The sequence below is a fragment of the Dermochelys coriacea genome, chromosome 6 (assembly GCF_009764565.3).
Source record: "Dermochelys coriacea isolate rDerCor1 chromosome 6, rDerCor1.pri.v4, whole genome shotgun sequence".
Classification (NCBI taxonomy): Eukaryota; Metazoa; Chordata; order Testudines; family Dermochelyidae; genus Dermochelys; species Dermochelys coriacea.
The window spans coordinates 41983684-42045926 of record NC_050073.1 but is presented as its reverse complement, the minus strand read 5'-3'; the positions used below and the strand labels follow the sequence as shown (position 1 = coordinate 42045926).

Here is a 62243-nt window from a genome sequence, read left to right as displayed (position 1 = left end):
GTGCTTGATGAGAGAGGCCAGTATGTGGGAAAGAAGGAATCAAGCTAGAGTATTGCAGTTTCTTTTTTACGCTCACACACTGAACATGGTGTCTGAAGTGACTCAGCTTCTGCACGTGACATCAGATACAAAGAATATTATGCACACACACACACACGAGAGAGAAAACAATCATAGCAGCATACCAGATTCCTGTCCCTGAGCAAATGGACATGAAAGGGATGTGGTTAGCAACTGGTCATTCTTTCAATTGCAATGGGTAAACTATGAAATTTTAATGGTGCTGGATAATAAGCAGGGTTTTTTTGCCGCCCCCAAGCAAAAACACAATTTGCTCCGAGAGCACAACTGCCCAAGCAAACACAACAGGTGGCTGGAATGCCACCACTGGAATTGTGCCACCCCAAGCAAGCACATGCTTGCTTTGCTGGTGCCTAGAGCCAGTCCCAATAAAAAGGAAATCAAAATAAGAGCAGACACCATTGGCTGTCACGGGCAAAGGCTGCCACATGTTCCAACTGCATCTGGATATGCAGAAGATCAGTGTAAAATCTCTCTCTCTCTCTCTCTCAGGAAAGAGCCACACACAAAAGGTATGTTTTCAAAAATGCAATCAAAACTCTAGAGAAACAATAAATCAATATTTTGCCAAAGTGTGAAAATGGCTGCTTCATGTGATTAGTTTTTTTTTGTTTTTGTTTTGTTTTTTTTTAAAAAGATTTGGTCATTTGTGATAGATTAGTAATGTGGTTGAAAAGTATCGGAGTTTGAGTGAGAATGCTTAGAGAACCCACACTAATGCTACCAACCAAGTTATAAAATATGCAATGCTAGTGAACAAGCTCACATCCAAATGCAGAGCATAAGTGGAGCAGACAGATAATTCACCAAGTCAAATAGCATATGGAAAGCACAAATATTTGTGCAAAAGCAAACGCACAAATACAAAACAGGAGACAAAATGCAAGAAGAAGAACTGTGGGTACTGGGGACAGAAACCAGAATAATAGATAATGCCGTGCACAGGGGTCATAGGCAATAATTTTAGCAAGAGAAATAATGTCAAGGTTTTAGAAAAGAAAAAGAAAAAAGGATCATAGCAAGGAAGCAATCAGTGACTCAGAGGATGAGAATTTGCACGTGTATGACATCAGTGCATTACCAAGCGGGAAAAATAAATGATTTTGTAAAACTCATTTTGTACCAGGTGCAAAGACAAGGCAGCAGCATACAAACAAGCAGGAAATCAAATGCTAACTATACGGTGTGGGATGAGTAAATGGGTTCGGCTACATAAGAATTCCTCAGCATTATACAAGAGAATAAAGTGAAATTAGAACCATGCAAAGCAAATTAAAATTTTACAATCAAAATAGGACAATGTAAATTAAAGAGCACCATAATGGAAAGCATACAGGTTGAAATTTCAGATAGTACAAACAACACAGAAGCTACTGCTTTCAGCTAACACAAATGAATTCACAAACCTAGTGACAATAAACCTAGGACAAACGATTCATGCAATAGACACAAGCAAAACTAAAATATATGTATATCCAGAGCAGGCCATGCTCTGTGGTATCTGTGCAACAAAGGGCAAGTCTATAAGTCAATTTAACTTATGTCGACACACAACTACTGCAGTAATAAAAATTGATTTTTCATGGCCACATTATGCTCCTTCTGTTGGCGGTGTGCATCCTCACGAGGAGCACTTCCACCAATTTAATGGACAGCGTAGGGCAATGGGGAGCACTGACAGCCCGGAGCTCTGGACTACAGCCACCAGGGGTAGCCGGAAGAGTCAATGCAGTGTCTACACTAGCACTACATCGATTCTATCACTACGCCTCTCACAGATGTGGAGTTATTAGTTTGGTGTAGTGGGCAACTTAAAATCGGCAAGAGCAACGTTTTAGTGTAAACGCTTACAGAGTAAGATTGACGTAAGGTTTCTTACTTTGACCTAACTCTGTAGTAGTGTAGAGCAGGCCAAAGCTGCCTAAAGATTACCAAGATGTCCTTGAAGGCCTGAGGTGGTTTGAGACCTGGTGCACCTGGAAATAGGTAAAATAATTCAGTTGTTACAGCACCTGGTTCATAGATTAGCCATTGTATTAAGAGAAAAAAACGGGAGCAACACCACAAACATTAAAAGAGCGCATCATTGCTAAGTTACAAGAGGGATAAGCAGCATGGTAGCCATCAAAAAGCCAGGCAAGTTGTGCATTTGCACAGACCCAAGCAATTTAAACAAAGCACTAACAGAGCTCTACAGATGCCTACATTTGAAGAAGCAAATGCAAAAATATTCTCAGTACTTATTGCCAAAGACTGATATTGGCAAGTGCTACTGGATAAGGAAAGCAGGTACCTCACCACATGTTATACACTAGCAGAGAAACACAGATGGTTACCGATGCCATTTTGGCTCAGTCCTGCAGCAGAATACCAACGCCACTGCCAAGATGTACTAACACAACTTGTAGGGATCAGCATCATAGCTGATGACATTCTGACATGGACACAGAGACAGCATGGCAGGAGCTGTGGCAAATCACCACCACAACCTCACGTGTGTGCTAGAAGGAGCCAGGGAAGTAAGTCACAAATTAAACAAGATGGGATTGTGATTGTCTGCACACACAGGACATTTGCTGACCTCCCACGGGTTATGATCTGACGCTGAAAAAATAAAATAATACAGCACATATCCATACCTAAAGATATTAGATAAGTTCAGGGACTATTAGGATTCATGAACTGACAACATTTCTTCCAAGCCTATCTGATGTATTTGAATTTCTGAGCTGACTACTGGACAAAGATACAATATGGACATGATTGTGTGAACATGATGCAGCCATCTCCTGTGTTAAGGATCTGGTGATCAGCTATCCCATTCTGAAATACTACAATGTGAGGCAACCATTCAATACCATGCCACTGAGACAGAGCTTCGGGCATCACTTCCACAAAAAGGGGCAGTTGGTAGCTTATGTATCAAGGTCACCATCACCAATGAAGCCAATCAGCCTTTTCAGAATGTCTTGCAATAGAGTTTGCATGTAAAAAGTTTGACTAGTGTGTTCAAAACAGCAATTGTGTAGAAAGTGATCATAAACCACTAGAGAACATTTTTAAAGAGCCACTGCTAGCAGGCCCCAAAACATCTTCAGTACATGCTAATGAAACTGCAACATTACAACTTGTATACACCACAAGAAAGGAACTGAGATGTACATAGCTGACTTCTTACCCAGGGCAACCTTGCAACAGTTGAACAAGAATGAGATCCTCAGCTAGATAAAAAGCATCAGTCAAGCCAGTTAAGTACTAGTTGCAAGGCAAAGTCTGAAAAGAAACTAGTCAAACTATATAACAAATATTTACAAGTGGAGTTCAGCCATATCACACAATCACCCTATCAGAGGCAGTCAAATAGGAAAGCCAATCTCCAAACTAAAGAAAGCATATTGCAAGCCACTGCTGGAGAACCACTCGACAGGAGTCACTAGTAGTAGCTCCGTTCAATGCTTGATGTCAAGGTGCATGTGAATCTTGATGCCTATGGCTCCAGTTTTACTACAACCAGCCGAGGTGGAAGGAGTAACAGACAAAAGGAAAAGAGAAACACAAAGGCCAAAGCCCACAAGCTAAAGACCTTCCAAACTACAAACGGGAGACATTGTCTGAATCAAATTATTTCCTCAGGACAAATCATGCACTTGAAAGTAAGCTACATATACGGAACAGATAAAACCTTGTTCATAGAATGTAGAAATGGATGGGCATATATTTCACCAAAACTACAAATGAATTCACCAGCTATGGACAGAAGACAAATATAGAGATGGAAGATGGGGAAATGCACTGTCCACTGAGATTTAATCAGCAGGACGTGGAAGAAATAAAGGCTGGCAAATGACCAGCTGATAGCAGAACAGACTCTCAAAACACCACCAGAAGAACCCAGGGCAAGGGAGTCTCCTGTTATCACAAGAAAGACTTCCATATGATCTATCATCATATTACATGCAAGGTATACACAAGAGTTTATATAATAGTAAGGTATGGACGAACAACCCTCCCAAAACCAGAGATGCCAAGCAAATTAAGTTAGACACAATAAAACAAAGAACTGGTGTTAAATTACATATGTTATAGATTTTAAGGGAATACAACAAAATGTTAAGAATGTAAAAAGATTATGGTATTCATTTTTAATTTTGCTATCTCAAACAATTGTGACAAATGGACTTTATGATAGCTTCCCAGTATTATGGGGCACCCTATTAGGATTATGAATAGGATAATGTCTAGCAACTTGAATGACTCTACTTTCAGGAAGTGCTTGATGAGAGAGGAGAGTAAATGTAGAATTAGGAATAAAGCCTAAATATTGCACTATCTCATTAGGCATGCACGCTGAGCAGCTACCACTCTTATGGAGTCTGGAGGCATGGCATAATGGTGGGGTTGGAGCCCCATGTCATGCTGTGCCTTAGCCATAGATTTCCCATCCATCTGGATTAAGGCAAATACAATTTGCAGAAGATGAGGCAGACAACACTGGGAGAGAGAGATTCCTGACTGCTAATCCATACACAAATAGATGGACTCACATCTGGTTGCTCAGGATGAGGTTAGGACACACACAGAGAATCAGAGTGGCCAGTGCTAGGTCAGGGTGATAGAAAAGCAAGACAAAAGACATGGCTGTTAAGTAAAAGTTTGCAGCTGGAGTGCTGAACATGGGAGTCATTTTTCCAGGAAAACAGGACTCATATCAATAAGAGAAAGAGTAGGAACCCTCTGCCTCACTCTTTTCACTCCTGATGAGAGATCAACTCACTGAAGAAGCCATAATCTCTTGGGAATTTAAACAAACACATTACTGTTATTACTGAAGACTTTAAACCTTTGTAAACCTGAAGATTCACTGGTAGGTGCAATTCCTTTTTCGCCCTCCTCTAGTCCTTCCATAAACTGTAGGGTGTTTGTGGTTAGGAGTCCACATGTATTCTAATGGTTGAGTAACAGTACTGCAGTAAGATACAGTGATGAGGAATTTGGAAAGGAAGGCGGGTCTGAGGGCAAGTAAGGCACACGAGGATGACTCGACATTTGGATTCAGTTCCTTACTCTTCCATAAACTCCCTGTGTGACCTTGGCAAATCTATTTAAGTTCTCTGTGTCACAGAGGCCCATCTGTAAACTCAAGACAATACCTCCTTTTCCCTGGTCTGTCTTGTGTATCTAGATGGTAAACTGTTTGGAGGAAGGACAGTCTCTTACTATGTGTTTGAACAGCACATAGCCCACTGGGGCACTGATCTCAGTTAGGACCCACTGGCTTTCTTGTAATACAAAATAATAAAAAGCGTAATAGTAAAATTGCTACTGTCAGATGGCGTTTAAATAGGGCAGGATGGGGTGAGGGAATTGTAACCAAGCAAGAATGACATCAGATGAATTCTGTATTCTAGCTTTGATTTTAAAAGCTAAATAAAAAGATTTTCAAATGGTGATGGACTTTTACATGTAATTGCAATTTCTCTCTTTATGCAGAAATTCTTCATTGCTTAATCATTTCTTAATTTAAAAAGGCAATTAAAAATTCTTTTTATCCACTATTGTCTTAGGCTTTATAAGAGAAATCAGTTGATAGTGTGGCAGTAAAAGATTTATTGAAACAGAGCATGCTTTACAATGGTAGAAGCAGATGGTTTACAAAGTTACTGAATGAGAACTGATTATTGATTTGCTATCCTCCTAGCAACATCAGTGTCGAGTTATAATGTACTATATGACTTGTTACCAAGTAAATAGCCATTTTTATATTACTTTCTTTCTTGTAAATTGGCTACTAGTAGGGAAAGTAAAATATATGGCTGTCTAATATCTTGAAGCAGAATACAAATTGCACTGGGGAAACACTAGTGAAGCACCACAGAATATTTGCTGATGTTTATAATTTTGGCTCTGTCAAAAAACTCCAGATCAATAACTTCACAATTCTCCGAATACCTGGCAGAGTCAGTACCCTGTTGTTTCCTCAGGTACTTTCAACACATTTAATATTCTGCTAAAATAACTGTATATGTTCTGTTCCAAACAAAGCTCAGAAGAGATATTTTGTTTCAAGCAAAAGTGGAACGTAGAGATGTTTAAGATTTAGAATGTTTATTGGCCAATTTATTCTTTTAAGGTTAAAAAAAAAAGGAAAAAAGGTTGATCTCCTAGAAATTTAAGAAGCTTAACTACAGAGGAAGGGTAGAGAGGACATGGTATTCTAATACAAAGGGCTAGAGGTGCCTAACTGCCACTTTAGGCAACTAAATTTCAGAATCAGGCACCACTGTTACTCATATACCTCAGCTCAGCTGTTGTTGAATTCTATAGACCAGTGGTTCTCAACCTATTTACCACTGTGGGCTGCATATGCAGCTCTCTCTGTGTTATGTGGGCCACATCCACACAATATATATACTACCTGTATGACCCTGAGGATGTCACATGGGCCATAGTAGTGTGGTGATTTGGCTACAAGTGGCCCATGGGCCACAGCTCGAGACCCACCTCTGTAGACTCACACATGGTAGGTCTACACTGCAGTTAGACAAGCCATGGCTGGCCCATGCCAACTGACTCAGGATCACGGGGATCAAGCTAAGGAGCTTTTTAAGATGTTCAGGCTCAGGCTACAGCCCAAGCTCTGGGACTCTCCCACCTTGCAAGATTCTAGAGCCTAGGCTGCAGCCCAAGCCTGAATGTCTACACCACAGTTGAATAGCCCCTTAGCCCGACCCAGCTACAGATTTTTAATCGAAGTGTAGACAGAAGTGCCTGAGTGTTTACACTCCAGGCACCGGTGTTTCAGCCTCTGAGCATGTGCACTACTGCTTTCCTCTAGACATCTAAGTCCTAGTGCAATTCAGAAGCCGGGGAAGTCAGGTGTTCCTCTGCCCAATTTGCTGCAGGGCCCAATCCAGCAGGCAGGCTCTGAGCATACCTAATGCCACACAACATCCGGGAGGCAGAGGGAAGATAAACTCCCTTATAACTTTTAGCCCAGTGTTTAGTGTACTCTCACCTGGGATGAGGTGACCCCCCATTTCAAGTCACCCCTTGTCCTGAGGGGGAAAGAGAGATTTGAGCAGGAATCTGTCGCCTCTTAGATGATTGCCCTAAATCACTGGGCTATGAGGTATTTTGATGTGGGGCTCCTTCAGACTCTCCTGTTGAAGCTACTGTACTGTGAATAAGCAATTAGAGAGCCATATTAAAAGACACATTGTTCACTTGCGTCCAGTCTATCAAGAGATCCAGATTGCTCTGAATCAGCAACCTATTCTCGTCATTATTTATCACTCCCCTAATTTGTGTGTCATCTGCAAATTTTATCAGTGTTGATTTTGTGTTTTAGCCCATGGAACATTTTTTGCTAAAATATAGGGCCAGATCATCAGCTAGTATACAATGACATGGCTACATGGACATCAGTGGAACTATATAATCAATTTCTAAACATAATAGATAATTTCCTACCTCAAAAATTTTTTGCAGACAACATGGGGGTATTCTATCTTAAGTCTTGTCCTAACAGATAAAGAGGAGCTAATCACAGAAAAAAAATAGGGATAAGTGATCATGACGTGATCATATTTACAATATTCAAGCAGAACAAAATCCAGATCAGTAATTATATATATATATATATATATATATATATATATATATACACATACATACACATACACACACACAGGTTCTTTAATAGTACCCATTTCACAAAGTTGAAAACAATTATGAGTCCAATCAGCTGGGGAAAAAAATTAGGCATAAAAATGTGAATGATCATTAAAGTCAAAAAGGCTCTCTTTAAAAATTGGAAGTTAAATCCTAGTGAGGAAAATAGAAAGTAGCACAAACTCCAGCAAATGAAGTGCCAAAGTGTAAGAAGGCAAGCCAAGAATATTTGAAGACACAAATACTAGCAGCAAAAATTTTAAGTGTATGGGAAGCAGAAAGCCTGCCAAACAGTCAGTAGGATTATTCAGATGCTAAAGGAGAATTCAAGACAGTCAGGGCCATTATTGAGAAGCTAACTGAATTATTTGCATTGGTCTTTAGTGGAAAGGATGTGGAAGAGATCCCCACAACTGAGCCATTCTTTTTAGATGACAAATCTGAAGAACTGTCCCAGATTGAGGTGTCAATGGAGGAGGTTTTGGAACAAATTGATGAATTAAACATTAATGAATTACCAGGATGGTATTCATCCCAGAATTCCGAAGGAACTCAGATATGAAATTGTAACCTGTTGCTGAAATCAGCCTCTATACTAGATGACTAGAGGGTAGCTAATGTAACATGGATTTAAAAAAAAAAAGATTCCAGAGGGGACCCTGGCAAGTATAGGCCGGTAAGCCGAACTTCTGAGCTATAGTAAAGAACAGAATTGTCAGACACATATACTTGATTTGTTGGGGAAGAGTCAACATGGCTTTTGTAATGGGACATCATACCTCACCAATCTATTAGAATTCTTTGAGAGTATCAACAAGCATGTAAACAAGTTTGATTCAGTGGATATATAGTGTACTTACACTTTCAGAAAGCCTATGAAAAAGTCACTCAAAGACTCTAAAAAGGAAGCAGCCTTGGCATCAAAAGAAGATCCTCTCATGGATCAGAAACTGGTTAAGAGATAGGAAATAAAGGGCAGAAAAATCTATGATCAGTTTTCACAGTGGAGAGAGGAAAGTAGCAGGGTTCCCCAAGGATCTATACTGGGACCAGTACTGTTCAACATATTAATAAATGATCTGGAAAAGGGGGTAAACAGTAAATTGGCAAAATTTGTAGGCAATATAAATTTACTCAAGATAGTTAAGTCCAAAGCTGAGTGTGAAGAGTTACGAAGGTATCTCACAAAACTGGCTGACTGGGCAAGAAAATGGCAGCTGAAATTCAATGTTAATAAGTGCAAGCAATGCACATTGGAAAACATAATCCCAGGTAAACATAGAAAATGATGGGATCTAAACTTGCTGTTACCACTCAAGACAGATCTTGGAATCATCATGGATAGCTCTCTGAAAACATCTGCTCAGTGTGCAGTGGTGGTCGAAAAAAGCTAATAGAACATTACCTATCCCTTTCCTAATATTACGCACTAAATAAATCCATAGTACACCTTGATCACATCATGCAGTTCTGGCTTCCGCTTCCCAAAAGGCATATTAGAATTGCGAAAGGTACAGAGAAGGGCAACAGAAATGATTAGGAATATTGAACAGCTTCTATATGAGGAGATATTAAAGAGACTGACTGCTCATCTTAGAAAAGAGAGTGAAAGGGGATACTATAGAGGTCTCTGAAGTCATCAATGCTATGGAGAAAGTGAATAAGGGAGTGTTTTTTACTTCTTCATGTAACACAAGAACTAGGGAGTCACCCAATGAAATTAATAGGCAGCAGGTTTAAAACAAACATAAGGAAGTACTTCACCCAATGCACAATTATTGCCAGGTGCTGTTGTGAAGACTAAAAGTATATGTGAGTTTAAAAAGGAATTGGATCTATCCTCCAGGAATTTACCTATCAATGGCTATTAGCCAAGATGGTCAAGGATACAACCCATCCTTTGGGTGTTCCCAAACCTCTGTCAGAAGTTGGGGCTGGATGACAGGGGATGGATCATTTGAAATTGCCATGTTCTGTTCACTCCCTCTGAAGCATCTGGCACTGGCCACTATCAGAAGACAGGAAACTGAACTAGATGGACCATTGGTCTGACCGAGTATGGCTGTTCTTATGTATTATACAAGAGGCCATCATAATTGTCCCATCTGGCCTTGGACTATATGAAACATCAGCAGGCCCATGTCACTCTAGTACCACTGTAACTAGAATTTATATTAACCATATTCACCGTGCTTTTTGCTGCTTTAGTTTCCCCAGGAGGGTATTCATGGAGTGCATGACAAAAGCATAGCTGGCTACTCATCTTATCCAGACTCTACACTGCTGACCCCAAACCACTGAATGGCTAAAATATGAGATGCCTAAGCCCCTCTTCCATTTTCCACGCTTTGATTTATACAGCTCTGCTTTGTCTCATGACTTTATATGTTGAACTTTTCCCACCCCGACCCTATCTTTTTTGTATCACTTGTGCATTCACTAATAATAGCTGACCCATAATGTGGGAGGAAGAGATGATGGTCCTCTGTTTGAGGCTATGGATTGGGATGCAAGAGAACTGAATTCAACTCCCATCTCTGCTGCAACCTTCCTTCATCCCCAGAGACAGTCTCCAAATCCTGGCTAGATATTTCACACTGATCTCCGAACTGCTTTTGTCTATTGAGACTCCTTTGAATGGCACAATCTAAGCAATGAGTAGCCACCCCTGAGTGAAAGGAACTGCTCTTCAGGATCTGGGGTGTTGCCATTCTGTGCTCTGAGTAGTCACTTCTATTTCCCCATGCCCACCTTTACCAGGCAGAAGCATAGCTAAATCCTCGGAAACTACACAAAGAAGATAAGCCTCAAGCAAATCTTGTTTAATTAAACCATTGACATTCTGTGGTAGGAATTCATCGATCACTGTTGATTGCCATCCGGGCTGTGACCTACAGTGTCAAGAGGTTAATGGTTTGTTCTTTTTAATATAGGCAATTCAAAGTATTAGCATGTCACTGAATGGTCTCTGGGGAGATAAGAAAAAAAACGTATTTGCAAAAGAGAAAAGGTTCTGCCTTCTCATGATGCTAATTTAGGATGAGGGCCCAATGTCTTTTGATCTTGTCGAGTAAAGGTATTGCATAATTTCTTCTCTAATTAAAAAAGTGGTGTGTTTTTAATTACTGTTGGCTCATAAAGGCCTGCTGACCTATACCTTACTCATATTAGTCTGAGTGCATACAAGATATTAGGGAATAATATACTTACTGATTAGGTAATAACAGAGCAGGGCAAATAAAAGATTTTATGGGGAATTTAAATAGCAGTGGATTAAAGTTCAGGAGGTTTGAGGATTTAAGAAAAAGATTTCATCTGGTCATAGAAGATAGTGGCCATTCAACTCTCCTGTGTGAGATATGCTGAGCCTTGACTAATACAAGCACGTTTTTGGTATATGAACTTTAACACTCTAATCTTTCTTTTAATCAAACACCGTCACAAACCCATTCTAAATTGCATCTATCCCTCTCCAAACTTGTTTTCCTTTCTCTGCTGATGGGCATCCTGGGGTGCTCCACTCACCGCTGGGCTGGTGGTTACTCCTGGTCTGACCCAGTATGGCTGTTCTTATGCGTTATACAGGAGGCCATCATAATTGTCCCATCTGGCCTTGGACTATATGAAACATCAATGAGCCCATGTCACTCCAGTACCACTGTTCCCCTTCCAACCCCTGAGGGAGTGGTAGCATGGGGCAGTGAGAGAGAAGACTGAGGGAAATTAGGGACAGTGGGCTTGGATACATTCAGCCTGCTGTCAAAGCTTCATAGTTGAACTGCCAGCTGTATAGATAGTCTCAGGCCATGCAGCTACCCTAAGCGTCTTCTCAGTTAGCCATGGAGGAACCCATGATCCCACAGGGACATCACGGATAAACTGCACAGCACTTCTCCTGATGTTACCTCCAAAAACACAATTGTATGTGAAAAGAGAGGACAAAAGTCAGACTATGACTCCAGAAAGGTCGGCAGCCACATAATTTGACCAAATCGGGGGAACTTCATCTGCAGCTAGAAAAACTGGTTGGACCATGAAACTACTCTGGGCTCCACAACAAACATGAAAGCTACTGGCCCAGGATTGGGTTGAATAGTATCTGACAATGTATTAATATCTGTATCTCACCTATTAGGTGGCTGTCCCCACCTGAGACGTGCAACTATTCTAATACAAAGCGTTTTTTGCTAAGGATTTTTAAAAAGCTATTCCATTATCTGGAATGTAGTTATAAAATTGTTTTAGGATGTAGAATAATATAACATGATATGGTTGTGATTATTGTAATTTAGGTTCTCTTAAACATACAGTTTAGATCTGGACACAACTGAGATACCAATAGCCCAGAGGTGCTCCTAAATATCTGTGAATTACCAAATCTGCTTGATAGATGATGAAGTCAGAGGTAGGTATTGGGTACCTGAACTAATTACTTCAGAAGGGCTGCCTGAGGCTGGATCAAGCCTGATCTGATTAGCATTCAAGGCCAGTGCTAGGAAATGATGAACTGAAACAAACAAGAGCAGCAGAGATGAAAGGAAAGCAGCCAGAGAGAAAGTACTTTCTCTCTCTCTCTCTCATGAATCCCCTTTCCGAACCACTTTATTTAAGGCAAAGGAGTTTAAAGCAAAGTGAGCTCACGAAAGCTTATGCTCGAATACATTTGTTAGTCTCTAAGGTGCCACAAGTACTCCTTTTCTTTTTACGGATACAGACTAACACGGCTGCTACTCTGAAACCTTTATTTAAAGTAACCGGCTTGCAGCATGTTCAGGAGATGGGTCTATAGTGACATTTATAGCTGTGCATATCAGACAAATAGGCTTGTGTTTTTATGTTAGCTAGGTAACCACGAAGCTGCCAGTCATGCCATGGACAAATCCTCATCTCCTTCCAGATCCTGACCCATCCTCTTGGGAATGAATGGAGGAGTTTGTAGTAGTTTTGACAAACTAAGGACTAAGAGCATAACCTGTTTGTGCTGTAGTTGTAGAAAGTTTAACGAAGAAGATTCAGAATGCCAATTCCTTGGCTGGTATCTATTAATATAATTCTGTTGAAGTCAATGGAGCTTCATATATGTATATGACTGACTATGTGGCACTAGACTTTGCTTGATGTTGCTATATATCAGAACTTTGTTGATAGAAACTTGGTGCTTTGTTGTTTCCTAAATATGGATGTGTAAAGCGTAGGGTCATTTGGTGAATCAGAATGTCGCTTTTTACATGACTAGCTATGATACTTTATGTAGCTCATGAAAAAAAATCCTGATTTCCTATGGGCAACAGGAGACCTATACTGCATACAAACTGAATATTATTAATTTATATTTTAAAAATAAAATAAAGATTTTCTGTGATTTGGGTCTAATTTAACATTTCTTTTTCTTAGTTTATTTGCTTAGTAGCTTTGCAAGAAGTCAGTGATTGAATTTATGTATATCTGATTTAACCAGAGTTATTCTTCATTTTGGATGTTCAGAATTAATTGGATTTAAAAATCAGATGTAAAAAGTGACTTCTGAGGGAAAAAATACCCCCAAGCATGAAGAGATTGCTAAATGTATTTTTTTTTTAAATTTCACCCCACTCCCCCCTAACTTTTCACTAAAATGGCAATGCTGATTTCGCACTATGATGTGAAAAAGGTACAATCTAAAAGGTTTGCTAGAATATATACATAGATGTGAAATCCACACAACAGCTATATTAAAAAAATAGAAAGGGACACATTTCCCCCTCACCACCCCCGAATCAGATCTGTGTCTTAACACCTACTCATAAAGGCCTGTCAATTGATCTGTGTAGGAGGGAAATCTGGGGCTCCATATGGATGCAAAGACTGGCTGGAGTGGATCCAGTCACAGGATCAGGGCCAATATTTGCAAATGTGAAATTTGGATAAGGATCTAGAATTGGATTCATATTTCTTCAAAGGTCAGGCAAAGTTAGAGTTGGTTCCAAATTTGGGCCTGTCTCTGCCTACAAACAGCATAAATGATGTTAATACACTGCTGGTGATTTCTGACCCATAATAAAATTGTAAAAAGTCCTGATTAGACTCCAGAGTAGCCATATTAAAAAACACCATACGTCAAAAGTCTACATTATATATTTACTGCTTTTCAAATTTGGTTTTAAAAGGGTTGGATATACAAGCCCAGAACTCTCTTCATGGCAAATAGTCCTCACAAGCACCAATACGGTAGGAAGCAAGGACCACACCCTGTCTCCAACAGACCTTTTGTTGAGAAACTTCATAAACAGCTTAAGCAGACCAAATGCAGGAAAGTCCCCCTTCATCAAGCAGCAAAACCACAGGCAAACTTTCAGGGTAGAAACAAACATTCTTCCTTCCCAGCTACAGGATGGAGGAGAGGAGAGAGAGCATTAGATCTAGGGCCAGGCATTGCTCTCCTCACCTCAACAACTATGTCAGAGCTTCCTGGATAGGGGTATTTTTGCCCTTCCAAATCACACCCTTGGACAAACAGGCCTGTCAAAGAGTCAGTTATCTATGGCTTTACTGGGCTTACATGGCCTGGAAGGCTGTGGATATTATATGCAAGATCAGGTCTTCCTTTTTGTATACAAGGTAGGATGAATTTACAGCTGATGGAGAATGAAGTAGAGATTAATAGCTAGATCAGCCAAGAAGTACAATGATAGAAGGTGGGGGAATTAAACACATTTCCCAACAAAATGCATGGGCTTGAGGGGCTTTGGCAAGGAGTACAACTACAAAGATAAGAGGAGACCGGAGGAATAACAGCTACTGACTCTGAATGTGTATGATCATCTTTTCCATCAATTATTCAGATAAGAATGATCTACATTAAAATTAATCATTAAATTCTGAATTGCCTCTTTACATCAATAATGAAACAGCTGCACCAAATACAAACAGACAAAGAGACTAGAGTAAGAAATCATTCCTTAACACACAAAGAAAGAAGTAATATTTTAATGAAACACTATGAGGCTAATTACTACTTTACAATGGTGGGTTCTTGTCAGTGACCTAGAATAGGGAGCTTTATATGCTGAACATGAAACTTCCTGTTTAATCTGTGGCATTTGAAGTTGGAGCATTAAAAAAGTTGTGAAGTGGATTCACTTAATGTTCCATCTAGCAAAATATTTTGGAGTAGCTTAAGCAGTAAGGTGGAACTTGCATCATTTTCTTATTCATGTTATGGAAAGTAAGCAATGCTCTCTATCCACGTGTCTCCAGAAATGTGACAAATGGGATACAGAAACATGGGCAGTTTTGCCTAAAAAGGATCTGAAAAAACACAGAAAAGGAGGATGGATTTATTGAAAATGAACAAGTTACATTTACACTTTCTACAAGGTCCATGTAACTGTGGAACAATAGGACATGGAATATTGTGAAATTTTCCCATTTTTTGGTTGAAATTCAACATTGTAAGGAAAAATTTCCAACTTTAAAATGTTTTTGACCGGCTCTGTTGATATTTCAAGTTGACATTGTCCCTTTAAAATGTCTTTTCTTTTGCAAGTGTGACACTTCTGAGAATTACAAATCATTGTTGCCAGATCTCTTAATTTTATTGCAAGTCTCACAATGTTTAATGAGTTCCTTAAAGCCCCAGCTGCTGTAATCATGATAGTTCATGATAATTGAAGATTTCATTATTAGGGAAAAGTTTCTACCCCTCATGGTGCAGAGAAAAAACTTAAACATGAAACAAGTGCACCCTAAACACTCCAACACCAGTCAGGAAATAAGAACCATCCAACATTTTTTTTAAAAAATCTTGTGATTTTCAGAGAGTTAATAAGATGATTCTTTAAAATTTGGGGTTGGCAATACTGAAAACTGAATCAGATACACCACTGGCCAAAAGAAAAAACAAACAAAACAAACAAACATCTCATGCATAGTAGTGAACACTAATAACAAGGCTGACCCTATTCTATTCTTCTTCTTTAAAAAAAAAAAAAAATACATCCCAGTGCATCTTTTTCTTCCAGAAATCTTGCATATAACTTCATGGGTCTTGCATATAACTTCATCATCCTACATTTGAAAATGGAAGACACTAAATAAATGCCAAGTATTATTATTAATTATTATTATTATGACAAAATAACCCACAGAATGTGCACAATACTTCTAATCAACAGTGATACTCAAAGTTAAGGCAAGCATTAGGCAGGGACACTGAACAAAAAGCACATTGATACATTGTGCTAAATTCTATTTTAAACTTGGAAGTAAACATACTATGGAATATTGTGCCAGATCTCCAGGGGCAATGTATGGTGCATTGCTGCCACAAAACCTGTCTTAATGGCCCAGCGTAGACCACCCCAAGTACAAGGGTGATCCTGAAGGGGTTTAAAAGAAATGTAGTAGCTAGTATGCCACATATCTTCCTTGCTGCCAGCTTAGCAGGGAAAGTGAGGCCTGGTTAGCGAGAAGGAGCACAGATCCCTTTCCTGTAGTACAGGGGCTTTGAAAAATCTTTTCCTCCCCCATGCCATTGCAGGCTATTCTGGTGGTTGACAGCTCAATGTAAGCTGTCAAGCTGCTCTAACACACACAACGTAAGACAGGATCAGTAATCAGAGCAGCACCAACATCAGGGCAGTCCCTGGGAGATCTTTACTCTCTAACCACTTCCTGAGTTGTACCAAAGGATCTGCCCCTTGTTTTGATGCGGATTCTATTTTAGTAATCAGTTTCTCTTGATGTTTTTCACCTTTAAGGTATTGCACCAGAATTTTTTCTATCTACATTGAATAAAGCAAAGACAAGCACCAAATCAATTTCATTTACTATAATTCCTCAGTTCTGAAGAGAACTGCATTTATTTTGTTTTGCAACCTATGATTCCATGATGACCATTCATTTAATAGAAAGACCTTTTTTCCATCATTTTATTCTGATATGTGACCTTTTATCCACTTCTGTCTTAGCTATTAGCTGAACCCCTGCACTTTCCTTGATGAAAATTCATTTTGGGCTAAATTCTGGGAATTCAGCACACAAGAGGTTGGGCAGTGGGGAACAGAGAAGTTCAGTGCCTACATGCTATGGTGATAGACAGCATAGGTATGTGGCACCAGTCAGTCTATGGTATGTATGTCTACAAGCAAAGAAAAACCTGTGACTGGCCCATGCCAGCCAACTTGGGCTCATGGGACTTTGACTCAAGGGTTGTTTCATTGCTGTGTAGACTGCCAGGCTCAAGCTGGCGCAGAAGCTCTGGGAACCTCGTACTCCACAGGGTCCTAAAGCCCAGGCTGCAGCCTGAGCCTGGAAGCCTACACAGCAATGAAACAGCCCCGCAGCCCAAGCCTTGCGAACCTGAGTCAGCTGACATGGTAGAGTCACAGGTGTCTAGTTGTGGTGTAGACATACCCCATAAGGCCTCAGGTTGTGTTGTGGGGTGGAGTGGAAGCATACTGATCATTACCTTATGCAACACACTCCCTCTACTGTCCTGGAGCATGTGGTCTAGAAAGACAAGCACATTGCAACACTTTCAGCCCTCTTGGTCCCACCCCTTCTGATGCAAGGAGTGCTAGCAGGTACCTCAGACATCCAAATAACCTAGCAACCAAGGGAGGTCAGTAGTCTGTCTGTCTCCTGCATGATATTTATCCCACATTGAGCTCCCTCACAGAGGCAGTCACAATTTAGCCCTTGGAGTCTTATGAAGGAACAATGAGGTTTTCTTTAGTCCATTTCACTAGGAGTTTTATTTTGGGGAACATTAAGTTTAGAAAGTAAATCAGCCCACAGTTTTATCACTAGTATTAAGTCTTGATAACACGGTTATCCACACAGTGAATTATTTTACCACCACTGGTAGATGTTAACCAGAGAGTTGGTGGGACAAGTGGTTATTCAGTTAAAGAGACATCAGTAAGAGAAAACCAGTAAGTAAATGTACAATTTAGTTGCATAGATACAGATTGTTCTAAATACTCCAAATATCCACAAAATCATTGGAACTAATTAGAAAACCTTCAGTTATGCTTACAGTGGACACAAGAGACTAATGAGTATTAAGTCCGTTGATAGAATTTCTGTTTATACCATGCTTTGTGCAATATGGAAGGGTATGTTAAGGTTGTTATGGACTCATGTGTGATATAGGTTAACACATACTTTTTTTAGTTAGTTATTGAGCACAATCAAAGTGTGCAGCACTATGCAATCTTAGAAAAAGAAATCCAAGTCTTTTACAATCTCTAAGGCAAAGGCCCAAACCTACCACCACTGAAGCCACAGAGAGTTCTGCTTATAGCTTCAATGGGAGCAGAAAGAAGAACATTATCCTATTTGCAGTATTAATGTGATTCAGTATTGACAACCCCAAATATTCAAGTATCATGAGTCAGCCCCTCTCCAAAAAAAAATCTTGAGATTTTTAAAAATAATAAATGTAGGGATCTATTTGTCTTCCGGTTTCCGACCCTTTAGGCTCAGAGGAGGCATGCTCCTGAATTGTCTGAATAATTTAATCCCTGAAGACCAGGATCTTTGTCACAGCAGCAATTGCCTTGTTGAAGAACAGGATCTGTATGCAACTGCACTTCTGGATGGACTGAACATTTTCACTACATCCAGGGTCTTCTCTGAATCTTCAGCCAGCTCAGGAGTGGAGCATCTGTAGATAGGCAGAGTTAAGGCTGTGGTGTGTTTACTGTGATGTATGGTGGTTCTAGGGTTGAAATGTGTCTCTCTGAGTGCAGGGCTAAAAGGGATGTTACAGTAGTTACTTTAATTTATTTCCTTGCTTTTGTAGTTTTGTATTAGCTATGTAATGTATAGAACGACTTTAACTCTTACACCGCATATTGGTTTTGTGTCCTATTGCTCTTCTAGTGACTCTGAAGAGAGATGCTTTATGTAGACTTCTACTCAAGATTTTGAATTTTAAATTGAATCCTTTGAGATGTAGATGCTAAAATTACATGGATTGCAAATACTGTATTATCTTGTATGATCTCAGCTGCCATGAATAAAATATTTTTCGTGACATTTGTACACACATTTGCATGCTTGTGTGCAGCTTCTCTATGTAATAGAGTTCATAGAAAGCCACAGATCATTAAAATAAAGGAGAGCTGTTCTTAATGAATAAAATGAAGTGGTTAGAATACATCATACTTTCCAAAATATAAAGATTATTTAAAAAAGAGAAAGAAAAATCAATTTGGTTTCATCCCATAATTCAGTGCCAAATTATATATTTGTTAAAATAGAAGCAGTATCAAAGCATTTGATTTGAGTTTGCTTGGTTAACATAATGAATAAACTGAACAGTCTTGGAGGCATTGCATTTCTGGAAAAAATGGCACTAGCAACTCTTATATTCTTGGTGTTCGGGGACTGATCTGAGACTGGCCTGTCTGTCATCATGCCTGACAGAACCTCATTGTCATAAATTAATCCAGGATTTGGTTCCTTGCATTTTTTTTTTTTTATGATTACTCACAACTGAGAGAGGAAATGTAAATACTTTTCTGTTAGCATCAACTCAGATTTCCAGGGGGTTCTTCAAGTGTTGTATCATCAATGGGATTAATCTCTTAATTTCATTAGAGCAAAGGAGTCTGTACTCTGTAAAAGCTACTTTCAGATTTGCTTTCCATTGATCTTCTGTAAAGACCATCAATTGCCAGTTCATGACTGTGTTTGCATTTATTTCCCAGGTTTAGTACTAATATCCTTGCATTTTAATTAGTGAATCAATGAATGAATTTAAAGCAGAAGCCAATTGACTTGTACCAATAACATGAACTGGCCAAAAAAAAAAAAAAAAAAAAAAAAAAAAAAAAAAGGTTAACAAAACTCCACAATGAACTTTAAAGATGTAAGCAAACCTGAAGCATGCATTGATTAGAGGTAACCATATCAGAATGGCTGGTGCATACATAGAGACCTTCTTAAGGGACTATAAGAAACTAAATAATGCCTGGCTGAAGTGGCTTCTGTTTTTGCACTATGACTGCTTAACAAGTGACTAGGCAGCATCTGAAGAACACCATGATTAGGTGCTGATCTCTTACAGATCACCCCTCCTTCTGATCCTGTCCCTCCCCATAATTTCTGACTAGTTAAAAGAAGAAAAGGAAACAGAAAAGAATATGAATTAATTCTAATAAATACAGTACATTAAAACCTAAAGGATCCTAAAGTCCATTACAAACTATGGATTAGATAATGACTCACACAATGCAACCATACAAGAGAAAAGCCACCCCCTTTGTATGTACTTGTTCTATCTACAAAACCCAGAGTTATTCACTCATGTATTCACTCACAGGAGCAGGTGGGTGGAGAGTGGGCAGAACCTTGACTCTATTCCTCTCCCCCTCTTCCTAGTCAGAGTACCTAAACCAGCCTAGGCTTGGTTTAATTTATTTCTAGTATAAATTAGCAGTATATTACTAACACTGGGAAGCAGAGGGAGAATTGGGTCTGAGACGTGTTTCTAAGGCACATTGCCCCCTGGAGTAGTTTAGCTTACATGTCACCCTTTGGTCAGGACTGTGTCTTGAGTATCAATCCAACCCTATGCACATCAAGGAATCCACAACTAAAAAGCAGATACCTCAGAGGTTCAGGAGTATGAGAATGCCTTCAGTTATGACTTCATCTGGTTTGCAAGCATGCATTGTAGAAATATTCCTCAACCATAGCAGTCCCGTTTCCCAATTAAAGATAGGTTTGGGTGTGCAGCTGGCTTTCAGTATTAGTGCCTCTCTTTTAATATGTATTTTTTACATTTATATGAAGCACCCAACAACACACTAACATGCAAATTAGCTGACACATATTAAACAATCCTTCCGGGCACCAATTGACTCAATATCAGTTGGAAAACACCAACCTCACTACCAAAAATCAACCCAATTAGTCCCCACTCTGGCAAAAGCCTCTGCTACTAGAAAGGATTTCCAGTGTGACAAAGGTTACAGACTATAAAGAGAAAGGAGTGGAGTCTCACTGAAAATACCCTGATGGCTGGTCCCCTCTTGAACAGAGGTCTGAGCCAACTCCGATTGAATGAAGTCAGCCTGTGCTGTACGTTTGAGGTTTGGGGCACGGGGTGCAGTTAGCCTTGCATGCCCTAACCGACCTCAGCTGTTAGGATAGACCACATGTCTCTGGAGGCTTTTGGAGAGGCAAAAGGCGGCAAAAGTGGGGTGATCTCAGCTGACATTTGTCTCCTACTCTACTGCACATAAAATATAATTCAGCAAGGAGATTATAGAAAATAGATACCATCCCTTTTTATTCAGAAAACAAGCATTTCTAGCCTAATAGGGTGTTTATTTTGCTGTAAAAGAAAAGATATGAGCTAAACATAAAGCATTTTCCATCTGCCTGACCTCTTCACATTAAACCTTGCCAAATAGATTTCTGTTAAGCATTTGCAAAGCATCCATCAGCAAATGGCTTCAACGTTGTCTAGTAAGCCAAATACACTGCATAGAGCATATACCTTTTGACAAGTCACACTTGTTTTATGTGTTGTATAATTCATTGTTCGAGGTAAATATTCCATTCAACCTTCCTTCAGTCAGCATTCAGCTTTCATTTCAGTTAATAGCAATTAATATTTATTTACTTCAATCCAAGCAGTAAACGATTTGTTTTGTAATTATCTTAGAGAGAGACCTTATTAGAATACAAGGCAAATAGGGGTTCTGACTTGCCAAGCTCAAGAGGAAATTGCATGGTGCCTCTTTGTTGGATTTTGATATTGTTGCATGTGATAATGATGAGCACATTACAGTAGTGTTTGCTTCTTGGGGGATTAGCTAGATGACTGGAATACAGGGCAAAACAGCTTTATGCTATTGGTTGCCTTTTCAGAGAAAGCTAAACAGGACTGAAGCGTTCAGAATTTAGGATGCATTGCTGGAGGCACAGCACTATCTGTGTGCAGGCACTGTGCCTTTGTATACTAGTCCCCTGAGCCAGCCACCAGCCCCTCCTTTAAAAGTGGACTCATCCATGCACACAGGGTACCCTGAGTCAGTATAACCTTCTCTCAGTGTAACCCACAGGGAAGATTAAGAGGGAGGAAATCTCACAGTCGTGCTGTGCTTTCAAGGGATAGAGGAAGTATGGCACTAACCACCTATCATAGAATATCAGGATTAGAAGGGACCTCAGGAGATCATCTAGTCCAACTCCCTGCTCAAAGCAGGGCCAATCTCCAATTTTTGGCCCAGATCTCTAAATGGCCCCCTCACGGATTGAGCTCACAACTCTGGATTTAGCAGACCAATGCTCAAGGCACTGAACTATCCCTCCCACCTATAGCTGTCAGTATCCACAGGAAGCCAGGACTATCAGAGATAGAACCACAGACCTTCAACAGGAGTTGTTTATTAAAACAAAACAGTTTCAACAGATCCTGTAAACAAACAAACTGTAAACAGTAAACAAAAAAACTTCCTGATTGCTTTATTTTGACTTGCAGCTTCCTGCCCCCCCCCCCCCCACTTTCCTTTACCTGCACCACACCCTGCCCGGAACTCTAGTCAGACAGATAGACATAGTTAGAGATTCAGAAGTACAGTCGGCTTCCATTTAGACACCAAAATATGTGCACAGATTTTCACAATTGTTCAGCATGTTACCCAAGGTTTTTTCAACCCAAAGCTCTTGATAACTTTTATTCGGTACGAGGTGGTGTCAGGAAATAAATCAGGGGAGACATGGCCATCCGACCGATAGATGGCTAGCACAAACAGGACAACGCATGAGTGCTTTCACTGAAAGCTAAACTTTAGTCTCAAGCACTTACTCTCATCTGCAACAGGTTAGTAAAACACCCCCAACCCTTGATAATTAACAAGGCTGAGTGTGACTCTCGAGTGGCACAGCTGCAGCCTGTCTGCTGGTAGGGAACACAAGATGCATCCAGAGGGAGAGTTCCCCTACCTCCAACTTTTCCCCCTTATTTATACATTGGTAATACAATGACATGTCACTTAAAGAAAACTTGTTAAGCAAGCAGTTTCGAAGGTCGAGCAAGAGGTTTCCTTCTGGTCATCAATTAAGCAGGTGTGGGTTTTTTCAGAGTTTGCACATCTTGAGGTCCCTTAAAATGCATGCATCAGCAATTTCAACTCAATTCTTATCAGAAAGGATGGGGGGGTCAAGCTGCCCTTTCTGTGGCACCCAAAACCCCCTCTCCTCCTGCCTTGGTTAAGCTGAGGCTGCTGCATGGCCAATTTACAGCCTGCTGACATGACTGCTTTTAGCAATAAGCAATGGTGGTTTCAGGTACTTTACTGGTTTGACAAAATCTTTCCATACAAGCACACTAAAAGTCTGGACATAACCATCAGTCTCGGAGCTGGGGGCAGATTAACATGTTTGAAAATACAGCCTTTGCTTAGGTGCATTAATGGTTGTTGAGCTCTTTTGAAAAATCTGACCACTTCTTTGGATACCTAAATGAGAACTGTTAGTTGCTCTGGGTAATTAATCCACCCCCCCCATTCTGTTCCTGGCAGAACAGATCCAATGGAGCCATTCTGTCTAGGGCTCCCCTACACTTTCCTCTGCAGTTTCATATGATGGTCTTCATTTATTATTGAAGACTGGCTAATGTTGCTGTGCAGCACCTCAGATGAGGCCATTTCAATGTCAGGAAGACAGACTCCTGCATCTCAATCTAGGCTAGAGAAATCTAGATAGAAGTAGGACTGGCGTCTCCTCTTATAGCAGTATAAATCAGAAGTGGCTTCACTAAGAACATAAGAATGGCCATACTGGACCAGACCAACGATTCATCTAGCTCAGTATCTCATCTTCCAACAGTGGCCTGTGCCGGTTGTTTCAGAGGGAATAAATAGAACAGGGCAATTGTCTAGTGATCCATTCGGTCATCCATTCCCAGCATCTGGCAGTGAGAGCATGGGGTTGTGCCCCTGACCAACTTGGCTAACAGCCATTCATGGAACTTTCTTTCTTGAACCCAGTTATACTTTTGACTATCACAACATCCCTTGGCAAAGAGTTCCACAGGTTGACTGTGCACTGTAAAGAAATATTTCCTTTTGTTTTAAACCTGCAGCCTATTAATTTCATTGGGTCATCCCTAGTGCTTGTGTTATGTGAAGGGGTAAATAATGCTTCCTTATTCACTTTCATTACACCATTCATTATTTTATAGACTTCTGTCATTTCCCCCTTATATTTGTCTCTTTCCTAACATGAAAAGTCCCGGTCCTTTTCTCTCTCTTCATATGGAAGCTATTCCATACATCTAATCATTTTTGTTGCATCTTTTCCAATTGTGATATATCTTTTTCTGAGATGGGGCAACCAGAACTGCATAGACTATTCAAGTGCAGATGTACAATGGATTTCTATAGTGGTATTATGATATTTACTGTTATCTATCCCTTTCCTAATGGTTCCTAACATTTGGTTCGCTTTTCTGACTGTTGCTGTGCATTGAGCTGATGTTTTCAGAGAACTATCCACAATCACTCCAAGATCTCTTTCTTAGTGGTAACAGCTAATTTAGACCCTTCATTTTGTATGTACAGTTGGGATTAAGTTTTCCAACATGCATTACTTTGCATTTATCAACATTGAATTTCATCTACCCTTTTCTTGTCCAGCCAGACAGTTTTGCAAGTTCCCTTTCTAACTCTTCAGTCTGCTTTGGATTTAACTATACTAAGGAAATTTGTATCATCTGCAAACTTTGCCACCTGACTGGTTTACCCCTCTTTCCAGATGATTTGTGAATATGTTGAACAGTACTGGTCCCAGTACAGACCCCTTGGGACACCACTATTTACCTCTCTCCACTGTGAAAAAATTTACGACTTATTCCTATCCTTTGTTTCCTATCTTTTAACCAGTTACTGAACCACAAGAGGACTTTCCCTCTTATCCCATGACTGCTTACTTTATTTAAGAGCCTTTTGTGAGGAACTGTATCAAAGGTTTTCTGAAAGTCCAAGTACATTATATCAACTGGATCACCCTTGTCTACATACTTGTTGAAAACCTCAAATAATTCTAATAGATTGGTGAGACGTTATTTCCCTTTACAAAAGCCATGTTGATTCTTCCCCAACAAATTGTGTTCATCTATGTGCGTGATAAATCTGTTCTTTACTATAGTTTCAACCAATTTGCCTGGTACTGAAGTTAGGCTTATGGGCCTGTAAATGCCAGGATCACTTCTGGAGCTTTTTTAAAATATTGGCATTACATTAGCTATCCTCCAGTCATTCAGTATGAGGGTTGGTTTACATACCAGATAGCAGTTCTGCAATTTCATATCTGAGTTCCTTCAAAACTCTTGTGTGCATATCATCTGGTTCTCATGATTTACAGAAGTCAACTGAAGGACACCAATTTTAGGATGGTGTTTAGCGGATAAGTAGGGCTATGGTTGGTGTTATGCTTTGGGATCCATCAGAATGAAAAGAATCACAGGATCATCCTGGTCCCATTCAAATCAATGGCAAAAAACTCCCACTGACTTCACTGTGATCCTTTATAACATAATGTGATGTAACGGAATATATATTAACTTTCTGGGTGCAGTTTCAGCCTCAACTTTGAATATAATGGGTCTGATTCACTACTTTGTTATACCACTGAAGTCAATAGAGTTAGATCAGCCTTAGTGGTGATGCATGCCCATTTAATTTTATGCATTTATCAGACTATTATTTGAACACAGTACCACATTCTGCCCTTGGTTAAATTGGTAAAACCTGGGGTAAATCTATTCATGCTGATAGAATTGCTCAAAATTTACACCAGTTTCAATTAGAACATTGTTTAGCCTGATATTTAGTGATTTAGTTACAGTGCAGATTTTTTCATTACCATACTAATCAAAGTAAGTGTACTGCAAAAGTTAATAAATTTGATATTTTACCCTTATTTTACCCCCAAGCAACATTATTTACACCTAAATTACCTTCAGACTTCACGTTCAGATTGATATTACATGCTAGATCTTTAAAATAACTCTGAGAAAGGCACCAAAGTGTGATAGGAAATGAGCAATAAAGATGAAATTGAACATCCTTTGTTCACTTGGAAATACTGGCTCAGATTCTAATCTCATTTACACCCATGTAAATCTGGAGTAAATCTATTTAAATTACTAGAATTACCCTGGATTAACACTGGTGTAACAGAGTATGATGTGGCCCATTGTATTAGAAGACCAGAGAACTAGGGTTTATTTCCTGCAGTCTATGACCTGCAGAACTCTCTCCTGCAAAGAGAATTCATTTGGGGGTGGAATTACAATCCTACAAGTACTCAAGCCTGTATTGACCTTTACTCACATAAGTAGTCTCATTGACTTCAGTGACACTATTTAGATAAAATCAAGATATGCACACACAAAAGTATTTGTAGGATTGGGACAATTATAATTCCAGTAACTTCAATGGAAATTGCATCCATGAACTAAGAGAACTGATCTAAGAGAGTCAAATGTAGCCTCTGATTTGTGTCTATCTCAACAGGATCAGGATGCCCAGATACTCTCTCCCTGACAAAGCTGGTACAGAATGGAGGGTATCGGCAGCGGCTATGCCTATTGGGACCTCTGTCACAAGAGGAAATCCCCAGAAGGGGCATACGGGCCAGTTTCTCCTTTTCTGCTACTTCTGCACAAAAAGCTACTGAAGAAAGTTCAGAAGAGAACAACAAAAACAACAAGGAGCTGGAGGGACTGATTTATAAATATAAAGAAAGAAAATAAGTAGGAATTGATTGGCTAAGTGAAGACTATGGAGGAAATCATGGTAATAATTTGAAAGGAGACTAGAAAGAGGTGCAAGGTAGACAAGGAATATGCTGTGATTTATACCCTCATTGAAATTTAATAAATTGATTGTCTCAGATATTTGGAAGGCCACAACCAATCACAGACCTGGGTAGTGTCAGTGTAGATGATGCATATTCCCACTACTGCACATATCCCCAAAAGAAATATATCTATTTGTATTTCTGGCAGAAATACAACAGCTTGAAAAAGAGACCTCCTTGTGGCAATATTGGCCACCTCCTTGTGGACAAATATTGGCATTCTGAAGGCAAGGTTATTACTATTAACAGGCTATGAAATGTCTGACAGAGAGTAAGAGGAGTTGTCAGCCTTGCTTGAACCATCAAGGAAAACTGAAGGCCACACGTCTTTGGTTCAGACATTTATCAACACAGTAAGGTCACAAAGACTGAAATGCAATGCTCCTTTTGTTTTCAGCTCCTTTACCATTCCCCCTTGGGAGATGGCCCCTCACAAGCACAGCTCAAGACCACTATTTTTGTTCTGAAATGGGTTTCTGAAGCAAAAATGAAAAACAACCCAGTGTCACAGCAGTAACATTAAGTTAAATACTGATATTTCCTTGCAAAGGAAGGAAAAGAAACAATTCGTAATTTCTGTAGACAGTGTACAAGTCCTTGACATGAAGAAATAAGTCAAAATTTTCTAGAAAAAGCAGTGAATTCCTACAAAGCCAAAGGAATAACAACTTACATTCACAATCAAAGTTTACTTTCATCTCTACGGAACCCCAAGTGCTTTACAAATTTCACATATATTTAGGTTTCAGAGTAGCAGCCATGTTAGTCTGTATCTGCAAAAAGAAAAGGAGTACTTGTGGCTCCTTAGAGACTAACAAATTTAGGACTCACATCATCCACCACTGACATGCCTCTGCCTCTTCATAAGAAAGTTCCAGAATGCAGGGGAATGTAATCCAAATTATTTTACCCCTCCATCCCCTCCCCACCCCAAGAGAGATTTGGATTTCTTGCAGGATGACTGTTTTGTTCCTTCTTATGATAGCCATAAACAGTGCAACACCATCCATAGATAATAATGCTCAGCTAGTTGAGTAGCTATAAGGTGGCATTACTATTTAAGAGCACGGGGGAAATTAGAGTAGTGACTAGACAGGAACTCAAGCCACCCTTTGGGAGATTGATCCAAAACCCCAAATTCTCAAAGTTTAAAGGGCACCAGGATTGTGCTTTAGCCCACTGTTGGGATAATTGCCAACTGCAAAAGTTGGATATGAATATGGATCTGAAGTCTGGGTCTGTCTGAACCTGGGATTTTGGTTAGGGACTGTTTCTAATAAATAATAAATGGATTGGGAATTTAATGGACGACAAAGTACTTTGTGAAATAAATATGAAATAAAAGTATCTAAGTGGCAATTCAGTATTCTTTTTGTAGTGATATTTCTATATCAGCGCTTAGATAATGTCAGCTCTTCAGTTTTATGATAAATGCTTTATAAATGCTAACAGATAGGTACATTAATCAAGAAAAATCTGGCATTTGTACACAGCTATTTTGAATGTAAATAGTTCCTTCACAATTCACAGTAAGGTCAAAATTACTAGAGTGACAATTAAAAAGTTATTAATGCCCTAAACAAATGTAAAAAGATCATTTTAGTCTTGAACAGTGTAAAATATAACTGGACCTCACAATTTAAGTTGAAATCCATAGCTAATAAAACATAAGAGCCCAAATTCAGTTTCACAATGATGTAATCAGAACAGGAGTAACTTCACTGATGCAGAGCAAGGCAGAAATGGCCCCTAAAACACCTACTGAGGAGAGACAGCTGAAGGGAAAAAAATTGAAGTTGTCCAGGGTAAAGCTGAAGCAGCAAAGTCTTTTAATTAAAGACAAAGCAACTGAAAAGTTCCAACTAAGAAATCATGAGAAGAATGAATAGAAGACAGTGAAATTGTTATAGAAACTATTTGTGTAGACATTAATAATAGATATAGCAGCTGAGACTTGAAGACAGTGTTCACAGGGATTAGAATTGTGGAAGAGACAGAAAATTAAAGATTCCAAAATATTATGCTCAAATGCCAGCATTTTATTTTAAGTAGACGGTTTCTGAGGAATGGTGTAGAAAGTCGTATAGGAGTCAAGGAAGGGGATGGTAATTAGTATTGGGACAGAGAAGGGAAAGAGCTTTCACATAACAAATTCCTCTTGGGAGGAATTTTTAAGAATGCAGAAAGGCAGAATTTTACTTCATGCTCTAATGTGTGACCAGTTGTTTGCAATCCATGAAGCCTTAGGTCTCTTCCATGTTGTCTCCTTGTCACTTCTCTGCTGCCTACTTGACAACAGTGTCTAGTCAGGAAAAGGCAGATCCACATGCCCGGAAATTGGCAAGGGAAGGAAAACATGGCTATGCAGATGAAATGAAGTATTCATTGACCCAGGGGTAAATTTGTTCCTCAGTAGCTTGCACACTTATTTACTTCATTAGCAGTCATGTGAGACGCAATCACGCAAATGGAGAGGTGAGAAGTTAGGTATCATGATCTTACACATAAGAAAGGTTGGAGGTGAAAGAACTAAGGGTTCAATACTCCATTCCGGCTGAGCTTTACTCAGCATATGAGCAAATTGAGGGTGGGGGGGCAATGACGACTTTGGCCAAGATCCTCAAAGATATTGAGGCATCTAGCTCCTACTGAAATCAATGGGAGTTAGGGATGGGATCCACAAACTTGCTCTGGTGCTTAAATGCCAAACAGACACCTAAAGTCTCAGGCTTAGGTGCCTAAACCATAAAACTCCCACCAAACCCTATGGGCGCCTAAATTCACTCAGTGCCTAAGTTTTCAGGGTAAAAGTTCCCATGACACTTAAGTTTCAGCCTCTGGGCATGCCCTAAGCACTGACCTACAGGGCCCAATGACTGTTTAAGTATTTGTCCACAGTGGAACAGTCAGTGGGCGAGAGAGAGAGAGAGAGAGAGAATCTATAGTCCAATAGGGCAAACACCTGGGAGATTCATAGATACTAAGGTCAGAAGGGACCATTCTGATCATCTAGTCCGACCTCCTGCACAGCGCAGGCCACAGAATCTCACCCACCCACTCCTATGAAAAACCTCACCCATGTCTGAGCTATTGAAGTCCTTAAATCATGGTTCAAAGACTTCAAGGAGCAGAGAAGCCTCCCTCAAGTCAACCATGCCCCATGCTACAGAGGAAGGCGAAAAACCTCCAGGGCCTCTCCAATCTGCCCTGGAGGAAAATTCCTTCCCGACCCCAAATATGGCGATCAGCTAAACCCTGAGCATATGGGCAAGATTCACCAGCCAGATACCCAGGAAAGAATTTTCTATAGTAACTCAGATCCCATCCATCTAATATCCCATCTCAGGGGATTAGTCCTATTTACCCTGAATATTTAAAGATCAATTACTTACCAAAATCCCATTATCCCATCATACCATCTCCTCCATAAACTTATCAAGTAGAATCTTAAAACCAGATAGATCTTTTGCCCCCACTGCTTCCCTTGGAAAGTTATTCCAAAACTTCACTCCTCTGATGGTTAAAAACCTTCGTCTGATTTCAAGTCTAAACTTCCTGCTGGCCAGTTTATACCCATTTGTTCTTGTGTCCACATTGGTGCTGAGCTAAAATAATTCCTCTCCCTCTCCTGTATTTATCCCTCTGATATATTTATAGAGAGCAATCATATCTCCCCTCAACCTTCTTTTAGTTAGGCTAAACAAGCCAAGCTCCTTAAGTCTCCTTTCATAAGACAAGTTTTCCATTCCTCGGATCATCCTAGTAGCCCTTCTCTGTACCTGCTCCAGTTTGAATTCATCCTTTTTAAACATGGGAGACCAGAACTGCACACAGTATTCTAGGTGAGGTCTCACCAGTGCCTTGTATAACGGTACTAAAACCTCCTTATCCCTACTGGAAATGCCTCTCCTGATGCATCCCAAAACCACATTAGCTTTTTTCACAGCCATATCACATTGGCAGCTCAGTCATCCTATGATCAACCTATACTCCAAGGTCCTTCTCCTCTTCTGTTACTTCTAATTGATGTGTCCCCAACTTATAGGTAAAATTCTTGTTATTAATCCCTAAATGCATAACCTTACACTTCTCACTATTAAATTTCATCCTATTACTATTACTCCAGTTTACAAGGTCATCCAGATCCTCCTTTCAGAGTAGCAGCCGTGTTAGTCTGTATTCGCAAAAAGAAAAGGAGTACTTGTGGCACCTTAGAGACTAACAAATTTATTAGAGCATAAGCTTTCGTGAGCTACTGCTCACTTCATCGGATGCAGATCCTCCTGTATAATATCCCGATCCTTCTCCGAATTGGCAATACCTCCCAGCTTTGTATCATCTGCAAACTTTATTAGCACACTCCCACTTTTTGTGCCAAGGTCAGTAATAAAAAGATTAAATAAGATTGGTCCCAAAACCGATCCCTGAGGAACTCCACTGGGAACCTCCCTCCAACCTGACAGTTCGCCTTTCAGTAGGACCCGTTGCAGTCTCCCCTTTAACCAATTCCTTATCCACCGTTTGATGTTCATATTGATCCCCATCTTCTCCAATTTAACTAATAATTCCCCATGTGGCACGGTATCAAATGCCTTACTGAAATCTAGGTAAGTTGGATCCACTGCATTTCCTTTATCTAAAAAATCTGTTTCTTTTTCAAAAAAGGAGATTAGGTTGGTTTGGCACGATCTACCTTTTGTAAAACCATGTTGTATTTTGTCCCATTTACATTGACTTCAATGTCCTTAACTAATTTCTCCTTCAAAATTTTTTCCAGGACTTTGCATACTACAGATGTCAAACTAACTGGCCTGTAGTTACCTGGATCACTTTTTTTTCCTTTCTTAAAAATATAATATAATAATATAATATAGGAACTATATTAGCAATTCTCCAATCATTCGGTACTACTCCTGAGTTTACAGATTCATTAAAAATTCTTGCTAATGGGCTTGCAATTTCAGGTGCCAATTCCTTTAATATTCTTGGATGAAGATTATCTGGGCCTCCCGATTTAGTCCCATTAAGCTGTTTCAGTTTTGCTTCTACCTCAGATATGGTAATATCTACCTCTATATCCTCATTCCCATTTGTTATGCTACCATTATCCCCAAGATCCTCTTTAGCCTTATTAAAGACTGAGGCAAAGTATTTGTTTAGATATTGGGCCATGCCTACATTATCCTTAACCTCCACTCCATCCTCAGTGTTAAGCGGCCCCACTTCTTCTTTCTTAGTTTTCTTCTTATTTATATGGCTATAGAACCTTTTACTATTGGTTTTAATTCCCTTTGCAAGGTCCAAATTTACTCGACTTTTAGCCTGTCTCACTTTATCCCTACATGTTCTGACCTCAATTAGGTAGCTTTCCTTGCTGATTCCTCCCATCTTCCCACTCCCTGTATGCTTTCTGCGTCTTCTTAATCACCTCTCTAAGATGCTTGCTCATCCAGCTTGGTCTACAACTCCTTCCTATGAATTTTTTCCCTTTTCTTGGGATACAGGCTTCTGATAGCTTCTGCAGTTTTGATTTAAAGTAATCCCAGGCCTCCTCTACCTATAGATCCATAAATTCTTCAGTCCAATCCACTTCCCTAACTAATTTCCTTAATTTTTGAAAGTCAGCCCTTTTGAAATCAAAAACCCTAGTTGCAGATTTATTTTTGTTAATCCTTCCATTTAGTTTGAACGGAATTAGCTCATGATCACTTGAGCCAAGATTGTCCCCTACAACCATTTCTTCTATGAGGTCCTCGCTACTCACCAAAATTAAATCTAAAATGGCATCCCCTCTAGTCGGTTCAGCAACTACTTGATGAAGGAATCCATCAGCTATCGCATCTAGGAAAATCTGAGCCCTATTATTATTACTAGCACTGGTCCTCCAGTCTATATCTGGGAAGTTAAAGTCTCCCATGATCATGCAGTTTCCATTAGTATTTACTTTATTAAAAACATTAAAAAGGGCTCTATCCATATCCAAATTAGATCCCGGAGGTCTATAGCACACCCCAAGCACTATCGTAGGAGAGGCTTTACTAGTTTTCTTCCCCCATGTAATTTTTGCCCACACGGACTCTGTCTTATCCATTGCATTGCTTCTTATTTCTTTACATTCTACCTCATCATTGATATACAATGCTACTCCACCCCCTTTACCTTTGTTTCTGTCTTTCCTAAAGAGCACATACCCTTCAATACCTGTAGTCCAGTCATGACTACTATTCCACCATGTTTCTGTTATCCTTATAATATCTGGTTTCACTTCCTGCACCAGTAGCTCTAGTTCCTCCATTTTGTTACCTAGGCTCCTCGCATTGGTGTACAAACATCTTAATTTTTGCTGTTTGGCCTTGCTCACATTTTGTACCCTATTAGGCACAGTCATTCTACAGCCAGTATAACCTATTAGACTAGTATCCACACCGCCCTCGTTCCTTATATACATTCTCCTACCCACGGCTGTATCCTTTCTTACTTCCTCTTCTTCCCTCTCAATGCTAAAATCTGGAGTAGAGATTTCCTGGACATCTCCCATCCATCTCCCCCTAATTCCTAGTTTAAAGCTCTCTTTATCAGTTGTGCCAGCCTCAATCCTAGAAGTCTATTTCCTTCCCTACTCAGATGAAGTCCATCCCGAGAGAACTGTCCTCTGTCCGTGAATGCCTCCCAGTGGCCATACATCCCAAAGCCCTCCTTATAGCACCACTGCCTAAGCCATCTGTTGACAGTCATAATCTTGTCATACCTTTGTTGTCCTTCTCTAGGAACAGGAAGGATCCCGCTAAAGATCACCTGAGCCTCAATTTCCTTAAGCGTCTTCCCCAGCCTAGCATAATCTCCCTTAATACTTTCCAGCGAGAATCTAGCCGTATCATTTGTTCCCACATGAAGGATAATTAGAGGATTCTTTCCCGCTCCCTTTAGGATACTTTTCAACCTCAGGCCTACATCCCGTATCTTAGCACCCGGAAGACAGCACTCCCTTCTATTCTCAGGATCAGCTCTAGTTACAGGCCTGTCTATTCTTCTCAATAAAGAGTCCCCGATCACATAGACCTGCCTTTTCCTGGTGACGGTGCTATTCTCCAGTCTCTCCCCTGTTCCCTCTGGCTGCAAGTTCTTTCCATTCCTATTTTCCCTTATAATCTTCTTCAACCCATCCTGTATCCTCCTGGGGCTCATATTTGGTGTAGTCTCCCTTGACTCTTCCCCTTTTCCTATAGGACTAGCCTCTCTTCTCTTCTTCCTTACCCTTCCACCTTCAACAAGGACCTGCTGAGCCCCTTCTTCATTTTCCAACTCTGCAAACCTATTCCTAAGCTCTATTTCTCCTTCACTAGCCCATCTTTTCCTCTGCCTGGTTCTTTTAGTCACATGTTTCCACTGACCACTTTCCTCACCCAGTCTCCCCTCAAAATTCCCCAGCCCTGCTTCCATCTGTGAGTCTGAGCTTTTCCCTTCAGATACCTAATATCTTTGCTCCATCATCTGCTCAAACCCCTTCCTAAACTCAACCAGACTTTCCACCTGCATCTCCAAACCTCGGATCTTTTCCTCCATCAGCTCTATCAGACGGCATTTCATGCAGAAAAAACTCTTACCAGTTCCCCCCTCCAGGATCATGTACATACCACAGCTTCCACATCCAGTCATCCTCAATGTGTCTTCCACTACAGGAGTCACTCCCACAGCTGCCTCTGTATCTGTCATCTCCTTCCCACCTAAATCCTGTTAATCTGGGAAACACAAGCCACACCAAAAAGACCACCCCCCCCAGCAAAAGCAAACCCCAAACAAGCACCACAATACAAACTCCCCTTGCAAACTCCCACTCAAACTCCCCTGTTTAGAGCTCTGTTTGCTAGCTCCTGTGCCGCTGCAGCTGTCTGCAACTTCTGAGATGGGAGACCCTGGCTTCAGCCCCTTGCTCCAATGATTCTTTTGTTATTCATTCTCAATGGAACAGCTTCAGATTAAAAGAGCCCAACATCAGACTATCCCATAGCTCAGTGGGTGAAGCACCCTCCTGCAAGATAGGAGACGCCTATTCAAATCCTATCTTTCTTTCTGGCAGAGAGAGAGAGAGAGAGAGAGAGAGAGAGAGAGAGAGAGAGAGAGAGAGAGGGGGGAGTTGAACTTTGATCTCCTGCATGCCAGGCAAATGGTCTGACTGGGCTAAAAGTTGTAACATGGGCACCACCACTATCCTCTTCTCATTTTCTGTGGAGCACCTAACTCTGTCCCACAAAAAATGCCATAGGTACCTGACTCCAGGAAAGCAGCTCCCATTTGTGGATTGCTAGCAGAGATAGGCATCTAAGTGCAGGTTGCAGGGAGGTGCCCATCTCCAGGGTGGAGTTGAGCACAGACTTCTCTCCTTAGCATCTCCCATTATTTAGCTTAGATGGCTCCCTGTGTAGGATGCTGGCTTTTGTGGATCACATTCTTAGGCATCCATCTCTCCCCATTCATTGTATAGGGAGCCTAGGCACCTAATTCTGCTTTGCGAATTGCAGCTTTGTTCCTGTGATTTTCTAGCTGTGACTCTTAGCATTACAATATCCAAGTCCCTTTGTGGATTTTACTGCGAGGATCCGGGCCTTCAAGCCTTCTTTAGCCTTGCTCTATTCACAGAGCAAACCATTCCCTGAAACAAGTTAAGCAACTTCTGAGATGCCCTAACATGTGCACAATTGCCTGTGGTACTAAAGTGCCATTCTGTCTGCTGGAAATATCCAGAGTGAAGAACACTCCCTCACTTTTTGCTTTCATACTACAAAGGGCCAGGAGAGGTGTGGCATGAAACTATAAACTACCTTAGATCTAAACCATCCAGACACTGCCCCCTACCCAGGGAATTCCCCAAGGGCTGGTTGCATGGGATTTTTACAAAAGCACAAAGGAGGACATAGTGGAACGAAGACTCGGGGCCTCTACCCTCATTCAGCTCAAGTAGACAGGAATCCAAGAGACTTCATGGACTGTAATGGTGGTTGGCCCTTATGGGAAAAGACAGATTGAAAGAAACTTCTTGCTGCCATCCCTTCCCTTTGCTTCTGTGTGGGTGCACATCTTCAATATAGCCTACATGCAGTAAGAGAGAGGGCAACAGATGTTCAAGTGTGAGTGAATGTAGCAGCGTTGCAGCAGCATAAATTATGGGTTACATATGTATAGCTAAAGGAAGCCATTGACGATTTTTATCATAGCAGTAATCAGCTCATAACACTTGCTCCATTTTTCCTCAAACAGTTCAGCTGTTAGCCTAATGCAGTCAGTAACACTCTTTATTGCTCTTAATTCTTTTCTCCAGGAGTTAATAAGTACAGTGTGTGCTTGCAAAGGGGCTTTTATTCGCATGTGCTGCTAATTCACACCTGAGAAACTACCAGGAGTATTATATCAATTATACTAAATCTGTCTTTTAAAAAGATGGATTTATATAAAAGTTACCAGGAATCCTTACCCCACAAAACCCCCCACCCTTCCTACAAAACTAGAGAGGAGGTTTACATTTTTTTTTTAAAAGGAGCCTTCAGCCTGACATACATATGCAGAAGTACATATTTATTCATTCAATTCAAAACAGGTTGAAATTTGTTACTAATAATTTTCATTTGTTTTTCCACCCTCAGCTCTTCTTTTTTAAGATGTATTAAAATACTTGATGCAAGGACATTTTGAAAAAAAAAAGTTTCTTCTTTCCATTCTACACCAAGGTTAAAAGCTTTTTATTTCCATCCAGTCACTGAAAATAGGGTTGTGAGATAAGCAGCGCTAGTTGCAAGGATTGCAACAGGGTTGGATGAACAATTCAGATAATGGTTGGACCATCCAGCTGAATAATCATTTTGATAATGATTGCTGTCTTGAAGGCTTTTATGAGGTATGGAATGAAAGGAAAAAAATCAAAAGGAATTCCCTTTGAATAGGGATGAATATGAATGTTTTTCATGGCCGAGTGCTACAGCAACACATCTGAATGATAAAAGGATGTTTGCCAAGACAAAAGGTGCATTCTTTGCTAGAAAGCAAGAGGACTTAATTTGCTGGATTTGGTCCTTCCAAATCAACATTTAAAATGCCAAATATTACTTTTCCAGATCACCATTTATCTCAGTACGTCAGTAAAGAAAAGCTGAGGACTAAATCATACCTTTGGTGTTCCACAGCATAGAAGCGGGAACCAGCTGCAGAGAGGATGTAAAAGTGAACTCTGCATTCTACTGGACATTTTGAAGCAGTTCTTCTCATCCAGATAGCTCAGAAGGGCTCTGAGGTGATAAGAGACCAGGAGCAGGCTGGAACATGGTTAGTGAGTGCTCAATTACATGTATACGCTAGTCTACAACATCCCCTACAATAGGCACCACACTACATCAGTCCATGGTCTGCTAATCTTCCACTCTCTAAGAAAAAAGACTCAATTTGCTTCCCCAATCCCATGTGCAAGCCCCGTGTACTCTGGCTTTGTATAGGGTGCCAGAATTTGATGATTAGTATTTCACATATGTGATCATCTTAGAGTCACTTGGGTGTCAGAGTGACCAGTGACTAAGAATACATTTCCTTGGCATCACCCAGCTACACCTGACTATAGACCCAATAGCATTCTCAGTTAGGTCAAGAGCTGTTTTGCCTCTGGGAACAGGCTAAGGCTTAGATTACTATGTGAATCTATATTAATTCTTCTTGAGTTTATTTATAAATCTAGTATAACAAGTTTGGGAGCCTGACTGTTAGTACAATGGGCTTGAGAAAAGCACTATGCTAATGTTAGGTGAGATATTTCCTTCCCCTTGTCTGAGCCTAGCTTACCTCCCTGCTTTGGCACAGAAAAGAGTTTGGTCTTTTGGGGACTTTCACATTATAAAAAGTTAAATCTCTGATAGCTAGAAAGTAACAAAATCTCTAAAGGAAAACATTTACTCTCCAGCTGTGCATACATAGCAACTCATTTATAACCCCTGAAACCAACTGTGAATATTATGAGTAACAATTCTTATTTACAGACAATCCTTTTGGTAGGATCCCCTCAAGTTTTAGCACTTGTTACTATCACACATTCACATATAAAACATTCACAAGCAAAATATACTTATGTGCACACACTCCCCTAAAGCTCTCCTCTGGTAAAACTTACCCTTCTCAGTCTCTATGGAATGGTGAGGCCAGTTCCTCATAGTTAGGAAAATAAAAGATAGCCCCACAGTCTACTTCAAAACTGCCCTTCAGTATCTGCAATTTGCATAGCCTGCAGCAAATTCTAATCTTCTTCTCCAGTGGGATAAGGGGACCTGCAGTTTAATCCAACAAACTTCCTTGTGAAGAGACAGATCTCGGTTGGACAGGAGACTAATTAACAAGCTCTTCTGGGCTCATTCAGCATTAACAAGGTACACCTGTGAGGCTTGTTCTGCCTGGTGGATTAGGAGCTTAAAAATGGAAAACCTGCCACAGGAAGAAAACTGTGACTTCAGAGACTACTCAGCCAAGAGGGAGACACTCACAGACCTTGTTACCCTTGAAACAGCTGTAAAACAGAATACCCCAAGAGGAAGGGCTAAGATAGACCCTCATTAAAGACAGTAGATCAGATGGTAAACCTGAGACAGACCACCTGAGTCTTTTTTCCCCTTCTCTTCTCTCTGATCCCCATTTCTCAGAAGGGAGAAAGAGGAGAAAGGATCTTTTGTTTGTTTGGTGAAGCCCCATGTGCTACATGCAGGGGAAGGACACTATTAACTTGTATTGGAAACTGGTGGGGAATCAGGGATACCCCAACTACTCCTCCCCACCCAGACTCTCTGGATACAGTCCTTACAGCTGACCTTCCTTGTCCTTGCACTACTCCATGGAGTTCTTTCAGTCTTGCCAACCTCAAAGTTTGTTTTTGTCAATTGTATGTGTAAAGTTATTCCTAAAGGTTAACATGGCAATGCTCCTTCCAAATCTCCCCTGCCCACCCAGCAATATTCTTCCCCTCCTCCTTCTGGAGAGGAAATACACTTCTCCCTTCCCCTGCAGCAGTAAAATTCCACCCCTCCTCTAACCCTCCAGAGCAAGAGTCCTCCCACTCCTACAAGTTAGGTATAGAGGCATACATACAGAGGCTGCTGCTTCACCTTGCTTGTACCGGTGACTGCAGTATTCCCCCACCCTCTCTCTGCTGTCTGCCTGGCTTTGTTTCCTGCCACAGGCCAGATAGCAGAGTGCAGCCCCCCTGCATCACAGAAATGGTGGCACTGCCAGGGGCTTCAGCTGCTCTCTCTCATTCGCTATTGCTGTGCTGCATGGGGGATGTGCGGGGGAGTGCAAAAGGTGGCAGGTGAAGGGAAAAGAGGCACTGCTGTTGACTGGATACAATAGGTGCTGTGAGTTTCTGTTCCTGTATGCTCCACGGAGCTGTCACAGCAGCAGCAACTGCCATTCACTTCGACGTTCGTTGCTTCCAGATTAATATGCCATCCCTGCCTCCCCACTGGCTATAGCCCAATGAGAGAAAAATTGCTGAGATGTGCAACACTGCCTCCCTCTCCTCCTATGTATAAACTCTTCCACCTCCCCTTGAGTTCCCAGTGGTTTCCCAACTTTCTAATTGCACAAAACCTAACACCCTTACCATGCCTCTTCTCAAAGGCCCTGCCTCACTCACTCCATCCCCCCCTCCCTCCAGCACTCGCTGTCCCCCACCCTCACTCGCTCATTTTCACCAGACTGGGGAGGGTCCCTTTTCGATCAGGTGTTCCAGCTGAAAACCAGACACCTGGTAACCCCAGGCTGCTTGACCACAATGAAAGTCACCTAACCTAAGTAGCTTCAAAACAGCTACTGAATATGCCTTGTGCCTGCACAACCAATCCCTGGATGAGTTTAGTCCATCCAGCTGAGTCACCTCACCTCACTCTGGCAAGTCTCCAGACACACATAGATTCCCCAAAGCAGATATAAGAAGTTATGTACCCTCCCCATTGTCTCTTTATTTACACAACTAAATGTTGCAATGCAAGCATGTGGATTACATTCATACAGCAGATTCAGTCTTGCTATGCTCTAAAAATCTTCTGTTTTGAAAAGGAGAAAAAAAAATTACCTATGCACTTTCTTCCACCACTAGAAGAAGTGAACATTCCTTTTGTTGGCCTTGATGAGGCGGTACTCTACTTCCAAAGCCCAAGTGACATCATTCTGGAATAGTTCAAGCAGAATTTATTGAACATTTATCCTTTGCAGTATTGTTGCTACAGAAGTAAATATTTCAAGTAACCTTTGCCAGCCCCCTGCAATTATCAAGAGTATTAATTAAGGTTCAGTGAGAAATTCCATAAGGAGTTATATGAAAATCTGGGTAAATTCTTTGTAACATAACTGGCTTTGTTTAGGAGTCAGTTCATTGACATAGGGGTTGCCTCCATCTAAGTCCTCTTCATCATCAAATCCAGGAACTCTGAATTTCTATTTTAAATACCCACGAAGAACTATAACAGTGTGTTTACATTTCATTCAAAATACTGCAAACCATCAGGTGCTCTGAATCTATTTAGTTAGCTGTCTTTTGCAGGTCCACATCATGTTCCTTCTCTCAACATCATTTGTTTGAGAAAAGTGATATTTTTTTCAGAAAATTCTCACTCATTGCTCTACATGCTCCTGATCAAGATTAAAAGAAAAAAAACCTTGTCATAAGTGGTCTTTATTAGATTATCTACCTAAGTTTCATTATCCTTTCAACAAGAGGAGCTGCATAAATACATCTATCATCTGAAATAAAATAAAGTAAAAATGCCCTGAAACAAGCAAGCCTTTCAATTCCAGCAGGAATATTCTTTTATCACATAAATCATTAACCTACATTTCAGCTCAGTGACCTGGTGAGTTAGCATCATGCCCGTAATCTATGGAATCCATTTTACTTAGGGGTTTTCACATCCATGTAAACAGCAGAACCCCAAACTATGGCAGTTGAGTATCTCTGATTTCTCAGGACAGACTTAGAATGTGTATAGTTATATTTTTCTGGCCTCTCAACAGGGTGACCCTCTCAGATCTACTAAGGTCCTTGGACAGGACAATACAAGGAAAACTGAACAGAGTCCAGCTGATCATAATCTTGAGGTGCATGAGAATGGATTCATGATGAGTTTGAAATTCTCTTTTTATCCAACAGCAGGGCAAGCTTCCTCATACTGTCCCACCAATGCATTTCTATGCTGTCTTGGACCACCTTTAGCATGTAATTTATTCTAGAAACCCAGTCAGGAATCTGGGGGATATCCTCAGCTGGTGCTTGCACAATCTGAAGATCTGCCCCTTGGTCTCTTGAGACTGCAAACAAGAGTAGCAGGTATTGCCACTTGTGACACCAGTCTTGTGATGTAGATATCTATCTATTGGGCTTTATGAGACTGAGAAAATAATATGTCTTGGCAGGTTTATATCCTTCCTTATAGGAGACAAACAAAACCTGCCTTCAGAAACACGAACCCAGCACTTATCATTTTCAGCTGGGCAGACACAGCCCTTTAACACTTAACCCTGTAGCTTCTGCAAGTTCAGAGAAATGGTTCTATACAAACTATATTTAACTGGGCTTTCCTAATGAAGTTCTACACTCAGACCAGACAGGTACAGATAGCAAACTGAAGACATCATCTAATTCATTAATTCAGTGTTTTACATTTTTTAATATGAGAAGAGGTATCAAAATATGAAGTTGAATATAAAGAAGACAGAATAAAAAACAATGCTTAGGAAGACAAATAAACAACAGTCAATTTCAAATTAGGAGTGAATGCAAATCTATGAATACACAGGAAGAAAAGACATATTGGAATGCTTAAATGACTAAAGGTACTTAATTTTTTTTGTTATCCCATAATAAGTAGAGAGCATTTTTGTGTTTCTCTCCCTTCAGGCACTGGTGGCAATTGTACGATACATTCCTATTTTTCATCTGCTTCAATCACTGGGCTTGTTGCAATTATCCAGTTCCTAAGAAGAGAGGAGATTGAATCTGTTCTTTTCAGTGGGGAGTGAACAAGTGGAGTTTTCCCTTAAAACGGTTCTTTTAAAAATCTTATTGAAACAAAATAAAGATTAAACTGGATAAAAGGCTACATACATATATAGGACCATGATTTCATATCAGCTAAACCATAACTCGGTACTTCTTATTTTGATCACAACTATAATGTACTCCTGCCTGACAGCTTGAATACAAGGGGGAGATAATTAGGTATAGGTGTTAATGTCTTGTCAAAGTTATATGGATTCTTTTTGAAAGAGACATCTGGTTTCAGTGTTCAATGCCAACTGCATCCCTATAACCAAAGGCAATAATTGCTTGCTGCTGATGTGTATCCATGAATAATTGAAGGGACTTGCTTTTCTCTAGCCTTGCATTGGCTCCTGGGATTGAAGGGACCCAGGCTCTGCATTTATTAAATAGATCTAATCTTGTTTTTATTTAATTTCCATTTTTATTGTATTTCTGTTCTGTTCCCATTCATGTTAACATTCTTCCCTCACCGTTACACATGTAGCTGTTTATGTAACAACACTGAAGCAAAAAGGCACTTGAAGGCTTCTCTTGTTTCCAACGTTTGCATTGCTTTAGAAACTCAAGTTTGTGAATTTCTAGGGGGAATCTGTATCTGAAAGATCCATAGAAGAGCCTTTGAAGCACCAATATACCATTCCCAAAATAAAATAAAATAAATGTGGCACTCAGTATGGCTTTCTTTGCTTGTAATTGAAGAAAGTCCTCTGAATATACTTCATAGTATTATTTTTTTAAAAATCAGGAAACTGCAGTCTTGATGATAAATTAAGCCTTAGAACATACTGTAGTGTAGCAAAACAATATTTCCCATGTGTGTATTAAATGCAGTAGACAAAAAAGGCATGTTTATTCTTCATAAATAAACTCTTCATAAACTCTTCAGGGATGCCTATATCGAGAGTCTCCATGCTATTTTAAAGGCAATATTTGCCATATAATTAGAGCTATAGAATCACTAATATTCAAGGTAAGAAAAAGAGTCAGAGCAGTTTAGGTGGATGACAGATAACAATTAGGTGCATGTATTAATTTGTAATATATTTTACATATTTATGTTCACAGAAAACAGACTCTCAATTATTTGACTTCAATGGTAATTTTGCCTGAGTAATGGAAGTACCATTTCTGAAATGATGTTCCTGGTGAGCCTTGATTCTGATCTCACACCCCTTTTACATTAGTGACTAACTTCATTGTAATTACTTTTGATTTACCTTGGGGTGAGTGAGATCACAATTGGGCCTATGTTCTCAACCAAGTTTCTCCAAAGGTACACTGTTGGAAATGAAGCCAAAATTTGGCCTAAAGTCATTCTGTCTAAGCAGTATTGTGTATATATATATAGTGTACCATGCAGTTCTCTAACACAGTCACTTCCAGCTTTTTGCTAAGATGGCAAGTCCTGTGAGCCTCACTCAATTCTTTTAAACAGTGCTGGGAGTTTTGCCAGTGGAAGTATTCCTGAGTGGAAACTAAATAAGAACTTCAGGATTTGGTCCATAACTCTTGCTTCAGCAAATTTTGTATTGTGAACAAATATTTCAGATATAAGTTCTGAAGGACTATTGTTATCAACTGCTCATAACTGGTAGGATCTTTCCTAGAGAATGAAAAAACAGCATTTGGAGAAACTGGATAGTGAATTTTACCTCCAGGAACAGACAGATGCATAAAATTTTATGATTAATAATAATTATAGCTATATCAGCTAAGACATGGGCAGTTAATATTTGTGCTTCATGGTATAAATTGATCACCTGTGCAGGTCATCACTGGAAAGAACCTCACCCCTTCTCTTCCTAAATATATTGCACAAAACAATTTACTATTATTTTGGACCTGCTTCTGCCATTGACTTCGACTGGAAGAAGATTTGTCTCATTCCGTTTGTTTTAAAAAAAAAAGTGATGGGGTGCTTTAAACTTTAGCTACTGGCTAATGTTGGATGTAGTTTATCACCCTAAATAGACATATTAGTCTGGACTGTTGAGGCAAAACATATGCTCTTGTGTGTCTTTAAGAATATGCCTGTGCCTTACTTTTAATAATGGAGATGTTCTTGTTTTATTGGGTATTCAAATTGAATGATTAACTTTCTGGGAGAAATAGCCTTAATATTCCAAAATGGCTTATTCACTCTTTTTTAAAGCAGTAATTTCTAAAATTTTTCTGCACTCAGTTTTGAAAATTGAATTGAAAAGTTCCTTTATCAGGACTTAATGCTCCCATGAAATTAGAATAAAGGAAACATTCTAAAGAGTAAATGGAATGAAAATCAAACATAGATTTCTCTTTCCCACTTCATTTTCATGTCTCATAAACCATCAATTCTGTGTATAAGAATCAGGCTTGCAATTAGTAAGCAAACAGGGCCTGGTATACTTAAGCCTGGCTTCCATCTTTGCTCCTGAAATTTACAAGTGAAAATAAGTTAGAACATTCAAAATTATGCTAAGTGTGATCACAATTTTCTAACTATCTCATATGGAGGCACAATTGGTTAGATGTCTAAATAATGGCAGCTGCACTTACATGTTACTATGGGCAATACATGGGAGGTCAAGTAAAACACATATTCACAATATCATGGCCAAATTGTGCCTTCTTTGATTCCTAGAATACTGGACTCATTCGTCGGCTGTGTCTAGTCAGCACTGGGTGCAGATGCAAAGTAGCCATTAGTAGCTCTCTGATCCTGGGGTCAGCCAGGGGCCATGTCAATTTCCAGCATATTTCAGAGCAGCCTTAGGGCTACTCTAAATTATGTTCAGCTGGCTATGGCTCCAAGAGATTGAAGCACAAGTTGGAGATCACCAATATGCTCTCTGTGGGAGGGAATAAGGGAGTGTGTGACTTTAGTGCCAGCTGTGCTGACTGTGTATCATGCAAGAATTCTTCTACTTAAGACGGGGAGATATTGCAGCTTTCTGGAACCTTTGAATTGCCAGAGATTTGCAAAAGGAGTGGCAGTTGAATGGGGTTTTGAGGATCTCAGTGGTGCCTAAAAGTTGGACATAGGTACCTATATCCTCATGTGCATTCTCTGGTGGAGCCATTTGTAATCTGGACTACTGACTCTCCCAGCAGAATTTAGCTGATTTGCTAAGAGTGACCTGGAGAAAAAGATATTTTTTGAAATCCTTAGTATAGAGGTAGAGCAGAAATCTCATTATTTTTGTGAATTAATCTCAGTGGGGATCTATCCAGGAGTTTTTCCTAGGCAAAATTAGTCAAAGAATAGCAAGGATATGGATTTGTTTATGATTAAAATGTTTTGCCAGCATTTGCAGTGGTCATTGTTTTCCCCACCACCACCATCACCAAAGAAAGAATACATCCTGCTGAGCCCTGTAATCCACCCGTGACCAGAACATCACTGTTTGTTCATACAGCTCCCACTCATTCCTTTAAGTGGAGGCTACTTTCAATTTATTTCAGTGGAGCACATAATCTTTTTTTACTGAAGAATAGCTTGGCAATGTAGGTTATTTCAGTGGACCCACCACATTCACCATCTGTTCCACCTGCAAGTGAAAATGAAAACCATTCACAATTTCATTAGAAACCTCAGGCACATTCCCTGTGCCATGCAGCCCATGTTTCTTTTATTTTTCCTCATGACTCAGGCTCAAAGTGGGGAAAAGTGCTCTCCCTTGATATAGTAAATTCCTTGGTAAGGCAACTGTAATTTGTAGAAAGGAATGTGCTGTCTCTGAGAGACCCTTTATAAGTGCATGGTACCTTGTATTTTAGGGTGCCAATCTTCTTTCCATCTATTCTGTATGTTTCCCACTCTGCTTCTGTCCCTAGCAAATCATAAAATCTGATAGTACAGAAAACATCCCTAATACAAAAAAACCCAAAACATCCCTACTGTATTGTGATATATTCTCCCAGCCAGTTGTAATGGTATGGAGTCACCCTAAAGAATGTAAAATAAGTGCACCTCTCTGAGAAATTAAGATATATCTCATGCATTTTTAGCACCTTCCTTTCCTTGGAGAATTAATTTCAAAGCAAAATCCAAGCAGAACTCAGACTATTTTTATGCCAAGGAAGCTATTGAACAGAATCAGAGTGTGTAGGAATCATTATACTCCCTTTGTTCTAGCTTGTCCTAAAAGCCCAGGAACAGTTCTCATAAGGAAGTCTTTCTTTTTACCTTAATTGCAAATATAGAGTATTCAAGTCTCCCTCATTGTGCTTGCTAAAAGCATCTTTGTATCTTAACCTGGAATTCTGCATAGTTGCATTTACTGAATTGTCAATATTCAACTCCCAATTTGTCAGCTAAATGGTACAATTTGTCTGCCTGACTGTATTTCAACAAAAGAAATCATACTGTTTTATTAGCTTTGAAGCTTTAAATTTCCTTGGCATCTTAAGACCAAACCAATGAAGTCTGTTATTTTTGTTTTATTTCCCCTCAGAAGCATCTCTTTGGGATAATGCAGTGGATTGGTAATGAGAGACAATGTCTCATCTCCATGATGCCTGTTCAGGATGTCAGAATTCAGTCCAGGATGTGACTTAACCTCATTACAGTATCCTGGCTGAGTAGTAGCCTAAGTACATAGTAGTTCCTACTGGATAGTGTTTGCATCACATAAGAAAAGCATCACCACCATTGTTGCCAATTCTGGGAAACATGCCACGGACTGAACTAGGCCATGGAATTCTTATCTTTACAGCTGGTCCATCCAGGCCAGATTTAAAACACACTGATGGGACCTTTTTACTGTCAGCCTCCCATCTCTAGGGTATAATAATTAGAACTGGTCAAAAAAACCCAACAGAACAGTTTTCTGTTGAAAAATGAACTTTTACTGAAACTGAAATGTTTCATGGAAATGTTCCAGAGTATAACCGTGTTAGTCTGTATCTGCAAAAAGAAAAGGAGGACTTGTGGCACTTAGAGACTAACAAATTTATTTGAGAATATGCTTTTGTGAGCTGCAGCTCACTTCATCGGATGCATTCAGTGGAAATTACAGTGGGGAGATTTATATACATAGAGAACATGAAACAATGGGTGTTACCATATAGACTGTAATGAGAGTGATCAGATAAGGTGAGCTATTACCAGCAGGAGAGTGGGAAGGGGGCGGGGGGGAAACTTTTGTAGTGATAATCAAGGTGGGCCATTTCCAGCAGTTGACAAGAATGTCTGAGGAACAGTGGGAGGGCGGGGGAATAAACATGGGGAAATAGTTTTACTTTGTGTAATGACCCATCCACTCACAGTCTTTATTCAAGCCTAAGTTCATTGTATCCAGTTTGCAAATTAATTCCAATTCAGCAGTCTCTCGTTGGAGTCTGTTTTTGAAGTTTTTTTGTTGAAGGATAGCCACTTTTAGGTCTGTAATCGAGTGACCAAAGAGATTGAAGTGTTCTCCGACTGATTTTTGAATGTTATAATTCTTGACGTCTGATTTGTGTCTATTTATTCTTTTACATAGAGACTGTTCAGTTTGGCCAATGTACATGGCAGAGGGGCATTGCTGGCACATGATGGCATATATATCACATTGGTAGATGTGCAGGTGTATGAGCCTCTGATAGTGTGGCAGATGTGATTAGGTCCTATGATGGTGTCCCCTAAATAGATATGTGGACACAGTTGGCAACGGGCTTTATTGCAAAGATAGGTTCATGGGTTAGTCTGTTGTGTGGTGTGTGGTTGCTGGTGAGTATTTGCTTCAGGTTGGGGGGGCTGTCTGTTAGCAAGGACTGGTCTGTCTCCCAAGATCTGTGAGAGTGATGGGTCGTCCTTCAGGATAGGTTGTAGATCCTTGATAATGCGTTGGAGAGGTTTAGTTGGGGGCTGAAGGTGATGGCTAGTGGCGTTCTGTTATTTTCTTTGTTGGGCCTGTCCTGTAATAGGTAACTTCTGGGTACTCTTCTGGCTCTGTCAATCTGTTTCTTCACTTCAGCAGGGGGGTATTGTAGTTGTAAGAACGCTTGATAGAGATCTTGTAGGTGTTTGTCTCTATCTGAGGGGTTGGAGCAAATGCGGTCGTATCGTAGAGCTTGGCTGTAGACAATGGATCGTGTGGTGTGGTCTGGATGAAAGCCGGAGGCATGTACGTAGGCATAGCGGTCAGTAGGTTTCCAGTATAGGGTGGTGTTTATGTGACCATCGCTTATTAGCACTGTAATGTCCAGGACGTGGATCTTTTGTGTGGACTGGTCCAGGCTGAGGTTGATGGTGGGAATGTGTTGATTTAGACTATATTGTCAATGAAAAAAATACAGTCTCTGACATCAGAATGTTTTAATTAATTTTCTTTAGTCTTATATTCAAATATTCAGCTAACTATATTTATACATTATGTTTCATACACAAAATGTATTAAATTTAATATTTGAATTTTATAAAATTCAAAGTGAAATTATTAATCAAAGTGAAAATGTCTGAATGAAATGTTTTGATGGTCCAACAATCAAAAAATATTTTTTGAAATGTTCATTTTAGTGGGAAGTTTTGAAATTTCAGCTTTTTGTTCCAATTCAAAATGGATTTAAAAGAGAGACAGTATTGCCCATGGAATAGAAATTCTGTTTTCCGAACGGTTAATACAGAAATCAAAGTATTGTTATTCTGCCTTCCATCCAAGAATGTATAGGTATTTTACAAACATTTATATATATTAGTTTTAGTTTATGAAATGCAACCCTCAGCACCTGATCTCATATATAAAATCACATCCTTTGTTGTTGTGATCTATATATGAAACACTCTGATCCAAGCCACCTCTTCAGACAAATGTCTGAGTGCAATACTTTGCAGCATGTCCTGGAACTGATTAATAAGGAAACACCAGAGCCACTTAAACACAATTCATTTTTCTCTGCCAGGATCCCGAAAGGCATCAACATAATGATGAGAGTCAGCAAAAGGCTGCTGACTAAAGTAGAAGATCAGATACTTTCATGAATTAGACATCTTGCCACTTATGTGAGGTATGAAAATATTACTAACCCTATTTAAGCATTGGGGAAATTAGACAGATAGTGTAAGAGTCAGATTTAATAGTTTCACTTTTGGGGAGCCCAACATTACCAACCCAAGGCTGGATTTTCAGAGATGGTAAATACCCACAATTCCAACTGAAATCAATTGGGCATCTTTGAAAACCACAAGTGATTAAAGTTAGCACATAAAATTAGAAGCCAGCTCTTGAAACTGGGGCTCAAGGTCAAAAAGAATGTCTTTGCCAGCATCTGAATTATAAACTACATCTCCTCACTCTCAGCTCTATGCTTTAATCACAAGACATTTAATGAAACACATACATTAAATAAAATATAAAGAGTTTATTGTGGCTTATAAAGAAAAGTGAGGTACGTCACTAGAATGATTTTACTCATACCAAACTATCTAGTCTGCTTAACCTCTGTTACAGAATAAAATAAAAATGGTCATAAACTCAGGATGCAAAATAAACTTTATTATCTTTCTTTTGTGTTTTTGATGGGTATTTTAAACATTCTCTGGGTAATACCTGACTCTCTGATATAACAGATAATAAAAATATTTCTCTGATGATACAAGTTAATTCTTGATTTATTTGTAAATATGCTGTCTGATGACAAGTAGCTATCTATCAAGACAGTAACATAATACCTGTTCATGTCCACAGAAATAATTGTCTCTTGGTCATGAAACTCCAAAAACCTATTACAAATAAGTGAGGGAAAAGAAAGATTTTGTAACAAAATGACTTTGTTAAAATAGGTCATTCAAAAATCTAAATTTAAATCTAAATCAAAATACTAACTTGACAGCTTAGTAGAGATCTGGATCTCAGCCCTTGCAGTGCTCAAGACCAGACACTTTCTGATGTTGGCTACCATATGTAATGTGTCACATGCATAGTGGTATTTCATATGAGGAATCTTTACCTTACTAGATCTATGAGATACTGGGTTAATCCTTTTTGACTACAGTATCTCACTCCCCCTGTTGACCATTGTATTCTGTTTAAAATGCAGATGTCTTTTAATGGTTAATTTTTCTCTTCATTGGAACAGCAAATCATATCTCCATTGATCCTGTAAAGCGCTTTGGGATCTTGCAGGATCAAAATGCATTATATAAATATTTCCCATTCTGTGGTAAATGTTGTGAAGTGTGTCTAGACACCATGGTGATGAGTAACTTATAAAATGCATGTAGGTATGCATGTAATAATTAGTATTAATGAATTCATCCATCCATCCCAGCCTGGAAGTAATCAAAAGCTTTTACAATATGATGACTGTTAAATGACTTTGTTAAATGAATTAAGTGATCTTAGTTTAGTTCCCATGGAGAAGTGTGCATGTCAAAAAACTTCCATTGGAAGTCAAATCCTAATAAGGAAAAACAGAAAGGCGCATAAACTCTGGCAAATTGAGTGTCAAAGTATAATAAGGTGGACCAAGAAAGAATTAAGACATAAAAACAAACAGCAACCTTTTTTAAGCACATCAGAATGCTGCCAAACCATCAATTGGACTGCTGTATGGTTGAGGTGCTAAATGAGCACTCAAGGAAGACAAGACCATTGCAGAGAAGCTAAATGGAATTGTTTGCATCCGTCTTCACTGCATCGGATCTCCTGCAACATCTGAGCTATTCTTTTTTAGGTGACAAATGTGAGGAACTGTCCCAGAATGAGCTGTCAATAGATGAGGTTTTGGAACAAATGGATAAATTAAAGGGTAATAAGTCACCAGGACAAGGTAGTATTCACACAAGAGTTCTGAAGGAATTCAAATGTGAAATTGCAGAACTGCTAACTGTGGTATGTAACTTATCATTTAAATCAGCCACTGTACCACTTGACTGGAGGGTAGCTAATGTCAATTTTTGTAAAAAGTTTCCAGAGATAATTCTGGCAATTACAGGCCAGTAAGCCTAACTTCAGTACCAGCCAAATTAGTTGAAACTATAGTAAAGAACAGAATTATCAGGCACATAGGTGAACATGATTTGTTGGAGAGGAGTCAACATGGCTCTTGTAAAGGGAAATCATGCCTCACCAATCTATCAGAATTCTTTAAGGTTGTCAACAAGTTTGTAGACAAGGATTACCCCATTGATATAGTGTACTAAGACTTTCAGAAATTATTTCATGAAATGAATAGGCAGTAAGTTTAAAAGCCAATCATACGGAAGTACTTCTTCACACAATGCACAGTCAACCTATGGAACTCATTGCCATGGGAAGCTTGGGAAGGCCAAAATTATAACTGGGTTTTAAAAAGATATTAGGTAAATTCTGGATGGGTTTATCAATGGCTGTTAGCCAAGATGGTCAGGCACCCAAGCACAATCTCTGGATGTCCCTAAATCTCCAGCTGGGACTAAACGACAGGGGATAGGTCACTCAAAATTGCCCTGTTCTGTTCATTCCCTCAGAAGTATCTGTCACTGTCCACTGTCTGAAGACAGGATACTAGCCTAGATACACCATTGGTCTGACCCAGCATGGCCATTCTTATGTTTCACCAAAATTGGCACTAATAGGCTGTCTAAACCCAGGTACTGCATTTAACTTTATACATCAGGGGTGGGCAAACTTTTTGGCCCAAGGGCCACATTGGGGTGTGTCATAAATATAAAGGGAAGGGTAACCACCTTTCTGTATACAGTACTATAAAATCCCTCCTGGCCAGAGGCAACATCCTGTTACCTGTAAAGGGATAAGAAGCTCAGCTAACCTGGCTGGCACCTGACCCAAAGGACCAATAAGGGGACAAGATACTTTCAAATCTTGGGGCTTGGGGGGGAAAGGCTTTTGTTTGTGCTCTTGGTTTACATGGTTGTTCTCTCTTGGGACTGAGAGAGACCAGACAGAAATCCATCATCTTCTCCAACCCATCCTAATCCAAGTCCCCAATATTGCAAACAGTAGAGGTAAGCCAGGCAAGGCGGATTAGTTTATCTTTTGTTTTATGTGAATTTTCCCAGTGTTAAGAAGGAGGTTTATTCCTGTTTTCTATAACTTTAAGGTTTTGCCCAGAGGGGGATCCTCTGTGTTTTGAATCTGAATACCCTGTAAAGTATTTTCCATCCTAATTTTACAGAGATGATTTTTACCTTTCTTTTTTAAAAATAAAATCCTTCTTTTAAGAACCTGACTGATTTTTCCATTGTTACAAGAGCCAGGGGTTTGGGTCTTTGATGATTTTGGAACCAATTGGTTAGGATATTATTCTCAAGCCTCCCCAGGAAAGAGGGTGTTTAGGGCTTGGGGTGATATTTTGGGGAAAGACATCTCCAAGTAGTCTCTTTCCTAGTTCTTTGTTTAAAACGCTTGGTGGTGGCAGCATATTGTTCAAGGACAAGGCAAAGTTTGTACCTTGGGGAAGTTTTTAACCTAAGCTGGTAAGAATAAGCTTAGGGGGTCTTTCATGTGGGTCCCCACATCTGTACCCTAGAGTTCAGAGTGGGGAAGGAACCCTGACAGAGTTGGAAAACTGTATGGAGGGCTTGGTACGGAAGGCTGTGCCTCCCCAAACAGCCTGGCCCCTGCCCTCTATCCGCCCCCTCCCACTTCCTGCCCCCCTCAGAACCTCCGACCCATCCAACCCCCCCACTCCTTGTCCCCTAACTGCCCCCTCCCTGGACCCCCACCTCTAACCGCTTCCCTGGATCCCACTCCCATCCAACCACCCCCTGCTCCCTGTCCTCTGTCCTCTGACTGCTCCCTGGGACCCCCCACCCTTTATCCAACCCCCTGGCCCTGGCCTTGGCCCCCTTACCATGCCACTCAGAGCAGCATGTCTGGCAGCCGCGTCACCTGGCCAGAGCTAGACACGCGCCGCTCTGCTCCGCAGGAGCGCGCAACCTCGCTGCCCAGAGCGCTGCCCACGTGGCAGCGTAGCTGCAGGGGAGCGGGGTAGTAGGGGAGGAGCCAGGGGCTAGCCTCTCTGGCCAGGAGCTCAAGGGCCAGGCAGGACAGTCCTCTGGACTGTAGTTTGCCCACCTCTGTTATACACTGTGTTTAATTCCAATGGCTTCAATAGAGCTACTCGGAGCATAAAATTAAGTCATGTGTAAATCTTTACAGGATCAGGGCATTAGTGAATAGAGAGGAGATTTTCAAAGCACAAAGCAGGGAGGAATCATTCAGAGTTGGGAGCTTAACTCTTCTTTGCACCTTTGAAAAATTGCCTCCTGAATTTCCTGTGCTCTATGAACAGAGGACTTCATTCATCAGGACTGTCATTTTCAGCACATTTCACAAATGCTAAAATTAACAATTTTTTTAAAAAGAAAAGAAGAAAAGTAATACTGAAGGTTGTCTGGATGGAGCATTTCTCTGCTTTTAGTTGCCACTGAAGTTTTCATTTATTCTCTTGACCTGTTCACTGTCTGAGCTTTCCAAGTTTTAATAGCTTATTTTGATGTGAGAATTATTATGTCCTGTTACTGTTGCCAACAATGTGAAGTTGTTTCAGATTTAAAATCTGTTATGTACTGCTGTAATTTTAAATTATAGAGTTGATTACCTTTTAAAGTACTGAAATTAAAGTCCATTTTCAACAATGAAAATTAATTTATCTTGCCTGAAGACCTTTTTTTAAAGGTAAACGCTCTCTCTCTCTCTCTCTCTCTCATCAGTAGTTTTTGTGTCTCTTTCTTTCTTTATGGTTACTGAACCGTAATTCTAAGGTAACATATATTTTTAAACAGAAGCTAAAACTTTATTCACTAGAGAGAGAAAAGCTATTGTCATGCAGATGAGTTATGCAATAGATACAACTGCACATTGGGTAAAGCAAGAGACCAGAAAAATGCAATAGAGGAAAGACATTATCATGAAAGATCTGATCATATATTTATATGTTGTGACACAGGGTCATTTGGAGCTTAGAGGTTAAGCTTTGAAGGTATTAAGGTTAAGGTTAAGAATTGCAAAGACTCAAGGGACACAAAGGATAAATCTCAGTTTATTAGCCAAAAAAAAACCCCAAACAAACAAAACCCACAACAAACCAATCAAAAAAAAATATGAAGGACAATCCATATCTTCAAATTAGCCCCCTCACAACAGTTCTTGTAAATATTTCCTTCACCAGAGCCAATCCAAACTGGCTTTCCTCAAGTAGCTTTTCTTATTTAGTCCCCGGGGGAGAGTTCCCGTGCCTGTCCTGCTCTTAAATGGATAGCAACCAATCACAAATGTCCAGGGTATGATTATGTCATCCTTACTTAAGCAAAAGTGAATTGGAATTTTGTGTAAGTATGGGCAGAAGGAGATCAGGCTACAAATGTGGAATTAATTCAGAAATCTGGGAAAATATATAGGGTTTGATTTTCAAGAAAGGTGTGAAATTTTGTGCCTAATTTCCCTGAACAATACTGCAGTTACATACAAAACTCCATGCACAAGTAATCAGACATGGACCCTTGCATGCATAATTATCTATTAGTCATATGCAAAGATACTGTAAATGTGTATTGACATGACTGCACAAATATTTTGCATATGCAATTGTGTAACTAATTTTTTTCCATTGTGAAGCATATAGGCCAATTTGTTACATTAAACAGTGCAAGTCAAATACCATGCACAAATACTTTTTGCTCAAAGCTTTATTAACCCAGAATATTAAAGTGTCACAGTTTAAAATATGATTTGTTGAACTGTCAGTCTTCAAGTTTTTTTTTTTATCTCTCTCTCTTTTTTTTTTTTTTGGATTGGTTGTTGCATAATAAGGCTTTAATGGATGGGCCAGCCAAGTTTTATGTACAATAGGGCACCCAACAGCCCACCCACTCTACTGTGTCCAAAATACACCATGTCCCCAGAATGGATAGGAAGGGGGCAGGATTTGCACCACACTGAATATTGTGGCTTGGTCAGTGCTTGCAAATTGCACTCCAGGCTTGATTATACTAACTGAAAAGGAGAAGGTGACTTTTTGATAATTCTTATTTATTATCACTGTGCTGGGTCACATCTCCGATTTCAAAGCCATTGACTGTACAAAGCTGCATTAAATCCATCTGAGCTAGTGTCATAACCTCATTGTCACAAGTGTGTTACCACCATTTAGAAAATATCATCAATTAAATACCAAAATGCAGTAGCGAGATGGAAGAAAGATATTGATTGGTTTGGTTAGATTTTTTAAAGAGTTTTATTAATTGCACAGAAATCAAGTGTTTTTGCAGATGAGGGAAATAAGCATACAAATATTAAATTAAATTTGAAGTAGCTTAAGAGTATGCTCTCAGGAAAAGTTACCCCACCAAGGCATCTGTAATCCATTGACTTTTTATGTAGGATAGAATGAATTAGAAATAATCTGTTCTTCCTAGACCAAGAAAATCCTAGAAAGGTCAAGGGATCTATTCAGAGTGTACTTGAACCTAATGTAAACCCAGTTTGGGTGGGGGGGGGCATAATTTAAATGGAAAACTAGCTGAATTCAGCTCTCATGTGTTATTTCTGTAAAACTGACATTTCACTGCCTTGACTCTCTGTCATAAAGCAGAATCCTGGGAATAATGCAGACATCCAAAGATGGAGCAGGAAACTGGAGTAATCGGGGGTATCCCTTGCACAGGGGTATAACTGGGCCACAAATAAGCAAACTGGCAATTTTCTCAAGACAATAACATTTAGATCAAAGAGTGGATGTATAAGCTAAAGCAGCTTTGGTGCTCTTCATATGGTCTGTCTCCTGCAAACCAGCTTGTGCAAGCCCACTCTTGCTGAACTCAGTGGGAATCTGGCACATTGGGCTGGGTCCAGACAGACCATAGTCTCATTACTGGGCATTCCTTCTAAGGGTAAACCATTCCTGACTAATTTCTTCAACTTTTTAGATAGAGATGAGCTTTAGTCATGCCATGGGGATTCAGAATTAAACCTGGATCTGGTCCCACACTGGTATAAAATAGAAGTTCCACTGAGTCAAAGTAGTCAAATGGATGATTTGGGGCCCATTTCTGTTGATTAAACAAATGTTAACTTTGGACCTACATATTTCCTAGTTCTACCTCTTTATTTTCTTGAACAAGTATGTTTTTGAGTTTAATGGAAAGAAGATCCTCTCTCCTCACAATGGAGTCTGAATACGGCACCAAATCTGCTGACTGTTACTTTTCTCCAATTGCTTTTCAGTGAGCTCTTGTTCAGTGTGATGATTTAAAATGGAAACAAAGGAATGCAAAAGTAACAGAAGCACCTTTCAATGAATCACAAATCTTAAATTCAATTTATACATTGCATGAGAAAATTAAAATTTGAGCAGTTGATTATGAAGGTCTGATGCATTCAATCCAATATACAACAGCCTATTAAATAATATGAAACAGCTTGAAAATAGCACAAGGCTGAGCTGTATCATAAAGCCAACCACTAGAGCAAATGGGAGGCTGCTATAACCACCAGAACTTAGGCTTGTGTTTCAGCACTACATTACTTGTGTCATTCTCTGGAGTCCCACCTCGTTGGGTGGGGGTAATTACTCCTGATTTGGAAATCAACACCTCTGCCACTCCCTTTCCCTACAGGGCAGCTGCTTAGACCCCACTCTGCTCTCTGGCCCGGACCCTTCAACCTTTCCTGGGGGTGCATACACAGGGGCCCTGGGCAGCGTGCACCAAAATCTGACTGCTGTTGTGATCATGAAGCAGCTCTCTTTGCAAAAAACTTCTGATCTGTCTCCATTGAAAACCCTGCAGGCTCTCTGATAGTGTGATTGCAAACCAGTGGTCAGCAGACAATGGATTAATGCTGATCTGAGTGGCTGCCATTTGCAATAGAGTGCAATAGGCTGCATCACAAATTGTCTGAAGAGAGAGGACTAAGGCAGTTGCCCAAGGAACTCTGGGGTACATCTGGAAGACTTCTGGTATCCAAGTCATGTTGGGGCTACATGCACACAGGGCCCAAGCCCTATTGCTTTGCTAGGTCCCAGCTTAACATGAGCTCAGATCCTCCAGCCTTGCAGGGTCCTGGGACCCTAAGTTCGAGCCTGAGTTTAACACAATTGGAGTGTGGATACACGGAGCCCAGGCTTACATTGCTGTGTAGACATAGTGTAGTGTAGGAGATACTGTGCCTTTACCTTCACTCTTCTATTTGCAGGCCACTCCTTCTCCCTCCAAGTCACTCTATTTCATGCAGGTTATTTTCTCTCTGTTTCCTAAATCCTCATATGCTATTGTAGCAATGCACCAATCCCTATCCCCACTCTTATGTGACTTCCTAGAATCACTGTTTCCATTTGCTTATATTACCACCTGATGCTACCATCATCTGCCTATATTACCTCTGGCTGTTGCTGTCTGTTCTGTGCTCTGCTACATTTTGAGTAGGTAAAATGCACAGAGACCAGTTCAAATAGGGAAACCGAATAAGAGCTTGATGGATTTGGTACTATCCAGAAATTTCCTATACTCTGGACATCTCTGTTCTTCCTTAAGTTTCCTAATTCAAGATGAAGTGGCATTGGTTAGTGTCTTTTAATTGCAAGTAAGGATAACAACTGATGCATAAGATTGATATATATTCATGAGTGGAATTATAGCTGTGCATGAAAGTACTACATTACTGCTTGGTAATCAACATCTACTTTACTTTTTTTTTAAAGTTAGCACAGTCACTAATCAAAGATAATTACACTATTACCATTAAAAATGTTTATCAGGATTTTGTAGGGGGAAGAACAAGAGGTACAATTTGTACTCTGCAATGACAGGTAATACTAACTAAAGATGAGCTGAGGAGTGTGTGTTTTGTTTTTACAAGCCTTGTTAGTAAAGGGTTGGTTTTGCAAAATAAGAATCATATAACAGACTTTTCATTCCAATAGGGCCTTCCATCTGAGAATCAAGAGGTGTTTGTATCCATTAATGAACTAATACTCGCCACATGCTATGTGATAGAAAGAATTATTGTTCTCTCTACTTTACTGATGGGAAAACTGAGGCACAGACAGAAGTGAAATGAGTTGGTCAAGAACGTGCAGTAAGTCGGTGGCAGAACCTAGACTAGCACCAACGACTACCAAGTCCTAGTCCTGTGCTTTAGACAGCCTTCCCAAAATTAAAATTAAGAATGGTTTTATCTGAATTGCATTTTATCCAATCCCCTGAAGTTTGAAGGATTTGGATGAAAGGCTCATTTCTTGTTAACTTAATAAATGGAATACAAAGGGGACAACTAAACAAATATTTTATCTTAAAATAGAGAAGCCATAAATACTAGGCATGATGATCCTCAAATGTTCCCAAGTTTGAGTTCACTTTATGTAAACATCCATATTTACTCAGCATTTTTCTCTTTAGGGACTTGCCCCTCCACAACTGCCTACTGACCTCACAATCTCCATGATCCTCTCCCTAAAGAGTGCCCTCCTTCCCACCATCACAAGATGCTCCTCTCCTCAGCAGGACCACACACCCTTCTAACACTTATTTTTTTTATGAGCATTCAGGCCAATGATCCTTTACCAGCATTTTCATTGATTTGCTACATCCTCCTGCATTCTTGGGGCTGGGAAAGTAGATGGTCAATAGATCCACACATTTCCTCCTAGTCCTTTCTCTGGACATCTGGATAGTGGCAGCTCATTTCTCCTGGGATAGAACCCTGGATATGAAAGACTCCATGGTTCCGCATTAGGTTGTGAAATTGCTGCTCCCCCAAAAAACTTGTGGGATGATGAGAGGAGTGTTTTGAGGACAGGGATATAATTTGGTATTTTATCAATCTTGGTTACTATAAGAAAAAAAAGATAAAAATGGAAAATCCAAACATTTCAAAATCTCAAAGGTTTTGTTTGGATTTATTTACTCCTTACTGATATGTAAGGGTTGGCGTGCTCCCAACTGGAGACACCAACCATCATAAGGATGTTTTAATAGCCACATACACTTATCTAGTTCCAGAATGAACTTCCGAAAGTGCATTAAGTAATGGCAGACCACTGAGCATTCTGGGAGCACCACAAAGTATCCAGACATGGCTGTTCTATTAGTACCCAGATACTTCTAATCTAAAACTCCCACCAGTTAACTTTTACAAGCAAAAGCAACATTAGGAGCCATAAGTCACCTTAATGTGCCAAGAAATAATGACACTCAAAATGTATGCTATAAATGTTAATGCAGACATTATATTACATAAATTTTGTATATATGTAGATGAGCTGGAGATATAAATGATATTTAGCCTTTACCCGCAAGGCATTATCCATTCTTTTCTCTGGTAATCCTAATTTGAGACATTTTCTGTATTTATTCATTCTAATTTGTCTGCAAAATGGGTCAGCGATTTTCTATTTTACATTAGCACTGATTTTCACACATGCAAGCACCACCACATGGATCAGCTTTAACGGGAACTACAGGTGCTCGGCACTTATGAAAATCAGGCCCTATTCAGCCAGAGAGTTAACAGTTGCCCCTCATCTTCACATTCACGGGACTGCCCAGGTATGCTAGAATAGCCTTTAGAACCCCTGAATTTGTTTCAGGCATTGGTACATGGTGTTATGATGCAGCATTATATTGTGATTACAGAACTCAATGAATTATATAATCATCATTATGCTGCAGCAATGTACTGGCTCATCAGAGTCAAGCCATGTGCTTGTTTTCTTCTAATGGTATTAATTTTTTCTCCCCCATCTCCTCCAAAGTGGGCAACATTAAAAACTTATTTACCACATTTAACCATTTAAACGGAGTGATGTTTTCAATCATTTTCCTTTCTTACTGCAGAAAATTCTGCAAATACCATGACTAAATTATATAAGGAATAAGTGACAACTTTTTAATGTTGAATGATAGAATGATATTAAGATGGAGTGAACTGGCCTGTCCAATCATCGAGTCCACCCATAAGCACTGAAACAGGTTTGCCACTATTAAAAAAAAAAGTCAAACCAAAAGCCATTCACATGAGTTATGCATAGCTGATCTGGATGATCTGGTTTACTGGCCTAAGCCTTAGGCTTGAACTAGGTTAGATTCCCTAGAAATTCAGGTTCAAATCATGCTAGCATTGATTGAACCATTTATCCTTTCGGAACAGATAAAATGGAGTTCCATGCAATTTACTCGGTGAGTCATTCAGAGACAATCTTTAAAGCAAAGGTGCTATCAACTATCTGTGGATGGTGACAAACCTTTGGTACTTTTCATGAGTCAGAGATTCCCCTGAATGCCTTAGAATAAAATTAACCTCTGAAGAGGCTAAATCCTCACTCCACCTTCAGCAAAGGACACACACACTCTAGGATAGTGCCCAAAAACTCATTCATCTTCCTGTGGTCCTTCTTTTATTAGTAGTTGAAACAATAAAAACACAACATAAGCACAACCTAAGCTTTTAGACTCAATCTAGGATGTTGCCAGGGTTTCGCTGTTCCAGACCTTAGTTCAGTGATTCTCTGAACTAACATTATAGCCAAAGTAGGGTTAAGAGGCTGTAGTGGACACAGTAAATCAGCATTCTAATACAGGTCTCCAACACGTGCTAACCTAGTGGTCAATAGAAGACCTTGCCACCCTATTCCAACACCCCAAATGATATTTAGCATGTGTGTGTCAGCTGGTTACCATATGGTGGCCAAGGCACTAGGACAGATTCTCTCAGCATGAGCAAAGGCCCCAGTAATAGAAAGGCTATGCAGGGGGAGGAGCTGAGGAGAATTGCATCAAAGCAGTGGAGTCACAAGCTCACATCCACCTGGGACCTGCATAGTACCAGTGCTGACCCAAAGAGTGGGAAGCACTGGCTAGAAACAGGGCACATCTAGGGTACTAAATTCCAGTGATATGATGATAACAGTAGAACTGAAGCGTTATTGGGGAGATAAAATAAGTCCTCTCCTAACTACATTATTAATTACACAAGTTGTGGGAGTACCTTGTGGCCCAAACGAGGCCATGATCCCATTGTTTCGGGTGCTATATAAAAATAGAATAAACAGATCCTTTCTCAAAGAGCAAACAATCTAACATCACCAAGGATCACAATGTAAAACAGAAGGATCATTAATGAGGCTCTATATAAAGTTTGAATCTCATTGTATATGGTTCCAGGCCTGGACAAGTGGGAGATAATATAGTTGCCTGAAAAAATAGGGGTAATGAAAAGTTTTCAATAACAGCAGGATGAGACTTACAGTTCTCTAGGCATTGACTTTTGTTCGGTGTTGTATCAGTCCCTAGTTTTGCTGACCTATATCTTGTGAGTGATGAGCACTGCACTGCACTGATGAACATTGCTCATAATTTTACAAGATTGAACTCTATTGTGGAGTAATAAACACATCAACATGCCTCTTTATACATAAATTACTGCAATCCCAGGGCTTGAAAATTAATGGTGGGGGGCAGTGAGACATGAATTGCATTCATTGAGAGCAAGGTAGGCTTTTTTATTGGTAGTATCCACCCCTTTTGCTGGAAGTTCACATTGCTCATGTGCATGATAATTAGATTCTATTAATGATGAGGGGTTAGAAAAGGGGTTGTATGAATTCTGGCAGCATGTTGTGTGGTTGTGGGGGGAATACACAATGTATTTGTTTTAAAAGAACAAACCTTACTATTTGCATGAAAATGGACTTCAATATTTTTTTTATCTGTGCATTCAGAATCACACTATTACCAGGGATTCAATAGTACAGCTGCTCAATGAATCTTCATATTTCAGAAAATGCTAATACAGCTGCTTGTAAAAACTGGAAAGGCGAGACACAGATCATCCTGGGATTTGATTTCTCAATCTCAAACTTGCTGTTGATCATTCCTGAGTAGGCTGGCTAATCTCACAAGGAGCCATGTGGTGATATTAGACCATTGAGGATTGTAAGTGTCACCAGGTATTTTACAATGGCAGGGATAGGGGAAGTGAAGAGAAATAGCATGTCAGTTAGACCACAGGGCCAGGAGCCAGAACTCCTGGTTTGATAATCAACACTTTTACTATACGACTGCCTCAGTTTCCCATTTGTAAAATGGGGATAATAATTAACAATCTCATATTAAAGTTGAGAGGATTAATTCATGTTCTCTTAAGAATAGTAAAGAAGTTCCAATGACTGTGGGATCTGAACGATAGCCCAAGCTGTAGGAGGTCAGCACATATCTGAGTAACAGCTCTCAAATTTGTCTTCTGGCTACTTAATTAAACACAGGAGCAGGCCAGAATATTAGTTGCAACAACACACCTTTCACAGCTCCCAGGCATTTCCAGCAAGAACATAATAAATATGGAATTCAGTTTGGCTCCTGCAATACTTTCTTCTTTTTTTTTCTTTGAGTTGTTGAACGTTTGGACAGGTCATATGAAAACGATTTCTCATCTTTTCTCTAACCTGCATGCATCAGTTAAAAAGCCAACATCACGTGAATGTAAAAAAAGTGCTGTGCTTTCTGGAGTCAGGTGCTTGGACCCAACTAATACAGGAGAGTAGTGCACCACATACCTTGTAAAATAAGTGATTTTGCAGGATACAAATACACATATCTGAGGGCAGCCATGGCTAAAGAGTAAAGGACCAATCCCATCCTCTATTAAATGGGCCGAGCTGTTATTAG

General features: G+C 39.9%; 1 long non-coding RNA gene across 2 annotated transcripts; it reads right to left on the bottom strand.

The window, feature by feature from the left end:
• Positions 1-14440: 14440 nt before the first annotated feature.
• LOC119857555 lies at positions 14441-38325 on the bottom strand. Of its 2 annotated transcripts, none has more exons than XR_006282028.1 (3): positions 37763-38325; positions 36776-36920; positions 14441-18400 (listed from the first exon to the last, which is right to left on the bottom strand). It is a non-coding gene; the product is annotated as an uncharacterized LOC119857555 (long non-coding RNA). The 2 variants fall into 2 exon arrangements; XR_005293633.2 differs by having other exon boundaries at positions 14450-15798; positions 37763-38323.
• Positions 38326-62243: the final 23918 nt, after the last annotated feature.